Source organism: Mytilus californianus, unplaced genomic scaffold (genome assembly GCF_021869535.1).
Source record: "Mytilus californianus isolate M0D057914Y unplaced genomic scaffold, xbMytCali1.0.p SCAF_3, whole genome shotgun sequence".
NCBI classification, from domain to species: domain Eukaryota; kingdom Metazoa; phylum Mollusca; class Bivalvia; order Mytilida; family Mytilidae; genus Mytilus; species Mytilus californianus.
The window spans coordinates 49,545,845-49,617,933 of NW_026262679.1; the positions used below are offsets into that span (position 1 = coordinate 49,545,845).

Sequence of the window (72,089 nt, forward strand, 5' to 3'; positions counted from 1 at the left end):
TGAGTTTATCAGCATCTGTCTATAAATAATTTTGTTTTTGTTTCAGTTCTATGAAGAAGATGTTTACAGCAAAGACCCCAAAAATGGAGCCATTGACGAGGATCAGGACAAGAAAATTAAAGGAAAGTATATTTAATTTTAGTCTAATTATAATTTTAGTTCTATTACAGTAGCAGGCCTTACCAAGTTCCAGTCAGTCACAGAACATGAAGATTGTTTCATTGGAGATTGGAAATGAGTAGCATGTAAGTATTTGGTTATACAATTGTACTTAAAACTATGTTCATATTTGTTAGGTCATTAAAATCAGTTTTTCCCTGGAAATTTACATATTCATCTGCATTTTTCTATAAATAATTGGGAAAATATGACCTGATTTAGATTGTTTGAAATTCAGTTAAATTTTAATCATTTCTGTTCAAGTGTCTACATCAGATTGTTTTGAATAGCCACCAATTTGTGATAATTTGACGCACACATTAATTTCGAAAATAATGATTATATCATTAAACCGTCTTCATTACTGATTTAAATAAAGATTTAAAATGAAAATAGTTAATGATATATAGTCAAAAAGAGCAATTGACCAATGATGTTGGCTGCCATTAATGCCAGTTTTTTCTTTCTAAATATTTTGAAACAAGTTTTATTTTTTAAATAAGCAAACTTTATTAAAAGTTTTATATTTGGTTTGATATTTTTGAACTGTCTTTTTTTTTTTGCTCACTGTTGAATATATGTAAATTTTATTTGAGTTTATCAGCATCTGTCTATAAATAATTTTGTTTTTGTTTCAGTTCTATGAAGAAGATGTTTACAGCAAAGACCCCGAAAATGGAGCCATTGACGAGGATCAGGACAAGAAAATTAAAGGAAAGTATATTTAATTTTAGTCTAATTATAATTTTAGTTCTATTACAGTAGCAGGCCTTACCAAGTTCCAGTCAGTCACAGAACATGAAGATTGTTTCATTGGAGATTGGAAATGAGTAGCATGTAAGTATTTGGTTATACAATTGTACTTAAAACTATGTTCATATTTGTTAGGTCATTAAAATCAGTTTTTCCCTGGAAATTTACATATTCATCTGCATTTTTCTATAAATAATTGGGAAAATATGACCTGATTTAGATTGTTTGAAATTCAGTTAAATTTTAATCATTTCTGTTCAAGTGTCTACATCAGATTGTTTTGAATAGCCACCAATTTGTGATAATTTGACGCACACATTAATTTCGAAAATAATGATTATATCATTAAACCGTCTTCATTACTGATTTAAATAAAGATTTAAAATGAAAATAGTTAATGATATATAGTCAAAAAGAGCAATTGACCAATGATGTTGGCTGCCATTAATGCCAGTTTTTTCTTTCTAAATATTTTGAAACAAGTTTTATTTTTTAAATAAGCAAACTTTATTAAAAGTTTTATATTTGGTTTGATATTTTTGAACTGTCTTTTTTTTTTTTGCTCACTGTTGAATATATATGTAAATTTTATTTGAGTTTATCAGCATCTGTCTATAAATAATTTTGTTTTTGTTTCAGTTCTATGAAGAAGATGTTTACAGCAAAGACCCCGAAAATGGAGCCATTGACGAGGATCAGGACAAGAAAATTAAAGGAAAGTATATTTAATTTTAGTCTAATTATAATTTTAGTTCTATTACAGTAGCAGGCCTTACCAAGTTCCAGTCAGTCACAGAACATGAAGATTGTTTCATTGGAGATTGGAAATGAGTAGCATGTAAGTATTTGGTTATACAATTGTACTTAAAACTATGTTCATATTTGTTAGGTCATTAAAATCAGTTTTTCCCTGGAAATTTACATATTCATCTGCATTTTTCTATAAATAATTGGGAAAATATGACCTGATTTAGATTGTTTGAAATTCAGTTAAATTTTAATCATTTCTGTTCAAGTGTCTACATCAGATTGTTTTGAATAGCCACCAATTTGTGATAATTTGACGCACACATTAATTTCGAAAATAATGATTATATCATTAAACCGTCTTCATTACTGATTTAAATAAAGATTTAAAATGAAAATAGTTAATGATATATAGTCAAAAAGAGCAATTGACCAATGATGTTGGCTGCCATTAATGCCAGTTTTTTCTTTCTAAATATTTTGAAACAAGTTTTATTTTTTAAATAAGCAAACTTTATTAAAAGTTTTATATTTGGTTTGATATTTTTGAACTGTCTTTTTTTTTTTGCTCACTGTTGAATATATGTAAATTTTATTTGAGTTTATCAGCATCTGTCTATAAATAATTTTGTTTTTGTTTCAGTTCTATGAAGAAGATGTTTACCGCAAAGACCCCGAAAATGGAGCCATTGACGAGGATCAGGACAAGAAAATTAAAGGAAAGTATATTTAATTTTAGTCTAATTATAATTTTAGTTCTATTACAGTAGCAGGCCTTACCAAGTTCCAGTCAGTCACAGAACATGAAGATTGTTTCATTGGAGATTGGAAATGAGTAGCATGTAAGTATTTGGTTATACAATTGTACTTAAAACTATGTTCATATTTGTTAGGTCATTAAAATCAGTTTTTTCCTGGAAATTTACATATTCATCTGCATTTTTCTATAAATAATTGGGAAAATATGACATGATTTAGATTGTTTGAAATTCAGTTAAATTTTAATCATTTCTGTTCAAGTGTCTACATCAGATTGTTTTGAATAGCCACCAATTTGTGATAATTTGACGCACACATTAATTTCGAAAATAATGATTATATCATTAAACCGTCTTCATTACTGATTTAAATAAAGATTTAAAATGAAAATAGTTAATGATATATAGTCAAAAAGAGCAATTGACCAATGATGTTGGCTGCCATTAATGCCAGTTTTTTCTTTCTAAATATTTTGAAACAAGTTTTATTTTTTAAATAAGCAAACTTTATTAAAAGTTTTATATTTGGTTTGATATTTTTGAACTGTCTTTTTTTTTTTGCTCACTGTTGAATATATGTAAATTTTATTTGAGTTTATCAGCATCTGTCTATAAATAATTTTGTTTTTGTTTCAGTTCTATGAAGAAGATGTTTACAGCATAGACCCCGAAAATGGAGCCATTGACGAGGATCAGGACAAGAAAATTAAAGGAAAGTATATTTAATTTCAGTCTAATTATAATTTTAGTTCTATTACAGTAGCAGGCCTTACCAAGTTCCAGTCAGTCACAGAACATGAAGATTGTTTCATTGGAGATTGGAAATGAGTAGTATGTAAGTATTTGGTTATACAATTGTACTTAAAACTATGTTCATATTTGTTAGGTCATTAAAATCAGTTTTTCCCTGGAAATTTACATATTCATCTGCATTTTTCTATAAATAATTGGGAAAATATGACCTGATTTAGATTGTTTGAAATTCAGTTAAATTTTAATCATTTCTGTTCAAGTGTCTACATCAGATTGTTTTGAATAGCCACCAATTTGTGATAATTTGACGCACACATTAATTTCGAAAATAATGATTATATCATTAAACCGTCTTCATTACTGATTTAAATAAAGATTTAAAATGAAAATAGTTAATGATATATAGTCAAAAAGAGCAATTGACCAATGATGTTGGCTGCCATTAATGCCAGTTTTTTCTTTCTAAATATTTTGAAACAAGTTTTATTTTTTAAATAAGCAAACTTTATTAAAAGTTTTATATTTGGTTTGATATTTTTGAACTGTCTTTTTTTTTTTGCTCACTGTTGAATATATGTAAATTTTATTTGAGTTTATCAGCATCTGTCTATAAATAATTTTGTTTTTGTTTCAGTTCTATGAAGAAGATGTTTACAGCAAAGACCCCGAAAATGGAGCCATTGACGAGGTTCAGGACAAGAAAATTAAAGGAAAGTATATTTAATTTTAGTCTAATTATAATTTTAGTTCTATTACAGTAGCAGGCCTTACCAAGTTCCAGTCAGTCACAGAACATGAAGATTGTTTCATTGGAGATTGGAAATGAGTAGCATGTAAGTATTTGGTTATACAATTGTACTTAAAACTATGTTCATATTTGTTAGGTCATTAAAATCAGTTTTTCCCTGGAAATTTACATATTCATCTGCATTTTTCTATAAATAATTGGGAAAATATGACCTGATTTAGATTGTTTGAAATTCAGTTAAATTTTAATCATTTCTGTTCAAGTGTCTACATCAGATTGTTTTGAATAGCCACCAATTTGTGATAATTTGACGCACACATTAATTTCGAAAATAATGATTATATCATTAAACCGTCTTCATTACTGATTTAAATAAAGATTTAAAATGAAAATAGTTAATGATATATAGTCAAAAAGAGCAATTGACCAATGATGTTGGCTGCCATTAATGCCAGTTTTTTCTTTCTAAATATTTTGAAACAAGTTTTATTTTTTAAATAAGCAAACTTTATTAAAAGTTTTATATTTGGTTTGATATTTTTGAACTGTCTTTTTTTTTTTGCTCACTGTTGAATATATGTAAATTTTATTTGAGTTTATCAGCATCTGTCTATAAATAATTTTGTTTTTGTTTCAGTTCTATGAAGAAGATGTTTACAGCAAAGACCCCGAAAATGGAGCCATTGACGAGGATCAGGACAAGAAAATTAAAGGAAAGTATATTTAATTTTAGTCTAATTATAATCTTAGTTCTATTACAGTAGCAGGCCTTACCAAGTTCCAGTCAGTCACAGAACATGAAGATGGTTTCATTGGAGATTGGAAATGAGTAGCATGTAAGTATTTGGTTATACAATTGTACTTAAAACTATGTTCATATTTGTTAGGTCATTAAAATCAGTTTTTCCCTGGAAATTTACATATTCATCTGCATTTTTCTATAAATAATTGGGAAAATATGACCTGATTTAGATTGTTTGAAATTCAGTTAAATTTTAATCATTTCTGTTCAAGTGTCTACATCAGATTGTTTTGAATAGCCACCAATTTGTGATAATTTGACGCACACATTAATTTCGAAAATAATGATTATATCATTAAACCGTCTTCATTACTGATTTAAATAAAGATTTAAAATGAAAATAGTTAATGATATATAGTCAAAAAGAGCAATTGACCAATGATGTTGGCTGCCATTAATGCCAGTTTTTTCTTTCTAAATATTTTGAAACAAGTTTTATTTTTTAAATAAGCAAACTTTATTAAAAGTTTTATATTTGGTTTGATATTTTTGAACTGTCTTTTTTTTTTTGCTCACTGTTGAATATATGTAAATTTTATTTGAGTTTATCAGCATCTGTCTATAAATAATTTTGTTTTTGTTTCAGTTCTATGAAGAAGATGTTTACAGCAAAGACCCCGAAAATGGAGCCATTGACGAGGATCAGGACAAGAAAATTAAAGGAAAGTATATTTAATTTTAGTCTAATTATAATTTTAGTTCTATTACAGTAGCAGGCCTTACCAAGTTCCAGTCAGTCACAGAACATGAAGATTGTTTCATTGGAGATTGGAAATGAGTAGCATGTAAGTATTTGGTTATACAATTGTACTTAAAACTATGTTCATATTTGTTAGGTCATTAAAATCAGTTTTTCCCTGGAAATTTACATATTCATCTGCATTTTTCTATAAATAATTGGGAAAATATGACCTGATTTAGATTGTTTGAAATTCAGTTAAATTTTAATCATTTCTGTTCAAGTGTCTACATCAGATTGTTTTGAATAGCCACCAATTTGTGATAATTTGACGCACACATTAATTTCGAAAATAATGATTATATCATTAAACCGTCTTCATTACTGATTTAAATAAAGATTTAAAATGAAAATAGTTAATGATATATAGTCAAAAAGAGCAATTGACCAATGATGTTGGCTGCCATTAATGCCAGTTTTTTCTTTCTAAATATTTTGAAACAAGTTTTATTTTTTAAATAAGCAAACTTTATTAAAAGTTTTATATTTGGTTTGATATTTTTGAACTGTCTTTTTTTTTTGCTCACTGTTGAATATATGTAAATTTTATTTGAGTTTATCAGCATCTGTCTATAAATAATTTTGTTTTTGTTTCAGTTCTATGAAGAAGATGTTTACAGCAGAGACCCCGAAAATGGAGCCATTGACGAGGATCAGGACAAGAAAATTAAAGGAAAGTATATTTAATTTTAGTCTAATTATAATTTTAGTTCTATTACAGTAGCAGGCCTTACCAAGTTCCAGTCAGTCACAGAACATGAAGATTGTTTCATTGGAGATTGGAAATGAGTAGTATGTAAGTATTTGGTTATACAATTGTACTTAAAACTATGTTCATATTTGTTAGGTCATTAAAATCAGTTTTTCCCTGGAAATTTACATATTCATCTGCATTTTTCTATAAATAATTGGGAAAATATGACCTGATTTAGATTGTTTGAAATTCAGTTAAATTTTAATCATTTCTGTTCAAGTGTCTACATCAGATTGTTTTGAATAGCCACCAATTTGTGATAATTTGACGCACACATTAATTTCGAAAATAATGATTATATCATTAAACCGTCTTCATTACTGATTTAAATAAAGATTTAAAATGAAAATAGTTAATGATATATAGTCAAAAATAGCAATTGACCAATGATGTTGGCTGCCATTAATGCCAGTTTTTTCTTTCTAAATATTTTGAAACAAGTTTTATTTTTTAAATAAGCAAACTTTATTAAAAGTTTTATATTTGGTTTGATATTTTTGAACTGTCTTTTTTTTTTGGCTCACTGTTGAATATATGTAAATTTTATTTGAGTTTATCAGCATCTGTCTATAAATAATTTTGTTTTTGTTTCAGTTCTATGAAGAAGATGTTTACAGCAGAGACCCCGAAAATGGAGCCATTGACGAGGATCAGGACAAGAAAATTAAAGGAAAGTATATTTAATTTTAGTCTAATTATAATTTTAGTTCTATTACAGTAGCAGGCCTTACCAAGTTCCAGTCAGTCACAGAACATGAAGATTGTTTCATTGGAGATTGGAAATGAGTAGTATGTAAGTATTTGGTTATACAATTGTACTTAAAACTATGTTCATATTTGTTAGGTCATTAAAATCAGTTTTTCCCTGGAAATTTACATATTCATCTGCATTTTTCTATAAATAATTGGGAAAATATGACCTGATTTAGATTGTTTGAAATTCAGTTAAATTTTAATCATTTCTGTTCAAGTGTCTACATCAGATTGTTTTGAATAGCCACCAATTTGTGATAATTTGACGCACACATTAATTTCGAAAATAATGATTATATCATTAAACCGTCTTCATTACTGATTTAAATAAAGATTTAAAATGAAAATAGTTAATGATATATAGTCAAAAAGAGCAATTGACCAATGATGTTGGCTGCCATTAATGCCAGTTTTTTCTTTCTAAATATTTTGAAACAAGTTTTATTTTTTAAATAAGCAAACTTTATTAAAAGTTTTATATTTGGTTTGATATTTTTGAACTGTCTTTTTTTTTTTTGCTCACTGTTGAATATATGTAAATTTTATTTGAGTTTATCAGCATCTGTCTATAAATAATTTTGTTTTTGTTTCAGTTCTATGAAGAAGATGTTTACAGCAAAGACCCCGAAAATGGAGCCATTGACGAGGATCAGGACAAGAAAATTAAAGGAAAGTATATTTAATTTTAGTCTAATTATAATTTTAGTTCTATTACAGTAGCAGGCCTTACCAAGTTCCAGTCAGTCACAGAACATGAAGATGGTTTCATTGGAGATTGGAAATGAGTAGCATGTAAGTATTTGGTTATACAATTGTACTTAAAACTATGTTCATATTTGTTAGGTCATTAAAATCAGTTTTTCCCTGGAAATTTACATATTCATCTGCATTTTTCTATAAATAATTGGGAAAATATGACCTGATTTAGATTGTTTGAAATTCAGTTAAATTTTAATCATTTCTGTTCAAGTGTCTACATCAGATTGTTTTGAATAGCCACCAATTTGTGATAATTTGACGCACACATTAATTTCGAAAATAATGATTATATCATTAAACCGTCTTCATTACTGATTTAAATAAAGATTTAAAATGAAAATAGTTAATGATATATAGTCAAAAAGAGCAATTGACCAATGATGTTGGCTGCCATTAATGCCAGTTTTTTCTTTCTAAATATTTTGAAACAAGTTTTATTTTTTAAATAAGCAAACTTTATTAAAAGTTTTATATTTGGTTTGATATTTTTGAACTGTCTTTTTTTTTTTTGCTCACTGTTGAATATATGTAAATTTTATTTGAGTTTATCAGCATCTGTCTATAAATAATTTTGTTTTTGTTTCAGTTCTATGAAGAAGATGTTTACAGCAAAGACCCCGAAAATGGAGCCATTGACGAGGATCAGGACAAGAAAATTAAAGGAAAGTATATTTAATTTTAGTCTAATTATAATTTTAGTTCTATTACAGTAGCAGGCCTTACCAAGTTCCAGTCAGTCACAGAACATGAAGATTGTTTCATTGGAGATTGGAAATGAGTAGTATGTAAGTATTTGGTTATACAATTGTACTTAAAACTATGTTCATATTTGTTAGGTCATTAAAATCAGTTTTTCCCTGGAAATTTACATATTCATCTGCATTTTTCTATAAATAATTGGGAAAATATGACCTGATTTAGATTGTTTGAAATTCAGTTAAATTTTAATCATTTCTGTTCAAGTGTCTACATCAGATTGTTTTGAATAGCCACCAATTTGTGATAATTTGACGCACACATTAATTTCGAAAATAATGATTATATCATTAAACCGTCTTCATTACTGATTTAAATAAAGATTTAAAATGAAAATAGTTAATGATATATAGTCAAAAAGAGCAATTGACCAATGATGTTGGCTGCCATTAATGCCAGTTTTTTCTTTCTAAATATTTTGAAACAAGTTTTATTTTTTAAATAAGCAAACTTTATTAAAAGTTTTATATTTGGTTTGATATTTTTGAACTGTCTTTTTTTTTTTGCTCACTGTTGAATATATGTAAATTTTATTTGAGTTTATCAGCATCTGTCTATAAATAATTTTGTTTTTGTTTCAGTTCTATGAAGAAGATGTTTACAGCAAAGACCCCGAAAATGGAGCCATTGACGAGGATCAGGACAAGAAAATTAAAGGAAAGTATATTTAATTTTAGTCTAATTATAATTTTAGTTCTATTACAGTAGCAGGCCTTACCAAGTTCCAGTCAGTCACAGAACATGAAGATTGTTTCATTGGAGATTGGAAATGAGTAGCATGTAAGTATTTGGTTATACAATTGTACTTAAAACTATGTTCATATTTGTTAGGTCATTAAAATCAGTTTTTCCCTGGAAATTTACATATTCATCTGCATTTTTCTATAAATAATTGGGAAAATATGACCTGATTTAGATTGTTTGAAATTCAGTTAAATTTTAATCATTTCTGTTCAAGTGTCTACATCAGATTGTTTTGAATAGCCACCAATTTGTGATAATTTGACGCACACATTAATTTCGAAAATAATGATTATATCATTAAACCGTCTTCATTACTGATTTAAATAAAGATTTAAAATGAAAATAGTTAATGATATATAGTCAAAAAGAGCAATTGACCAATGATGTTGGCTGCCATTAATGCCAGTTTTTTCTTTCTAAATATTTTGAAACAAGTTTTATTTTTTAAATAAGCAAACTTTATTAAAAGTTTTATATTTGGTTTGATATTTTTGAACTGTCTTTTTTTTTTGCTCACTGTTGAATATATGTAAATTTTATTTGAGTTTATCAGCATCTGTCTATAAATAATTTTGTTTTTGTTTCAGTTCTATGAAGAAGATGTTTACAGCAAAGACCCCGAAAATGGAGCCATTGACGAGGATCAGGACAAGAAAATTAAAGGAAAGTATATTTAATTTCAGTCTAATTATAATTTTAGTTCTATTACAGTAGCAGGCCTTACCAAGTTCCAGTCAGTCACAGAACATGAAGATTGTTTCATTGGAGATTGGAAATGAGTAGCATGTAAGTATTTGGTTATACAATTGTACTTAAAACTATGTTCATATTTGTTAGGTCATTAAAATCAGTTTTTCCCTGGAAATTTACATATTCATCTGCATTTTTCTATAAATAATTGGGAAAATATGACCTGATTTAGATTGTTTGAAATTCAGTTAAATTTTAATCATTTCTGTTCAAGTGGCTACATCAGATTGTTTTGAATAGCCACCAATTTGTGATAATTTGACGCACACATTAATTTCGAAAATAATGATTATATCATTAAACCGTCTTCATTACTGATTTAAATAAAGATTTAAAATGAAAATAGTTAATGATATATAGTCAAAAAGAGCAATTGACCAATGATGTTGGCTGCCATTAATGCCAGTTTTTTCTTTCTAAATATTTTGAAACACGTTTTATTTTTTAAATAAGCAAACTTTATTAAAAGTTTTATATTTGGTTTGATATTTTTGAACTGTCTTTTTTTTTTTGCTCACTGTTGAATATATGTAAATTTTATTTGAGTTTATCAGCATCTGTCTATAAATAATTTTGTTTTTGTTTCAGTTCTATGAAGAAGATGTTTACAGCAAAGACCCCGAAAATGGAGCCATTGACGAGGATCAGGACAAGAAAATTAAAGGAAAATATATTTAATTTTAGTCTAATTATAATTTTAGTTCTATTACAGTAGCAGGCCTTACCAAGTTCCAGTCAGTCACAGAACATGAAGATTGTTTCATTGGAGATTGGAAATGAGTAGCATGTAAGTATTTGGTTATACAATTGTACATAAAACTATGTTCATATTTGTTAGGTCATTAAAATAAGTTTTTCCCTGGAAATTTACATATTCATCTGCATTTTTCTATAAATAATTGGGAAAATATGACCTGATTTAGATTGTTTGAAATTCAGTTAAATTTTAATCAATTCTGTTCAAGTGTCTACATCAGATTGTTTTGAATAGCCACCAATTTGTGATAATTTGACACACACATTAATTTCGAAAATAATGATTATATCATTAAACCGTCTTCATTACTGATTTAAATAAAGATTTAAAATGAAAATAGTTAATGATATATAGTCAAAAAGAGCAATTGACCAATGATGTTGGCTGCCATTAATGCCAGTTTTTTCTTTCTAAATATTTTGAAACAAGTTTTATTTTTTAAATAAGCAAACTTTATTAAAAGTTTTATATTTGGTTTGATATTTTTGAACTGTCTTTTTTTTTTTGCTCACTGTTGAATATATGTAAATTTTATTTGAGTTTATCAGCATCTGTCTATAAATAATTTTGTTTTTGTTTCAGTTCTATGAAGAAGATGTTTACAGCAAAGACCCCGAAAATGGAGCCATTGACGAGGATCAGGACAAGAAAATTAAAGGAAAGTATATTTAATTTTAGTCTAATTATAATTTTAGTTCTATTACAGTAGCAGGCCTTACCAAGTTCCAGTCAGTCACAGAACATGAAGATTGTTTCATTGGAGATTGGAAATGAGTAGTATGTAAGTATTTGGTTATACAATTGTACTTAAAACTATGTTCATATTTGTTAGGTCATTAAAATCAGTTTTTCCCTGGAAATTTACATATTCATCTGCATTTTTCTATAAATAATTGGGAAAATATGACCTGATTTAGATTGTTTGAAATTCAGTTAAATTTTAATCATTTCTGTTCAAGTGTCTACATCAGATTGTTTTGAATAGCCACCAATTTGTGATAATTTGACGCACACATGAATTTCGAAAATAATGATTATATCATTAAACCGTCTTCATTACTGATTTAAATAAAGATTTAAAATGAAAATAGTTAATGATATATAGTCAAAAAGAGCAATTGACCAATGATGTTGGCTGCCATTAATGCCAGTTTTTTCTTTCTAAATATTTTGAAACAAGTTTTATTTTTTAAATAAGCAAACTTTATTAAAAGTTTTATATTTGGTTTGATATTTTTGAACTGTCTTTTTTTTTTTTGCTCACTGTTGAATATATGTAAATTTTATTTGAGTTTATCAGCATCTGTCTATAAATAATTTTGTTTTTGTTTCAGTTCTATGAAGAAGATGTTTACAGCAAAGACCCCGAAAATGGAGCCATTGACGAGGATCAGGACAAGAAAATTAAAGGAAAGTATATTTAATTTTAGTCTAATTATAATTTTAGTTCTATTACAGTAGCAGGCCTTACCAAGTTCCAGTCAGTCACAGAACATGAAGATTGTTTCATTGGAGATTGGAAATGAGTAGTATGTAAGTATTTGGTTATACAATTGTACTTAAAACTATGTTCATATTTGTTAGGTCATTAAAATCAGTTTTTCCCTGGAAATTTACATATTCATCTGCATTTTTCTATAAATAATTGGGAAAATATGACCTGATTTAGATTGTTTGAAATTCAGTTAAATTTTAATCATTTCTGTTCAAGTGTCTACATCAGATTGTTTTGAATAGCCACCAATTTGTGATAATTTGACGCACACATTAATTTCGAAAATAATGATTATATCATTAAACCGTCTTCATTACTGATTTAAATAAAGATTTAAAATGAAAATAGTTAATGATATATAGTCAAAAAGAGCAATTGACCAATGATGTTGGCTGCCATTTATGCCAGTTTTTTCTTTCTAAATATTTTGAAACAAGTTTTATTTTTTAAATAAGCAAACTTTATTAAAAGTTTATATTTGGTTTGATATTTTTGAACTGTCTTTTTTTTTTTGCTCACTGTTGAATATATGTAAATTTTATTTGAGTTTATCAGCATCTGTCTATAAATAATTTTGTTTTTGTTTCAGTTCTATGAAGAAGATGTTTACAGCAAAGACCCCGAAAATGGAGCCATTGACGAGGATCAGGACAAGAAAATTAAAGGAAAGTATATTTAATTTTAGTCTCATTATAATTTTAGTTCTATTACAGTAGCAGGCCTTACCAAGTTCCAGTCAGTCACAGAACATGAAGATTGTTTCATTGGAGATTGGAAACGAGTAGCATGTAAGTATTTGGTTATACAATTGTACTTAAAACTATGTTCATATTTGTTAGGTCATTAAAATCAGTTTTTCCCTGGAAATTTACATATTCATCTGCATTTTTCTATAAATAATTGAGAAAATATGACCTGATTTAGATTGTTTGAAATTCAGTTAAATTTTAATCATTTCTGTTCAAGTGTCTACATCAGATTGTTTTGAATAGCCACCAATTTGTGATAATTTGACGCACACATTAATTTCGAAAATAATGATTATATCATTAAACCGTCTTCATTACTGATTTAAATAAAGATTTAAAATGAAAATAGTTAATGATATATAGTCAAAAAGAGCAATTGACCAATGATGTTGGCTGCCATTAATGCCAGTTTTTTCTTTCTAAATATTTTGAAACAAGTTTTATTTTTTAAATAAGCAAACTTTATTAAAAGTTTTATATTTGGTTTGATATTTTTGAACTGTCTTTTTTTTTTTGCTCACTGTTGAATATATGTAAATTTTATTTGAGTTTATCAGCATCTGTCTATAAATAATTTTGTTTTTGTTTCAGTTCTATGAAGAAGATGTTTACAGCAGAGACCCCGAAAATGGAGCCATTGACGAGGATCAGGACAAGAAAATTAAAGGAAAGTATATTTAATTTTAGTCTAATTATAATTTTAGTTCTATTACAGTAGCAGGCCTTACCAAGTTCCAGTCAGTCACAGAACATGAAGATTGTTTCATTGGAGATTGGAAATGAGTAGCATGTAAGTATTTGGTTATACAATTGTACTTAAAACTATGTTCATATTTGTTAGGTCATTAAAATCAGTTTTTCCCTGGAAATTTACATATTCATCTGCATTTTTCTATAAATAATTGGGAAAATATGACCTGATTTAGATTGTTTGAAATTCAGTTAAATTTTAATCATTTCTGTTCAAGTGTCTACATCAGATTGTTTTGAATAGCCACCAATTTGTGATAATTTGACGCACACATTAATTTCGAAAATAATGATTATATCATTAAACCGTCTTCATTACTGATTTAAATAAAGATTTAAAATGAAAATAGTTAATGATATATAGTCAAAAAGAGCAATTGACCAATGATGTTGGCTGCCATTAATGCCAGTTTTTTCTTTCTAAATATTTTGAAACAAGTTTTATTTTTTAAATAAGCAAACTTTATTAAAAGTTTTATATTTGGTTTGATATTTTTGAACTGTCTTTTTTTTTTTTGCTCACTGTTGAATATATGTAAATTTTATTTGAGTTTATCAGCATCTGTCTATAAATAATTTTGTTTTTGTTTCAGTTCTATGAAGAAGATGTTTACAGCAAAGACCCCGAAAATGGAGCCATTGACGAGGATCAGGACAAGAAAATTAAAGGAAAGTATATTTAATTTTAGTCTAATTATAATTTTAGTTCTATTACAGTAGCAGGCCTTACCAAGTTCCAGTCAGTCACAGAACATGAAGATTGTTTCATTGGAGATTGGAAATGAGTAGTATGTAAGTATTTGGTTATACAATTGTACTTAAAACTATGTTCATATTTGTTAGGTCATTAAAATCAGTTTTTCCCTGGAAATTTACATATTCATCTGCATTTTTCTATAAATAATTGGGAAAATATGACCTGATTTAGATTGTTTGAAATTCAGTTAAATTTTAATCATTTCTGTTCAAGTGTCTACATCAGATTGTTTTGAATAGCCACCAATTTGTGATAATTTGACGCACACATTAATTTCGAAAATAATGATTATATCATTAAACCGTCTTCATTACTGATTTAAATAAAGATTTAAAATGAAAATAGTTAATGATATATAGTCAAAAAGAGCAATTGACCAATGATGTTGGCTGCCATTTATGCCAGTTTTTTCTTTCTAAATATTTTGAAACAAGTTTTATTTTTTAAATAAGCAAACTTTATTAAAAGTTTATATTTGGTTTGATATTTTTGAACTGTCTTTTTTTTTTTGCTCACTGTTGAATATATGTAAATTTTATTTGAGTTTATCAGCATCTGTCTATAAATAATTTTGTTTTTGTTTCAGTTCTATGAAGAAGATGTTTACAGCAAAGACCCCGAAAATGGAGCCATTGACGAGGATCAGGACAAGAAAATTAAAGGAAAGTATATTTAATTTTAGTCTAATTATAATTTTAGTTCTATTACAGTAGCAGGCCTTACCAAGTTCCAGTCAGTCACAGAACATGAAGATTGTTTCATTGGAGATTGGAAACGAGTAGCATGTAAGTATTTGGTTATACAATTGTACTTAAAACTATGTTCATATTTGTTAGGTCATTAAAATCAGTTTTTCCCTGGAAATTTACATATTCATCTGCATTTTTCTATAAATAATTGAGAAAATATGACCTGATTTAGATTGTTTGAAATTCAGTTAAATTTTAATCATTTCTGTTCAAGTGTCTACATCAGATTGTTTTGAATAGCCACCAATTTGTGATAATTTGACGCACACATTAATTTCGAAAATAATGATTATATCATTAAACCGTCTTCATTACTGATTTAAATAAAGATTTAAAATGAAAATAGTTAATGATATATAGTCAAAAAGAGCAATTGACCAATGATGTTGGCTGCCATTAATGCCAGTTTTTTCTTTCTAAATATTTTGAAACAAGTTTTATTTTTTAAATAAGCAAACTTTATTAAAAGTTTTATATTTGGTTTGATATTTTTGAACTGTCTTTTTTTTTTTGCTCACTGTTGAATATATGTAAATTTTATTTGAGTTTATCAGCATCTGTCTATAAATAATTTTGTTTTTGTTTCAGTTCTATGAAGAAGATGTTTACAGCAGAGACCCCGAAAATGGAGCCATTGACGAGGATCAGGACAAGAAAATTAAAGGAAAGTATATTTAATTTTAGTCTAATTATAATTTTAGTTCTATTACAGTAGCAGGCCTTACCAAGTTCCAGTCAGTCACAGAACATGAAGATTGTTTCATTGGAGATTGGAAATGAGTAGCATGTAAGTATTTGGTTATACAATTGTACTTAAAACTATGTTCATATTTGTTAGGTCATTAAAATCAGTTTTTCCCTGGAAATTTACATATTCATCTGCATTTTTCTATAAATAATTGGGAAAATATGACCTGATTTAGATTGTTTGAAATTCAGTTAAATTTTAATCATTTCTGTTCAAGTGTCTACATCAGATTGTTTTGAATAGCCACCAATTTGTGATAATTTGACGCACACATTAATTTCGAAAATAATGATTATATCATTAAACCGTCTTCATTACTGATTTAAATAAAGATTTAAAATGAAAATAGTTAATGATATATAGTCAAAAAGAGCAATTGACCAATGATGTTGGCTGCCATTAATGCCAGTTTTTTCTTTCTAAATATTTTGAAACAAGTTTTATTTTTTAAATAAGCAAACTTTATTAAAAGTTTTATATTTGGTTTGATATTTTTGAACTGTCTTTTTTTTTTTGCTCACTGTTGAATATATGTAAATTTTATTTGAGTTTATCAGCATCTGTCTATAAATAATTTTGTTTTTGTTTCAGTTCTATGAAGAAGATGTTTACAGCAAAGACCCCAAAATGGAGCCATTGACGAGGATCAGGACAAGAAAATTAAAGGAAAGTATATTTAATTTTAGTCTAATTATAATTTTAGTTCTATTACAGTAGCAGGCCTTACCAAGTTCCAGTCAGTCACAGAACATGAAGATTGTTTCATTGGAGATTGGAAACGAGTAGCATGTAAGTATTTGGTTATACAATTGTACTTAAAACTATGTTCATATTTGTTAGGTCATTAAAATCAGTTTTTCCCTGGAAATTTACATATTCATCTGCATTTTTCTATAAATAATTGAGAAAATATGACCTGATTTAGATTGTTTGAAATTCAGTTAAATTTTAATCATTTCTGTTCAAGTGTCTACATCAGATTGTTTTGAATAGCCACCAATTTGTGATAATTTGACGCACACATTAATTTCGAAAATAATGATTATATCATTAAACCGTCTTCATTACTGATTTAAATAAAGATTTAAAATGAAAATAGTTAATGATATATAGTCAAAAAGAGCAATTGACCAATGATGTTGGCTGCCATTAATGCCAGTTTTTTCTTTCTAAATATTTTGAAACAAGTTTTATTTTTTAAATAAGCAAACTTTATTAAAAGTTTTATATTTGGTTTGATATTTTTGAACTGTCTTTTTTTTTTTGCTCACTGTTGAATATATGTAAATTTTATTTGAGTTTATCAGCATCTGTCTATAAATAATTTTGTTTTTGTTTCAGTTCTATGAAGAAGATGTTTACAGCAGAGACCCCGAAAATGGAGCCATTGACGAGGATCAGGACAAGAAAATTAAAGGAAAGTATATTTAATTTTAGTCTAATTATAATTTTAGTTCTATTACAGTAGCAGGCCTTACCAAGTTCCAGTCAGTCACAGAACATGAAGATTGTTTCATTGGAGATTGGAAATGAGTAGCATGTAAGTATTTGGTTATACAATTGTACTTAAAACTATGTTCATATTTGTTAGGTCATTAAAATCAGTTTTTCCCTGGAAATTTACATATTCATCTGCATTTTTCTATAAATAATTGGGAAAATATGACCTGATTTAGATTGTTTGAAATTCAGTTAAATTTTAATCATTTCTGTTCAAGTGTCTACATCAGATTGTTTTGAATAGCCACCAATTTGTGATAATTTGACGCACACATTAATTTCGAAAATAATGATTATATCATTAAACCGTCTTCATTACTGATTTAAATAAAGATTTAAAATGAAAATAGTTAATGATATATAGTCAAAAAGAGCAATTGACCAATGATGTTGGCTGCCATTAATGCCAGTTTTTTCTTTCTAAATATTTTGAAACAAGTTTTATTTTTTAAATAAGCAAACTTTATTAAAAGTTTTATATTTGGTTTGATATTTTTGAACTGTCTTTTTTTTTTTGCTCACTGTTGAATATTATATGTAAATTTTATTTGAGTTTATCAGCATCTGTCTATAAATAATTTTGTCTTTGTTTCAGATACTATGAAGAAGATGTTTACAGCAAAGACCCCGAAAATGGAGCCATTGACGAAGACCAGGACAAGAAAATTAAAGGAAAGTATATTTAATTTTAGTCTAATTATAATTTTAGTTCTATTACAGTAGCAGGCCTTACCAAGTTCCAGTCAGTCACAGAACATGAAGATTGTTTCATTGGAGATTGGAAACGAGTAGTATGTAAGTATTTGGTTATACAATTGTACTTAAAACTATGTTCATATTTGTTAGGTCATTAAAATCAGTTTTTCCCTGGAAATTTACATATTCATCTGCATTTTTCTATAAATAATTGGGAAAATATGACCTGATTTAGATTGTTTGAAATTCAGTTAAATTTTAATCATTTCTGTTCAAGTGTCTACATCAGATTGTTTTGAATAGCCACCAATTTGTGATAATTTGACGCACACATTAATTTCGAAAATAATGATTATATCATTAAACCGTCTTCATTACTGATTTAAATAAAGATTTAAAATGAAAATAGTTAATGATATATAGTCAAAAAGAGCAATTGACCAATGATGTTGGCTGCCATTAATGCCAGTTTTTTCTTTCTAAATATTTTGAAACAAGTTTTATTTTTTAAATAAGCAAACTTTATTAAAAGTTTTATATTTGGTTTGATATTTTTGAACTGTCTTTTTTTTTTTGCTCACTGTTGAATATATGTAAATTTTATTTGAGTTTATCAGCATCTGTCTATAAATAATTTTGTTTTTGTTTCAGTTCTATGAAGAAGATGTTTACAGCAAAGACTCCGAAAATGGAGCCATTGACGAGGATCAGGACAAGAAAATTAAAGGAAAGTATATTTAATTTCAGTCTAATTATAATTTTAGTTCTATTACAGTAGCAGGCCTTACCAAGTTCCAGTCAGTCACAGAACATGAAGATTGTTTCATTGGAGATTGGAAATGAGTAGCATGTAAGTATTTGGTTATACAATTGTACTTAAAACTATGTTCATATTTGTTAGGTCATTAAAATCAGTTTTTCCCTGGAAATTTACATATTCATCTGCATTTTTCTATAAATAATTGGGAAAATATGACCTGATTTAGATTGTTTGAAATTCAGTTAAATTTTAATCATTTCTGTTCAAGTGTCTACATCAGATTGTTTTGAATAGCCACCAATTTGTGATAATTTGACGCACACATTAATTTCGAAAATAATGATTATATCATTAAACCGTCTTCATTACTGATTTAAATAAAGATTTAAAATGAAAATAGTTAATGATATATAGTCAAAAAGAGCAATTGACCAATGATGTTGGCTGCCATTAATGCCAGTTTTTTCTTTCTAAATATTTTGAAACAAGTTTTATTTTTTAAATAAGCAAACTTTATTAAAAGTTTTATATTTGGTTTGATATTTTTGAACTGTCTTTTTTTTTTTGCTCACTGTTGAATATATGTAAATTTTATTTGAGTTTATCAGCATCTGTCTATAAATAATTTTGTTTTTGTTTCAGTTCTATGAAGAAGATGTTTACAGCAGAGACCCCGAAAATGGAGCCATTGACGAGGATCAGGACAAGAAAATTAAAGGAAAGTATATTTAATTTTAGTCTAATTATAATTTTAGTTCTATTACAGTAGCAGGCCTTACCAAGTTCCAGTCAGTCACAGAACATGAAGATTGTTTCATTGGAGATTGGAAACGAGTAGTATGTAAGTATTTGGTTATACAATTGTACTTAAAACTATGTTCATATTTGTTAGGTCATTAAAATCAGTTTTTCCCTGGAAATTTACATATTCATCTGCATTTTTCTATAAATAATTGGGAAAATATGACCTGATTTAGATTGTTTGAAATTCAGTTAAATTTTAATCATTTCTGTTCAAGTGTCTACATCAGATTGTTTTGAATAGCCACCAATTTGTGATAATTTGACGCACACATTAATTTCGAAAATAATGATTATATCATTAAACCGTCTTCATTACTGATTTAAATAAAGATTTAAAATGAAAATAGTTAATGATATATAGTCAAAAAGAGCAATTGACCAATGATGTTGGCTGCCATTAATGCCAGTTTTTTCTTTCTAAATATTTTGAAACAAGTTTTATTTTTTAAATAAGCAAACTTTATTAAAAGTTTTATATTTGGTTTGATATTTTTGAACTGTCTTTTTTTTTTTGCTCACTGTTGAATATATGTAAATTTTATTTGAGTTTATCAGCATCTGTCTATAAATAATTTTGTTTTTGTTTCAGTTCTATGAAGAAGATGTTTACAGCAAAGACTCCGAAAATGGAGCCATTGACGAGGATCAGGACAAGAAAATTAAAGGAAAGTATATTTAATTTCAGTCTAATTATAATTTTAGTTCTATTACAGTAGCAGGCCTTACCAAGTTCCAGTCAGTCACAGAACATGAAGATTGTTTCATTGGAGATTGGAAATGAGTAGCATGTAAGTATTTGGTTATACAATTGTACTTAAAACTATGTTCATATTTGTTAGGTCATTAAAATCAGTTTTTCCCTGGAAATTTACATATTCATCTGCATTTTTCTATAAATAATTGGGAAAATATGACCTGATTTAGATTGTTTGAAATTCAGTTAAATTTTAATCATTTCTGTTCAAGTGTCTACATCAGATTGTTTTGAATAGCCACCAATTTGTGATAATTTGACGCACACATTAATTTCGAAAATAATGATTATATCATTAAACCGTCTTCATTACTGATTTAAATAAAGATTTAAAATGAAAATAGTTAATGATATATAGTCAAAAAGAGCAATTGACCAATGATGTTGGCTGCCATTAATGCCAGTTTTTTCTTTCTAAATATTTTGAAACAAGTTTTATTTTTTAAATAAGCAAACTTTATTAAAAGTTTTATATTTGGTTTGATATTTTTGAACTGTCTTTTTTTTTTTGCTCACTGTTGAATATTATATGTAAATTTTATTTGAGTTTATCAGCATCTGTCTATAAATAATTTTGTCTTTGTTTCAGATACTATGAAGAAGATGTTTACAGCAAAGACCCCGAAAATGGAGCCATTGACGAAGACCAGGACAAGAAAATTAAAGGAAAGTATATTTAATTTTAGTCTAATTATAATTTTAGTTCTATTACAGTAGCAGGCCTTACCAAGTTCCAGTCAGTCACAGAACATGAAGATTGTTTCATTGAAGATTGGAAATGAGTAGTATGTAAGTATTTGGTTATACAATTGTACTTAAGACTATGTTCATATTTGTTAGGTCATTAAAATCAGTTTTTTCCTGGAAATTTACATATTTATCTGCATTTTTTTACAAGTAATTGGGAAAATATGACCTGATTTATATTGTTTGAAATTCAGTTGAATTTTAATCATTTCTGTTCAAGTGTATACATCAGATTGTTTTGAATAGCCACCAACTTGTGATCATTTGACGCACACATTAATTTCGAAAAATAATGATTATATCATTAAACCGTTTTATTACTGATTAAAATAAAGATTTAAAATGAAAATAGTTAATGATATAAAGTCAAAAAGAGCAATTGACCAATGATGATGGCTGCCATTAATGCCAGTTTTTTCTTTCTAAATATTTTGAAAAAAGTTAAATTTTTTAAATAAGCAAACTTTATTAAAAGTTTTATATTTGGTTTGATAATTTTGAACTGTCTTTTTTTTTTTGCTCACTGTTGAATATATGTAAATTTTATTTGAGTTTATCAGCATCTGTCTATAAATAATTTTGTCTTTGTTTCAGATACTATGAAGAAGATGTTTACAGCAAAGACCCCGAAAATGGAGCCATTGGCGAAGACCAGGACAAGATGCTTAAAGTAGCAGGCCTTACCAAGTTTCAGTCGCAGAAGATGAAGATTATTTCATTGAAAATTGGAGATAAATAACATGTAAGTATTTGGTTATTACAATTGTACTTTAAACTATGATAATATTTGTTAGGTATTTAAAATCAGTTTTCTCCTGGAAAAACTGCTTGAAATTTCATAACAAAATGGTCCAAAATTTCTTTGCCAAATTTATACTCTTATGAAATATATTTTAATAAGAATGTATTATAATATTAAATATACTTATACCCCAATTTAGGATTTGACATAAAACATGCATCACATTAATTTCTGAAATAATTATTACAACAAATAGTTGCTTAACATTGACAATTTGGATATATACATATTTATCTGCATTTTTTTTTTTAAGTAAAAAATGTAATTGGGAAAATATGGCTTGATTTAGATTGTTTTCTGTTCAAAATGTACACATCAGATTGTTTTGGTTAACTTAGCCACCATTTTCTGATAATTCGAAGCACACATTTATTTTGGAAATAATTATTATATCATTTAACTGTCTTCATTACTATTTAAAATGAAAATAATGAATGATATATAGTCTAAAAGGGCAATTGACCAATGATGTTCGCTGCCATTAATGCCAGTTTTTTCTTTCTATATTGAAGCTCCAAGGAAGATTAATTATTACATTAATCTTCACCCAAGTCTGAGGCCATGACATGAAAGAAATAACGCAAGTATATTTAAGCCAACCAATTTCTGTACATTATCTAGAAAAATGTGATAAAGTACATAAGGCAACACACATTTTTCTTATTTTGCACATTTACAACACAGAAATAGATAATTTATCAGGTTAACAAATGTTTTCCAGGTACACAAATAAAATTTTATAACGTGAAAAGTAAATCCTGAGATAGAATTTTATCCTTCAAGGGGAGACTAGTACAATAAAAAGCAAGAATGTTTCTTTCAGTGGGAGATAACTCACTATTATGCAATTAGAATACAGAATTTAAAAAAAAATTTAGGTTGGCAATTTAACAGATTTGTAAAATATATAATTTGTGTCAATTCTAATTCCTTTTTAGGTTATATTAGTGCCAATGTTTTCATGAATGGGGAGTAAGACTTGGTGGTATAATATTTCTAATATACAAGTAGGTATATAATTCCTCTATTTAAACAAAGGAGAAGGTCTGGTAAGGGTTCGTTTTGGCCTAATAATGAAGTACATCTAATGAAAGATTTTTGACATTTTTTAAACACGCAAGTGTCTACTTCAGTCGATTCAATTAGTGTATGTAAAAGATTTGGACTGATTTGGTCATAAAAGACGCTCAAATAGAGGCTTAAATACGAAAAATCTATCAAATAATCCATAAAATGTCACTTTTCAGATGGTTTTTGTCTAAAATGAAAGTGGCCGCATTCGTGTTCAGTCTCAACCTTTATATATGTAATGTATTATCATCAAATACAACATATATTTAAATATTAAGACAGAACACAAATGCGGCCACTTCAATTTTAGACAAAACCACCGTAAAATTAGCACAAATGCTAAAATTGTGAAGATTTCAGTAATATTGCATGAATTTCTGATGTTATTACTTCATGCATGTGCATTGTATTGTCAAAATCAGCCCATATTAATGGAACAGAAGTATTCTTCTTTGCAATAAATAGCTAAAAGTTTACATTTAAACAAATTTGTAAAAATGCTATATTTTGGGGCCAAAAAGGGGTCTTACCAGGCCTACTCCTTTTATTTTTATAAAATAAGTTTAAAGGAAATAAAATGTGCTCAAGGCTTAAAGTTGTAAGAGGTAAATATGTTGTTTTTTTTCTTGACTAAATGTTCTAAAGATTTGAATTGGTTACATGGATGTCATTGTAAAGTCTTAATTTTTGTATGCAGACTTTGGCAAAACCATGAAATGAAGTACCCACAAAAATACAATTGTTCCTTAATATAAAATAAATTGGTGCCCAAGAAAATAAAGAAATCCACAATAATATGCAAGCAATATAATTGTACTTAAAACTATGTTCATATTTGTGAGGTCATTAAAATCCGTTTTTCCCTGGAAATTTACATATTCATCTGCATTTTTCTATAAGTAATTGGGGAAAATATGACCTGATTTAGATTGTTTGAAATTCAGTTGAATTTTAATCATTTCTGTTCAAAATGTATACATCAGATTGTTTTGGTTAGCCACCAACTTCTGATAATTTGACACACACATTAATTTCGGAAATAATGATTATATCATTAAACCGTCTTCATTACTGATTGAAATATAGATTTAAAATGAAAATAAGTTAATGATATATAGTAAAAAAGAGCAATTGAGCAATGATGATGGCTGCCATTAATGCCAGTTTTTCTTTATAGATATTTTGAAAGAAAAGAAAAATTAAAGTAGCAAATTTTTTAAGTTTTATATTTGGTTCAATATTTTTGAACTTATTTTGTTTTTGTTTCAGATACCAGCCCCAGGATATTTACGTCAGGACAGGTAACATATGGTCCGAGTACACAGTTATCGTCCTTTGATTTTCGTTGTCCACGAATATAGTCCCTAGTGTGGACAGTGTGTTACTTGCCAATTTTTTTTATACCCCTTCCAAATTTATTTCTTCATGTTTTATGCCTCAAATAGCAAGTAGGGGGATAAAATTACACTGTAAAAAAATTCGATTCATGAATTTTAAAATAAAGTAGTGATTTGGTCCAGCTGGAAAAGGTTAAAAATTAGCATTTCGGAAGCTGTCAAAAGATTTCAAGACCCCCTTAACATAAAATTATCCATATTTTGAGTTAGAGCTGATGAAGTTTTCTATAATTTTGATATAATTTGTCCCAAAAGTAGTACAACACACTGTAAAAATATTATTGAGAAAGCGCAGGTGGGATTTTTTTTATTTCCATTTATTGTCTAAAAGAAATGCACTACGAAATAACTGTGTACTCGGACCTAAGAGGTGAAATCAGTAAATATAGAATTTGTACTTTGGCAACTTCCCTGAATGATTTAATGGTGTCAATTTGTCAAATAGCATGAAACTAAAGGATTTAAACTTTTATTTGATAGAAATTCTGCAAAAATGACCAATTTTGGCATTATATGGTCAAAATAAGCATTTCATAGCTTTTTCAATTTTGATGCTAAAGTGGCATTCTGACTTTCTGTCTGACAGGTTTTCATTTGTCAATATTTGTGTTGCTATGCTTTAATCCAGTTGTTTTACTCATTTGTGGACTCTGAATCTACAGAAAAGAAGATTATCTCAGACAATATGTGCAAAATGTGTTGTATAAATGACCCTCGTCTAACGCCCTGTTTGGATCAAGTTAAATGTGAGGAGCTTGGTACATAAAAGTTGAAGTCCATAATAAAGACCTCACTAAATTTGTATAAAAAACACTTTACAATGTCTTTTGTACCTGTTTCATTTCACATAATATCTTTCTTTTCTTCTGTAGGATAGAAAGTGATTCAAATATAAGCCTGTTGAGACTAAAATTGCATGCAAGTTTTTCACTAAAAAGTGAAAAATCTTTGTATCAGACCATACTGTCTGCAAAAAAAGTTGAATGCAAGAGTCTTTTTGTGCTCAGAATTATTGTATCATGTCACCTGAGTATAGAAATGATGAAAAAGACACAAATGTTTATTTTCTATAGCTTCAGTATGCATTTTTTAATGTAAACATGTACTACGGCCTAAATTGACCCTTAATTATTTTCAGTGTTACTTGGCCTAAGACCCTTTTAAACTAATATGATAAGCTATTTGTAATTTTTCTTTCCATTTAAAGTACATTAAATACATACATAAGGATTCTTTATAACCAAAAAACTTCACAAATTTAAAATTGCTGGAAAATATTACATCTTCATGTAAGCACCCCCTTCATTGGAAAACCTCCATTTTTAGGCACAGGCTCATATAAATTTGACTTTGGAATAATTATGCTAAGTTTGATAAATCAAATGAGTTTTTTATTGCTTTCAATACATGATATATTATATATAAAGGCATTTAAAAAGTATTTTTTTGCAATATTTTGATTTTTAAAGCCCCAAATGTTGATAGTTGAAATTTTTCAATTTTAATGTCAAATTTTAACAAGCAATGTTGAATATAGAATTTATCATACTGTCTATAATATGAATCCTATTGCCATGAAACTTTGTAAGCAGTCTCATAATTTATTAAGCATAGGTCATACCAAGTTTTATTAAGATTGGTCAATTTTTTCTATCCTATTAGGTCCGAGTACACAGTTATCGTTCTTTGATTTTCGTTGTCCACGAATATAGTCCCTAGTCTGGACAGTGTGTTACTTGCCAATTTTTTTTTATACCCCTTCCAAATTTATTTCTTCATGTTTTATGCCTCAAATAGCAAGTAGGGGGATAAAATTACACTGTAAAAAAATTCGATTCATGAATTTTAAAATAAAGTAGTGATTTGGTCCAGCTGGAAAAGGTTAAAAATTAGCATTTCGGAAGCTGTCAAAAGATTTCAAGACCCCCTTAACATAAAATTATCCATATTTTGAGTTGGAGCTGATGAAGTTTTCTATAATTTTGATATGATTTGTCCCAAAAGTAGTACAACACACTGTAAAAATATTATTGAGAAAGCGCAGGTGGGATTTTTTTTATTTCCATTTATTGTCTAAAAGAAATGCACTACGAAATAACTGTGTACTCGGACCATATGCATCGGAAAGTTAAAGTATTTTTTTTTTTTATTTATTAATAGTTGTCTGATAGATATTAAAATAATTTGAATATGTATAACAGATAGACAGGAGCCCAGAGAGAAATATAAAACATCACATTAATTTCTGAATTAATTATAACAGCAAATAGTCTCTTAACATTTGGAAATAATGATTATATAAAAAAAACGTCTTCATTACTGATTGAAATACAGGAATAAAATGAAAATAAGTTAATGATATATAGTCAAAAAGAGCAATTGACCAATGATGATGGCTACCAGAGTATAGAACTTTTTGATAGGTTACCTACTCTGTGGTAGGACATTCTAGTACTCTGTGATGAAAGAAAAACTGAAAGAAGTAAAATTATGTAAGCTTACAATCGGTGCAATTTGTAGATTAATTGTTTTATTGGTTTTTTTTGAGAGTCATCTCATCTGTTTAAAATTTACCTGTTTGTTGCCTAAAAAGTTTATTAGCTATTCATGAGAAGCAAACTTCAAAGGCAGTGACACACCTGTCAATTCAAAGGAACACAGCATGACTCCCTATAACTTCAGATAGGGCAGCATGGCAGCAAAACAAGTTGGAACTGACAGTAGTGACCAGGCAACATAATACTTGGGGGAATAAAAATAATTTAATTTATAAATCCAGACAATAAAATTTCAAGATTAAATCTTTAGTCGACCTGTTCATGGAGTTATTGATGTTTAAAGATGATTTTTACCATGTTTTTTTAGTTTTTGCCTATTATCTAGAAAAAATTACCACCAGGACAAGATCTAAAATATGTCAACGTGACTGAATGTGTCAAGTAACACTTTATAGAGTTATTGCCCTTTCGTGATGATTTTAATCAAGAAGTGGTTATTGTTGAAGATGATGTTGAGCAACACAGGCTCTAAAGAGCCTCTGTTTGAACTATTTTGATTGACCTAAGCATTTTACTTTCAGGTTAGCATTAATTACTGCTTGTCATTATGGATTGAAGTTTAGAATGATCATTGAATCCGACTTTTAAGGTAAGAACCATTGCATAGATTTATAAACTTGTTGATTAAAGATTATGTAAACGCCTTTGAATTTTGTTATTTTACATGTGACATTTTGTTGCAGAAGCCAGGCATAGCAGTTCACATTACTTTGCTATAGGCTTCAAAATTTAGGGTTCAGTATTATCAGGTTAAAAAGTTTTCAAACATCAATAACTTTGTCAAACTTTGAAGTAATTGTACATACGAAGAATCAACAGCAAAATTTTGAAATTCAAATATAAAAAAAAATATTCATCAATTGAAGGAACAATACACTAATTCACAAATGTATGTAGGTATGAGTAAATTATTATTGTTGTTTGGTCATAAGTTGAATATTTTTCTATATTTTAATTCTTTGATTAGTTTTGTTATCTTTTGACAACACTCATTGTTGCATATAAAATCAGAGAAGTGAAATTTTCATCAATTTTTATTTAACTTGGAAATCACAGTACTTCATTGCAACAGATGTAATAAATAAACTTTTTTTCACAGTTTTCACTAAGATAATTTTAAGGTTAAAGTTTTACAGATCAAACATTTATTTTTTATTTTCCACATTCAAACTACCAAGAAAGAGTTATTTCATTAGTTTGATACATGTATATGGTTTCTAGTAACATGAATAAAATGTTATAACATTTGAAAAGTAAATTCTGAGATAGATTTCATCTTCAGGGGGGAGACTAGTACAACAAACAGCAAGAATGTGTCATTCAATGGGAGATAACTCATAGATTATTGAAAAAAAAAAATGTTGAAACAAAATCAAAACATGTTTTGTATTTCCGGCTTTAATAGATATTAAACTGGTTTTAATGCTATGCTTAATCTTAAGTTGGAAAACTAATTTTTTGGCTAACAATTTAACACTTTTGTAAAATATATAATTTGTTAATTTTAATTCCTTTTTTAGGTTATTGCAGTGACTGTTTTCAAGGATGGAGAGTAAAACTTGGTGGTCTGATACGGCTATATATTAGTAAGTATATAATTCCTCTCTTAAAAACAAATTTATTTTCATCTTAAAATAAAAATTGATAGGAATGTAATGTGCATAAGGCTTGAAAGTTTTAAAGAGTTTAGTCAGAAGTTCTTTTTGTCTACCGTGCACCACAGGGGATATATGGTTATGGTCTTTGTCCAAGTGTCGTAAACACATCAATAAAGTATGTTCGCTCTTTTTTTTTTTTTTTTTTAACTTTTTGTCAGATAATCGGAATCCTCTCGTTTTATCCATGAAGTGCCGTTACAATTTTGCCTGCTTTCACCCCTACTTATCTTTTCATAATTTTATTACATATTGTTTGAAAATCTTAAAATCCTTGTTATTTTTTCATAGTTCTAATTTGCAATAAAATAAATAAATGGAGAAGATGATGCCCCTGGTTGCATAAAACATTATAAAGGGACAAACAGTAAAAGTGATGTCACCCAAATTAGAAATTGATCTGAGTTTTGCGGTAATAAGCATTGGGATAAGTCTACTAACATTTGGTTGAGGCACACTTAAGTTCAAAGACAGAAATGAAAAATTCAGCAATTTTTCCATTTGTAAAGGGGCATAACTTTTGAACAGTAAAAGTGATGCCACTTAAATTCAAAGCTGATCAGAGTTTTGTGGTAATTGTGTATAAGTTTCAAAACAGTTGGTTGAGGCAAACTAAAGTTAAGAACGATACCCACTTTTGGGACGTACATACAGACGTACAAGGGTAACACTTAATGCCCCCTCCACTTTGGTGCTGGCATAAAAATTAAACTATATGTTAACAACAAACAGAAACAAAAATTCTTTTTAAATCACATACTATTGCCTTCATTTTGATACTAATTTTCAAAACCTACCTGAATTAAGATATGATCAATTGCCATGATTGCCGTTAGAATTAAGGCAAAATAAAAATATATATGTGGTTCTGGTTACCAGACCGACCCTAGTACTTTTTTTTTTAATTCTGTTAAATAAATTTTGAACGATCCCATTTTATGGAATGTGAATTTCTAAAATTAAATTCACAGACTTCTGTCATATGAATTTCCAATAAAAGTATCCACTACGGCTAAAAATGCAACAATTTCTTAACAGAATGCAACAAAATTGTAACATGTCTTTTTATTTTACAACCAAACACATCGAAAATGGCAAACTTCCAGGAGGGGCGTGTACATTACCAGAATCAGACTCAGTGAACACAAGATTTTTTGCCAGATTTTGACATTCAAAAAAAAAAAAAAACAAAGTTGACCTACAGACCCAATTTTTTTGGAGGATGTAACTGGAACTATGAATATATTTTTATTAGGCCTAAGTTTTTTTTTTTATTATGTAGATGAAAATTTGGATCCTTTTGGCTGGAAAGATTGTCAGGAACCTGAAGAAACTGAATCCACATTAAACATATGTACAAAAACAGGTAAATATATATCTGTACATAGTAGGGATGTCATCGAGTATTCAAGTATCGCTCTGTAGTACCCAGTATTAAATACCAAAACATTACTCGACTTATTGGTTTCCTGTTTGAATATTGCTGTCTTCTTGTTTTTTTAGTATTTTGACGCTATCTGATCAATCAAATAATTTTTTTCAAAATTTAACACGTTAAGGTATGGGGGAAATTTGGATTCAGAATATTTTTTTTTGTCATCTGCTTGACCACAATATTTTTTTTCATCAAATTGAGGATCAGAATATGTTTTTAGGCAAAAACCATAACCCCCCCTTTGAAGTTAAATGGTTTTTCCCTTAATGTATTTTAAGGAAAGATGGGGATACTTTTAACCACAACAAAAGTACCCCCAATTTTTACTAATTCTAAATGTTTATGTATTTTTGTCTCGCCTTGACGGAGTAAAAAAGCGAAACATAGGTATGCTGTTTCCGGCGTCGGCGGTGGCTGTGGCGTCAACAATGTATTAGTTTGTGATAAGGTCTAGTTCATGGTGAACCACTAGTGGTAGGTCAATGATATTTGGTATGCAGTTGTATTAGCATTGGCACATCTCATTACCATGGAGATTATTTGGCCTCGCCCCCTCAGTCAAGGTCTAATGACTTTGAAACTTTTCATAGTTTACATGTATTAGTTTGTGATTAGGTGATTAGGTCAATTTATGGGGAACCACTAGTGGTAGGTCAATGATATTTGGTATGCAGTTGTATAAGCATTGGCATATCTCATTTCCATGGAGATTATTTGGCTCCGCCCCCTTTGTCATGGTCTATAGACTTTGAAAATTTTGCTAAGTTAACATGTATTAGTTTGTGATTAGGTTAGTTCAAGGGGAACCATTAGTGGTAGGCCAATGTTAGTTGGTGTTCAGTTGTATAAGCATTAGCACATCTCATTTCCATGGAGAATATTTGGCACCGCCCCCTCAGTCATGGTCTATTTACTTTGAAACTTTTGCTTAGTTTACATGTATTAGTTTGTGATTAGATCAGTTTAAGATGAACTGCTAATGTTAAGTCAATGATATTTGGTATGCAAATTTATTGGCATTTGCAAGTATCGTTTCCATGGAGATTATATAGCCCCACCCCTGATCATGGTTCATTGACTTTGAAACTTTTACATAGTTTACAAGTTAATGTTTGTTTAGGTTTGTTTAAAGGGAACGACTTATAATAAGTCAATGGTATTTGGTATGCAGTTGTATTACTATTAGCATTGGCACATCTCATTTCCATGGAGATTTTTTAGCCATGTACCTTCAGTCATGGTTTAATGACTTTGAATATTTGCACAACTTACATGTTAAAGTATTGCTATTTTAATTTCAACATTTGCATTATCAAAATTACAAAAAGGCGAGACATATCTCTGTGATAACAGTTTATTCAAGAGATTGCAAGAAAATACCTGCATGCCCCATTACATCCTAGTTGAGTGCCCATGTGTGCTCTTATATAAAAGTACATGTACACAAAAGCACAGCTGCATGTGAATTGGGTTTGGAATGAAGTATTGCTCCAAAACATTTTTTTTGTTAAATTGGTCTGGTCAGTTTCCAGGCTACTATCTGAGAATGCACTGGCTAAACTAGCCTTTTGGTCGTAATATCCCAATATAAATGATTCCATATGCAGATGATCAACATTGAACAATACAATATATAAAATAAAAGCTTATGTTTGATATACAAATCATTAGTCTTCTTTATTGTTATAAATCAATAAATCATTTTTTCCAGAAAAATAACAACACTGGTTGATACAATTCTAGGAACCGGAAGAAGTTAAAAGTTTGACTTGCAACGGAAAATCCGGGAAACATGTCTTTTACTGAACAGTATGAGAGAGCAATGATGATTATTGGATTTAAACTGCTTGGAAAATATAACCAAATGAAGACGAAAAATGCACTGCATCAACAAACAAAACAACTACTGAAAGATTGGGATTCTAAAAACAATTGTTCAAAATCTTCTACAAGTTTAAGAAGACTGTACATACATGTATATATATATATATATTTATATAAGAAAGAAAAAAGTTTCAAGCACATGCATTATTTTGTGTACATAAATGTAATGAATAGAAAAAAGGAAAGAACAAAAAAAGGAAAACAAAATGAAAAGAAAAAAAAAAAAGAAAAAAAAAAAGAAAGAAAATTAAAAAAAAAGAAAAGAAGAGAGAAAGAAAATTAAAGAAAAGAAAAGAGAGAAAAAAGAAAAGAAAATTAAAAAAAAAATGAAAGAAAAAGAAAAGAAAAAAAATTGAGGAGGGAGGTGGGTAATGCAGCCAAGTAATACTGTATTCACCAATTTTCATGCACCATAACACCCACAATCATGATAGAACTCTTAGATTTGCCTACAAATTTTGTGATTAAATAATATAACCTCATTATGCAGCAAATCTATTTTAAAAATAATCTTTACAATCATCTAGAGCAGACCAATATTTACGTCTTTTATCATTTTCATTGATATAAGATACCCCATTTTTAATTTCTAAATAAAACCAAGGTGCTTATTATTATGAATACAGTACAACTTGCCAGTCACAAGCCTGGAATAAAGAGCCACATTAAAATATCAAGAATTAAGTTAGTTTAAACAGGACTGTTTACAACTTTTTTGCCATATTTTTTCCTTTTCTTTCAATAGGTCAATATAGAAAACGTGTGCTTATGGTTTTTCTATAGCATGTTTAGTTACATGTACCTACCCTTTTTCAAAGTCTCATTATACAAATCATTAATTAATTGCCTTCACATCATTTTCCCATATACATATGTACTCCAGGTAAACAAAAAATTCTGAAACAAATTGTACATTCTAGTTGTACATATGTGTCATACCAGTAAAATAAGGGGGATACAAATTTTAAACTTTTAACATATATTTAAACCATGGATTTATTGTGGCTTTTAATGCAGAGTGAACCACCATATAGTTTTAATTTTAGATTTATTGTGGCTTTTGAATGCCAAGTGAACCATCAGATAGTTTTAATGATATTATAGAACCAACTTTTAAAATTCAGTGTTACAATGGTAAAACATACTTAAAATTATGTATTGTACTAGGGATACAATACTAAGTTGGTTCTACACAGCGATATCCATGAAAGAATGTACTTCCAGTTTGATGTTGTTGATGAACGATGGGGATATATTATATATTATTATTAATTCGTATATTTTAACTAATTTGATTCGTTTAGGGATAGTCACATGTTAAACTATATTTTCGAAGGTAGATAGAAAACGGCGGATAGCAAAAAGCATATTGCACAGCAAAAAGCATATTGCACGGTTATTTTTAAAAAATCTAAAAATAGAAATCTAAAAATCAATATACTTAATGACGCATTCTCAACAACCAATCAAATGCTTTTCTGCATTACTTCCGGTACAATCACAACAAGCAGACGTTAGCTAAATGGCCACAAAACGAAGATTTGCATCCCTCGAGGACGAAGATAGGGAAAATCTATTAGAAAATGTGGATGCAAAAAATACTAAGAGGCAAACCAACACAGCTCTTAATAGTTTTCGTGAATATTTTACGGAGAAGAGCCTACCACTCGACTTTGAATCTTATGAAGATGAACAATTGGACGACGTTTTGGCTAAATTTTATATGGAAATGCGCAACAAAAATGGTGATATGTACAAAAAGTCAACCATGCAGTCGTACCGTCAAGGTTTGCAACGTCACTTGTCCAAAACAAGGGATATTGACATACTCAAAGGTGACAATTTCAAGAAGTCAAAAAAAGCATATCAATGTACCGGTATGACAAAGGAGCTAAAAAGACTTGGTCTGGCAGCTGTGGAGCACTATCCAGCAATTGCTGATGTTGATATGGAAAAGATGTACATGTTTTTCTGTACAGATTTGGAAAGTCCAAAAATGCTCCAGTACAAGGTATATATAACAAAAAATGAAATGAAGATATCTTACATTTTCATTCAAAATTTGTAAAATATGTGCTAGAAAAGTATGAACAGGTGAATTTTATTAAACTTAAAATTAATCAAATGGACCGGTTAAACTTAAAATTGATCAAATGGACCAGTAACCAGTAATTTTCTTGCGACATGTTTTATATAACAATTTGAAAATTACAATTTAATATTATATCACATGTATTTTATTGATATTGATATACATACAATATCCTTTAATTTCAGGTATTTGTGGACATAATGATTCATTTCGGTCGTAGAGGCAGGGAGAACCTGGCTACCTTGACAAGACAGGACTTTGCAGTTCAACCAGATCCAGAGGGTACACTTTATGTTTATAAAACCCATGATGAACTAACAAAAAATCATCAGACAGATAGTGAAAAGTCTTCTGATGGTAGGATGTATGAAATCAAAGGTAATTAAATTTTTATGTCTAAATTAATATGAGGCAGGCATTACCTGATGAGCTCCAAAAGTTTTTTAAGATTTGTATATCAGGAAATTATTCAAGATAAAGGCTGTCAATGGATCCAGGGGGAAAACAATATCTTCGGGCGAACTTACCTACCTTCTTGTCTTAGCGCAAGGTGGGAAGCTTGGTTTCTACTTCCAATTGAATAAAAAAAAATATTGCAAGTGCAGGTACACAACTCGCCATTTCTCCAATATTTATAAAATTATGAAGAAACTATATTAAAATACCTAAAAAAAGACATTTATAATGATATTGCAAACGAGAAGCTGAAGATACCAAAGGCACATTCAATCTCGTTATTCGACGAAAACTAAAAACAGCCAAAATAAAAGATAAAAAAAAAACCAATAGCAACTTATGATAAAAAAAAACCATGTCTTTACTCTCAAATCCTATATCATTTTTTACTTAGTTTTCTGTTTCATTGGTATATCAATATCAATATATTATTTGCATATCTCATTTTTGTTTCTCAATATAGACAATATTTTTTTATTTTAATTTATTTGTCTTTTCAGGTACCGGTAGTGACCGATGTCCAGTACGGTCGTTTGTAAAATATATCCGCCGTCTCAATCCAAAGTGTAATAAACTTTTTCAGCAGCCAAAATCAGCAGCTAAAGAGGGGATATATTATGACAACATTCCCCTCGGACATAACAAGCTCGGCAACTACATGAATGAGATAAGCAAGGCAGCTAATCTTTCAAGAGAGTATACCAACCATTCTTGTAGGGCTACAACTGTCCACATTTTGGATGAAGCACAAATTCCCAGTAGACACATTATGAGTGTCACTGGTCATAAATCAGAGGCATCCTTAAAGACATATAGCGGTAAAACGTGTGAAAAAACAAAAAAAGTGATGTCAGAGACATTAAGTGAAAAAACACTATGCAAAACATCTAAAGTTACAAAACCGGCCACTTTGTCGTCAAATATTGATTATTTGTGTCTTTCACAAACAAGTGTGACCGTTGAAACTGAAGCAATATCAACTGCCTCATTTGGCTCTTTCAATTTACAGCCATTGTCCGACTCCCAAACTCAAAACCTCATTAATGATATCATTCCTGAATTGGCAGCTGATCATCATGATGATGGTATGGATGATTTATTGAAATCCCTTGAAGTTCCAAGATGTATACCAAAACAGTCAAACTCAGTTGATACTGCTAGTATTAACCAGAAAGCTATGCCAGTTCCAGTATTCAATAACTGTTCAAATATTACTGTCAATTACAACTTTTTTCAGAAGAATTAATGAAAAACAAAGTGTTTTAGAAATTTATTCAATGTTTAATTGTTAAATTGTTTAGTCTACCAAAAACATTAGTTAAATGTTTCAATTGTTTTTGAATTGTTGGCATATTATTCATGAAATACCTTTTAAATTTCATGATATTGTTAATGTTGGAATAAATAATCATCATATATTTCGTTCAACATGGCCAAATCAATTATTACATCTTATAAGAATCTTTAAATATTTAGAAAAGAACAGATTTGGTGAACAAGTCAAAGAAACAATTAATATACTACCGTCAAGATAAAATCATAAAAAATACAGATTCTTATGCACTGACAATATTTGTGAATTAATAATATAACAATTGTAGCCTTTGTATGAGGTCGATACAGGATATATCGACCTAAAGAAGTATATCGACTTCGGACTTCGTCCTCTGTCGATATACTTCTTTCAGGTCGATATATCCTTGCATCGACCTCATACAAAGGCTATAATTGTATATTATATATATATATTATGGGGATAACATGCTGCAAGTGGGAAAATTGTCCATTCCTTCGGCGGAAAAGCTGACCCACCAAATGAAACCAATTTGGTTCTGCATAACTCATAATTTATATTTAGTTTTTATTCTAGTCAAGACCATGCTCATTACAATAAAAATTGTTTACAAATATCTTTAGTTCAGAGATAGTTTCTTTTCAGAGTCACAGTGTCCAATATTTTTTGTTCAACATACATGATCACATACAAAGGTCATCGGAATAACGTTAGAAATCTAAGAAATGTTTGAATAAATCAATGTTGCCTGCATGAAAATATAAATATCAACATATTACGTTTGGTTTTCATTATAGAGTCCTTGATGAAAATTTGCTGATCCTCACTATATATTACATGTACATGTATGTTCTATTGCAAAACAATAAAATAGAGTCAGTCCTTTGAATATGGTGGTGGGTAAAACCTTCGGACCATCAGTTTTCGAGAACTCTGCAGGACTACATTTCCGTCATACGCCTGTATATAATAAACTAGAGGGGTGCATTGAAAAAATGTCACGCATTTTATAAAAGAAAAAAGGTGCTAATGCTAAGAGCTAGTCTGCCAGAAAACCATGCAAAATCCAAAATTTTGTCCAAATGGCATGTTGGAACTTATATATCTAAGACTTTGTTCCATCATTTCTATTCTTAGAAACAGATTCATTTGCATAAATGCCTGAAAATCACTAAAATGCTAGTGAAAAAATTTGTAAGTTGCAACTCCAAAAATTCCAATTTTTAACATTTTTACTGGCAATTTAAACATATATTTGCTAAAAATAACCTAGATTGACCTTTATAGCTGACTGTGCGGTATGTGCTTTGCTCATTGTTGAAGGCCGTACGGTGACCTATAGTTGTTAAACTCTGTGTCATTTATCTGTTGTGGAGAGTTGTCTCATTGGCAATCATACCACATCTTCTTTTTTATAGATAGACAAAAATAAACCATGCCAGGAATGATTTGATTTTTGATTTTTGATTTTTGGTGTTTTAACGCCACTTTTAAGCACCGCTTTTGGGCTATTTCGTGGCGGCCAGTTTTTATTGGTGGAGGAAGCAGGAGTGCCCGGAGAAAACCATCGACCTTCGATAGGAAAACTGACAATCCTAGTCAATTAAGATTGGAGTCGAGTGCACCCGCACGAGCGGGGATCGAACTCACAACCTCAGTGTTGACTGGCTAGTGATTACAGTAGTAACTACTTAGACCACTCGGCCACCGAGGCCCCCGGAATGATTTGTCCCAAATGATTACCGGGTATTCATTGGGGGTATTAAAGAAGGCTGTGTTTGCCACATTGAAATTTGAAAGAAGTTTGAGCCCATCAATCTCCTAAAGTGGCACTTATTTTTTCATGAAATAAGCATCAATGAATAGACCAATGGATATTGTCAAAAATATCAAAAATCCAATTTTGGCAAATAATTGCAAGATATTGAATTTTACATCTCACTTTGCTAGATTTTGATAAATTTCTGAAATATTCTAATTCTAATTAAAACCTGTTAACCCTAAAAAATTACTTAACTCAATACCTGAATCACATAAAATTTTGATATGATACATTTTATACATATTTTGTCATTTATTTTATGTCTAATTGTCAAAAACTTCCTTAAATAGGTAAAAAAAAACCCAGTCCAAGGAGATCTATGAGTTAAATCCCCTTATTTACACTCTCCTCATTGAAAACAGAAAGTTATCAGAAGTTGTCTGTAATGGAGAATGAGACTGTGAAATGCGACTTCTAACATTTAACTGATATTTCTTGTGGGAAATCTGCAAATTATGACGATTGCACAATCATAAAACCTATTTCAAATTTTAATAAGAACACGCATTTGCATTTAAGTGGACTACAGTGTCTGGCGAAAAGCCAAAGTGAACCAAACATCTCCCAGGCCAAAGGTCTTGATTTAACAATTTTTCAAAAAGTTTTACTAATACAATAATTATTATATCACAAATTGCATTGCTCATGTGTGTCACGTTTTTACTAATATAATCCATATATATATATGTAATACCGGTACTTCTTATATACCTTTTTAATTTTTTTTGTCAATTTTTTAATTTATAATTTTTTTCCTCCCCTCATTGTTACTTTTTGAAGTTTTATACCACATAAATCATGTGTATGAAGTATTCAGGACCAGCCTCTCATCACACATTTAAAAAAAAGGGTTTGCCACTGGTACAGTGTATTTTTTGTATGATATTTTAAGTATCTGTTATCAAGAGGAATAATGATTTTGATTCCATTTCTAACAGAAAATGAGCTTAAGAATTTTTCCAACCCATTTCTCCTACTTTGTGCCATATTTAGAAACATCAACTGACCAACGGAAAAAAAATGATATTATCTGCATACATAGAAGTACACTGTCAGTAAAAATACACTTTGTTTTGGTGGATCAAATTCTTGAAAGTTTTTATTTTTGGTTATTTTCATGATGGGTCAGTACCATGGTAAATAAGATTCACAACAGCCACACATTCATGAATATCATATGAGTTATCAAATATTGGTACATATTTTTATGAATAATCACATAAGATTGTAACAAATGGACATTGCAGCATGGAAATTACCTTCTCAATAGCAGTTACATGTCAAACTTTATTTTCTTTTAAAACTTTGTCTGGTTTGATATTACAGACGGTCCAAGTTGACTTAATAGTTGGTCCAAGTTGACTTATTAGTTGGTCAGAGTTGTCTCTTAGCAGAGATGTCTCATATTCCCCCTCCCCTTCCTTTGGAATTATTGCAAGTTTTTCCAATACATTAAATGAATGAAGGCAATTTATAATACACTTTTTCAAAAGTAAACAAATGAAAAATCAGCATAGGGCATGTGCACACATTTATGACAGTGGTACAGAAAAGAGGGTTGTAATGGGGGTACCTTCATGACGAATAACGGTAAAAAATCTTGCCAAATGATGTTAACGGTAATATTGGGTGCATGACGATAAAATGTGCACTTTCTTTATGACGATAAAATAATCGACTGATTTTGACGAATCATGTTAAATTCTTTCCAAAAATAACAGTAACGGTTAATTATTTGAAATGTCTGATGTATCATGATAATAGATATAAGAAGATGTGGTATGAGTGCCAATGAGACAACTCTCCATCCAAGTCAAAATTTATAAAAAGTAAACCATTATAGGTCAAAGTACGGTTTCAACACACAGCCTTGGCTCACACCGAACAGCAAGCTATAAAGGGCCCCAAAAATTACTAGTGTAAAACCATTCAAACTGGAAAACCAACGGTCAAATATATTTAAAAAAAAAAATGAGAAACGAGAAACACTTATGAACCACATCAATAAACGACAACTACTGAACATCAGATTCCCGACTTAGGACAGGTGCAACCAATTGCAGATAAAGATATTTTGACGAATCATGATAAAATTTTAACCAATTTGACTCTAACGGTAGCTGAAAATGACCGTTTGAAGCCTGACGGTAAAGGGCATTCCTACCCTCAGTAAGGCATCATTTCAAAAAAAGGTAACAAGTTACAAAAAAAAAAAATGTAATTGATATAAGAATAGAACTTTTTCTTTTATTTTAGTTTTATAAAGAGTATACATGATACATATATACATGATGCAAATAAAAAAATATATATATAAGTAATTGATTGAATAACAAGATTAAATATCACGCCCCTGTGTTGTATATATAGAATTATAAAAAATATACAAGCTTTATCATTTTCTTTCCTGCATAACTTCATAAATACAAGTATTATTTAGTAATACCCATATACGTGTGTATGACTATTTATACAAACTTTATTTTATAAAATGACATGTATATTTATTATTTTAGGAATATATATGCAAACAGTGTTCAACCAGGCACAGAGAGTATTTCATATCAAGCCCTCTTAAAGTTATTCCTGAAGCAGATATTGGTAAGAATTTTTTTATCATCTTTGTACTACTTTTGAAACTAATGCTACCTGCAGATGTGCTTTATGGGTCATGAACCAACAAGTAGGATTCAGGGGGGGGGGGGGACCAATGGGGTCAGCTGGCAGGTATGATTTACCATTATTTTTTTACAACCTTTGAGCCCTATATGCTAACATAAATAATTAGACCAGATAAATTTTAAGTCCATATCAGAAATATTGTAAAATTTAGAATCATCTGTTATTTATCTTTAATTTTTTGGTTTTGGATACAACTAATTACCAAAAGAATGCATCCTATTTTGTGTGGCCTACAATGTAAGTTCAGTCACCAACATCAATAATTGCATACATGTTAAAAAAAAAATTAGACTTTATATAATAACAAAGCTAACATCAATGAAACTAATTTTTCATCTGTATTCTGTAAATTCTTGCTTAACACAGCTTTAATCAAGAAATATATCATATGGTTTTTTTTTATGCCCCACCTACGATAGTTCAGGTTAAAGTTTTTGGTCAAGGTAGTTTTTGATGAAGTTGAAGTACAATCAACTTGAAACTTAGTACATATGTTCCCTATGATCATGATGATATGATCTTTCTAATTTTAATGCCAAATTAGAGTTTTGACCCCAATTTCACAGTCCACTGAACATAGAAAATGATAGTGCGAGTGGGGCATCTGTGTACTATGGACACATTCTTGTTTTCCAGAATTATTTGAAAGAATCCTTAACTTCAATATTACTGATGAACATATTAGCCTTATTGTAGAGGATAATCATATGGGTAAATATCAATATTCAATATTACACATTATTGCCATAGTATATAAATTTTTACGTATTTTTATACCTTTTGCATACATTGTTTACAGAGGTATATAGGAATAGTCATGTCCATATGTTTGTCCCCTGTTTTGTTTCCTGTCTATACTTTGTAATGCCTGTCTAGATCCAAGTCATATTTCATATTAAAGTTGCATGTGGCTTTTAAAAGGCTTATCAAGATCAGAGTAAATATTTTTTATTCAACCACAAAAATTTTACTTGCATGTGTATAAGTGTATGGATCTCTATGAAATTGTAACAAGATTCCATACCTCTAAAGAAAGGTTGGGATTGATTTTTGGGGTTATTGCCCAAACCATTCAGGAATTAAGGGTTAGGCTATAGAAATAGGATTTTCTGGTTTCCCAACGATAACTTGAGTATAAGTCTATGGATATCTATGAAATTGTACCACAAGTTTTCATATCAAAAAAGGAAGGTTGGGATTGATTTTTCGAGTTATGGCCCTAACCGTTTATGGAAAAGGGTCCAAAAACCATACTTTTCTAATACTTTATATAAATTGCTCATTTCTTGACCAATTTCAATGGGGTTAAATTCAAAGTCTTTAATTATTGGGGTTCATTATAATAATCTGAATCTAACCGTGTATTCAGATTTTGGATTTTAGGCCCAATTTCTAAATTTGTCCACATTGAGGTCCAAAGGGTCCAAAATTTTACTTTGTTTGATTTCATCCAAAATTTAATTATGGGTTCTTTGATATGCCGAATCTATCTGTGTAATTATATTTTTAAGTTTGGACCTGTTGTCAAATTGGTCCACATTAAGGTCCAATTCATGGGGTTCTTTGACTTGCTGAATCAAAACATGTTTTCAGATTTTGGATTTTTGGCCCAGTTTAAAAGTTGGTTCAAATCGGGGTCCAAATTTAAACTTTGTTTGATTTCAACAAAAATTGAATATATATGGGGTTCTTTGATGTGCTGAATCTAACTGTGTTTTGGGATTTTTGGACCTGTTATCAAATTGGTCCACATTGAGGTCCAAATGGTCCAAAATAAACTTTGTTTGATTTCATCAAAAATTGAATTCTTGTGGTTTTTTTTTTATATGCTGAATCTAACCATGTATTTAGATTTTGGATATTTTGGACAAGAATAGGAAAATGACCAATTTCAAATTTTTAAGTTCTTAGACCACATTCATTCTTTGTCAGAAACCTATGCTATGTCAAATATTTAATCACAATCCAAATTGAGAGAAGTATTGCACAATTAATAGAAATTGTAAGTAGATTCATAGTCACAAGTATTACTTTACCAATCCTTATAAAGGGGTTGGTTCACTAACTCATTGTTTTGGCCATAGTAATAATTAATTTTACTACAATATAAAAATAAGATGATGTGCATGATTGACAAGGAGACAACTCTCCACCAGAGACCAAATGATGTAGAAGTTTACAGATATAGTAGGTCATTGTATGGCCTTCAACAATGAGCAAAACCCAAACTTCATGGTGAGCTATAAAAGGTCCCAAAATGACAAATGTAAAACAATTAAAACTGGAAAAGTAATAGCTTGATTTATATATAAAACAATAAATGAAAAAAATGTTTGTTGGTGACAACAGTCTTCATCTGATTGAGAAAAAGAAAATGAAACTGATAAAGATATGTTTAATTGTGCAATGATGATCCTAGGGAAAGGGAAATTTGAAAACCTACTCAAATGTCAGCTGACTTTACAATGGACAGATACATCTAAAAGTACCAAGTCTTTGTACCTAAAAGTTGCCTCAGAAGCTGTAAGTTTGGTTCTAAGTCATATTGTTCCAGGACAGGTTAATACTGTTTTCTCTGAAATTGGGAAAAAACTTGATTCCTGTGAAATCCTACATTAGACAAGCATGACATCTTATTACAAGAGCACTAGTGAAGGCTTACTTAGATCAGGACAATAGACTAACCCAAACACAAATACTATCACTATTTGCACATAAATTCTCCAGAGAAAATCCTATAAAACTAATACTAGGAGTAACAATATCCAAAATTGATGCAGCACAGAGTCATGCTTCTTATGAATCACCAGGGCAAATGATTTGTAATAAAACAATATCTAGAACACGTCTCAGTAGGCTGAAAGTTCTGCATTATCACCAAGCTGTAGGTTATGGCTCAAAGGAAATTTCCCTATCTATAGGTGTGGAAATAGTGATTCCAAAGGTGGTCAGAAATATAATTTCTGCCAGATTAATCAATACATATGATATCTTGCATATTGTGAGGATCAACACTTTGAGACATTCAGCAGATCAACTTTGTTCAACATTTTGAATGTTTGTATTTCCTCACAAAAGAAAAATTTACAGTCTGGATAACATTACTGCAGATGGCTTTAAAGCAGTGGGTGTTTTAACAGGTATTATTTCAAAGCTACAGATGTTTGGATTATCTGGGGAAAATGTAGATCAGTTAAACAATCTAATGGCATCCTTAAATCAACACTTAAAGTTTGAAATTAAAGGACACTTAAAAATGAAATCACCATGCATAGATCATTGCACAGTAAACAGTTTGAGTGACCCTAAATATGATGTCTTCCAAAAGAAATGTGAGCATAGTACAGGTTGTGAAGAATGTGAAGTAGTGGAAAAAGCACTTAATGTAGTGAGTGAATCCTATGAGAACTTGCAATCATTTGCCACTATTCCACAGGATGTATCTGAAGAAGTTCTACATGAAATTGATAGATCAAGGATCAGTATTCTTGCATGGAAGGCCCATTGCGTAAGAACTTTACACCAGGATCAAGCCAATCATGATACTCTTGATCAACTGAAGCCATTTCAAGCATTAGTCGTCATGGGCTGGGCCATGAAATTTATACCTTTGAAATATCATGAAGTTCAAAGTGATTTCTTTGGGAAAAAAGGAATCAGTTGGCATGTATCAACTGTCATCACTTCAGTAAGATATATACTGAAAATATTGAGAACAAATATGACACAAATAAATATATTCACATCATGGAACATGGTACACAGGGATGGTTTTCAGGTGCCCATATTATTACAGATTTATTAAAACAATTGTCTAGTATTGATGTTGGTCTCAGCAAGGTTTTCATGAAAAGTGATAATGCTGGGGCTACCACTTTAAATGCCTTATTGCATATTTTAGCCATTTGAACACCTTGTCACCAATTAAAGTCACGGAGTACAAATTCAGTGAACCTCAGGCTGGGAAGGATATTTGTGATGCCAAAACAGCTCACTGCAAGATGCACATACTAATTAAGGTGCAATACATTATGAGCAAATTTAGAATCTAAAGACAAATCAGGGTTCTGAATACACATGAAATTTTGCTAATTCTGATTTTTCTTTGAGTTTTTTAAGTACCCCTTTAAACAGAACATAAAAATAAGGAAATGTGGTATGACTGACAACTATCCGCCCAAGTTCAAATGAAGTAGATGTAAGCTAGCTATTTTTAGCAACCGTACGGTACAGACTTCAACAATGAGAAAAACCCATACTGTCAGCTATAAAAGGCCCCGCCATGAAAAATATGAAACAATTCAATTGAGAAAACAAACTGCCTAATTTATAACAAAACAATTTATGATAAAACAAGTAAGCAAGACATGAATCAACGACAACCACTGAACTACGGGCCAGAAACATATTTTCTGTTTGTTCGTTTGTCCATTCATCAGTTATTCATTTGGTTGCCAAAATGCTATTAAACTTGTAATCAAATCATAAATGAAATGTTAACAAATTCTATTGTCCATAAAATTAAGAATGATTTTTGCAGTGTCAACATTTATTTACTGAATTTTAAACAGCAGAAAATTCACAAAAATACAATCTGATGGACAGCAACTTTGCTGATTAATCAAAAGTTGCTGACTATGAACTAGGGGCAGGGCTTCACAATAGTTGTCAAACTGATATACACTAATAGTAATGCAACTTTTTTTTAGAAAATATCATTGATCTATCACAAGCAGTTCCTATCAAACTGACTTGAGCAGAAAACTGAACATTGAAAATTGATAATTAATTCATTCACTGGACCATGACCTAGGGTCTAGGCCTAGAAATAGTCATCAAACTGATTTGTACTGATAGTAATGCAACTTTATAGAAAATATCATTGATTTATCAAAAGAAGTTCCTATCCAAATAACTTATGCAGAAAACTTAACAATTGTTGACACTGTTGCAGACAATGCCAGAAAAGCAATTCCGCAGACAAGACGAAAATGGAAAAACTATTTATGGAAAATTTGTCAATGTCTATTCACCTAAGGATAAAAAACAAGATGAAAAAAATTAACATCAATCTGTCAGGTAAATGGGTTATTGAACATGTTGAATATTCAAATAAAATCATATAAAACCTGGATAGTATAACATCTACATGTATAACTGTGCATTAAGGTTTATTTTTCCTTTTAATAATTGCTGAGCAGTTTTAACACTGAGAACTTATAGCAATACATAGTGGAAATGCTCACTTCTTTAGGACATTATGTTTTTATCTTGTAGGTTTTAATATGAAGGGCATAATGTTGTTATACCAGGTGATATGTTGACTGCCATTTATTCAAATGGAGGAATAAAAGGAGTAATAGCGTCAGTTGTTTCAGTGGGCATGAAGGAAGAGGTTAAGATGAAGACAAAAATTCCAAATGTTAGCCAAATGAACAACATAACCTTTGAACCAAATGGAGTCACCTTTAGAAAGGCTTATAAATGTTATTTAATGTCCAGTGACCAGTTTAAAGATCATGAATTATTGAAAGGATTTGAGGTATGCAATGTGTAGTTTCTGTAACTTTGACCTACATATTACTTTAAATTCAGAAATTATTGTGATGTTTTTATTATTGCAAAAAATGCAACTGGAACTGAATCGCATTATTAGTAATACAAACTTGTAGTTTAATTAATCCCATGCAACAGTTGCATGGTGTTTAATGTTTTTGACCCATCCATCTGTCCATCAGTCCTGTTCTTGTCATTGCAACTCCTCTGAAACCACATAACAGAATTTCATGAAACTTTGTAAGTAATAAGGACATACGATGAGTATGTTGATTTGCGTATCGACTGGAAATTATGATTCAAATATTTTTCTAGGAGTTATGCCCCTCTGAAATTAGAATTTTGGCCATAAAAGTTATTTAATTTTAACACTTATTTTCCTTTACAAGATTTTTTCACAATTGCGTTTAATAAATCTATCACATAATTGCATATCAACAAGAAATTATGATTCAAATTTTTTTCAAGGCGTTATGCCTTTTTGAAAATATAATTTTGGCCATGAACGTTCTTTAATTGTAATGCTTATTTTCCTTTACAAGATTTTTTGCAATTGCTTTTAATAAATCTAGAATTTTTTCTTATTGTACAAAGTTTTAAGGGATTTAAATGCACACATTATTTCTGAATTTACAGTATGCTAGAAAGTGTGTTGTAACGTTTAAAAAAAAAACAAGAAGATGTGGTATGATTGCCAGTGAGACAACTATCAACCAGAGACCAAATGACGTAGAAGGTAAGCAGCTACAGGTCACCCTGCTGCTTTCATACATTTAATTTTCATACAAAACTTACTAGTTATATCATGATATCAATGATATTTAAAAATGAATTTCCCGATATAGCTATGCATTATTCAGGTCTTTATGATGGGTTTTTAAAAGCTCATTCTTTAGTTTCTGAACAATCATTCTAAGAATTAACAAGAGTGCACACGCTGAAATGTCTCGCCTACTATATTGACCAGTGATTTTATGCTGATAATTTAAAGTTTTACTACAAGTATCACATTAACATTTATGATCCAAGAAAATGAGGTGAAGGTCAGATAAACCAAGCCGGAAATACATGTACACCTTTAATACAATCATTCCATACACAGAATATAGATGATCTATTGCTTATAGAATTAAAATAAAACACAACAAACCATGGAAATTCTATATTGACCAATGAACCATGAAAATGAAGTCAAGGTCATTTGAACCCTGCCAGACAGACATGTACACCTTAAAATCATTCCATGCATCAAATATAGTTGACCTATTTCTTATAATATCTAAGAAACAAAGTTAACCAGGAAAACTAAACATTAACCAATGAACCATGAAAATGAGGTGAAGGTCAGATGATACCTGCCAGACAGACATATACACCTTACAATCATTCCATACACCAAAGATAGTTAACCTATTGCTTATAGTTTAAGAAAAACAGACCAAAACACAAAAACTTAACATTGAGCAATGAACCGTGAAAATGAGATCAAGGTCAATTAAAACCTGTCAGACTGACATGTACATTGTAAAATATTTCCATACACCAAATATAGTTGACCTATTGCTTACAGTATTAGAAAAGCAGACCAAAACACAAAACTAAACTATTACCACTGAACCATGAAAATGAAGTCAAGGTCAGATGACACCTGCCAGTTGGACATGTACACCTTACAATTATTACATACACCAAATATAACAGGCCTTTTGCTTATAGTATCTGAGTTATGGACTTGACCATGAAAACTTAACCTTGTTCACTGATCCATGAAATGAGGTCAATGTCAAGTGAAAACTGTCTGACAGGCATGAGGACCTTGCAAGGTACACACATACCAAATATAGTTATCCTATTACTCATAATAAGAGAGAAATTAATATTACAAAAAATCTTAACTTTTTTTTTCAGGTAGTCACTGAACCATGAAAATGAGGTCAAGGACAATGGACATATGAGAGACGGAAACTTCATATCATAAGGCATCTATATATATATACAAAGTATGAAGCATCCAAACAAGGAATTATTTGAATCTGGAATAATTTTTAATTCTGGAAAATTGATGAGAAATTCATGATGAAAACCAACCCAACTAAATAGGGTTAGCCATGCGCGCATGGCTAAGGGGGGTTAGTTAGTTCATACTGAAATGATAGTGAAAGTAAAATTAACCTTAGCCATGCATGCATGGCTAACCCTATTTAGTTGGGTTAGTTTTCATCATACATTTCTAATCAATTTTCCAGAATTCAAAATTATTCCAGATTCAAATAATTCCTTGTTTGACCAGGTCTTCTACCTTCTGAAATATTAAGCTTTTAAGGAGTTAGTTAACGCCGCCGCCGCATCACTATCCTTAAGTCGAGCTTTCTGTGACAAAAGTCACAGGCTCGACAAAAACCAATTGTTCAAATAACAATTGAAGGTCTTTCCACATCAATTTTCTAAATAATTGATAAGAAGCTACTTCTGGTTCACTGAAAGTTTCTATTGACGTCCAATCATAGGTTTCTTCTTATTGATTTAATAAATATATGGTTTCTATATACTTTTGCCTGAAATAAGTGAGATAATTGCCAACTTGTCAAAATGTCACTTCTGGTCTCATACAATAGCTTTCTTTACACTGATTCCAAAATATATGGTTTATATATACTTTTGTCTTTAAAAAGGGAGATAATTGGCTACTTTTGATTAGAAAATGTTACTTCCGGTCTCATGATAGCTTTATTCACACTGATTCCAAAAATATATAGTTCGCATATACTTATGCCTGTAATTAGGGAGATAATATGCTACTTCTTGATAATAAAATGTCACTTCCCGTCTTAAATGATAGGTTAATGTAAGCCCATTCAAAAAATATATGGTTTCTAGGTACTTTTCCATGAAAAAAAGAGCAAAAATGACTACTTCTGGTTCATTCACTGTCACTCCAGGTTGACATTTTTCAAGGTCATATGTCGCCCAACATTTTGCAAAAGATCTTATGGCTTTATCATGTACCAATTTGAAGTAATTATAATCAATTTACCCTAAAATAAAACATTTCAGGGTCAATAACTCCTATAAGATGTCAATGGATTGTTTCAGACCTATTGTGTCATATCTTCATGTCAATAAAGCAAACATTTTGCACTAGTTTTTTCATATTTCACTATCATTCTAGCATACAAATTTTACTATATGAGTTATCTCCCCTTATATCACATGCATAAATTGAAAAATTGAATGGAACAAAAAATGTATTTAATATTTGTTAAGAATGTACACCTCTGAGGAACCAAAAATTTCTAGAATTAAACTTTTTTTCTTAACCTGATTTTTGGGTTTATATGACTGTAAAAAAATAATTGGTGAAGAAAAAAATTATATGGTGGTGCACCGTGCACTTCTTTTTTTGCTACAGAATAATTCAGTCCCTCAATGTGATCAACTCTCCCACTCGCGAGGGCCTGAATTCTTTATACAATAAAAACGCGTCACGAATCCAGGATTTTGATTGGTGCTCTCTGTGAAAGAGAGCCAATCAGCAAATAGCTCAATGTTATCGAGATAGGTAAATCCCGAGCTAATTCCGAATGATTATTTGACGATTTTTTATTGACCAGGCTTTCAGGCGTTAATGTAGCCATCGTAGAGCAGTGAAATATAACGACTGAATTATTCGGGTTACTACAGCCCTTTGAAAGTACCCAATTTTGATGATTTCCCCATTTTTCATCAATTTTTACCTATTTTTGGGCTATTATTGTGAAAAAAATCACAGTTCCACAATTAAACTTTTTTTCATACTTTCAATAAAGATGAAGTGGACCAATCTGAATAAATTTAACTTAAAATAAAATGCTCCGCCGGGCACAGCTTGATACGACCGCAGAGGTCAAACCCTGAACAGTTGGGGCAAGTATGGACACAACATTCAAGCTTGATACAGCACTGAATTTGGATTGTGATTAAATATTTGACACAGCATAGGTTTCTGACACAGAATGAATGTGGTCTAAGAACTTAAAAATTTTAATTTACCTATTCAAACCATATCATTATTATTTGCTTTTATATATAAATCAGAAATAACCAATTTAAAATGGAAAATTTTAAAGAAATAAAAAGGAAAAAAAAAAGCCTTCCCTTTGTGGTATGGTACCTTGCAGTACAATTTCAAAGAGATCTGTACACTTACACACAAGTTATTGTCCTGAAACTAGAAAAATGCTTGTTTTTTTGCCCCTTTTTGGCCCCTAATCCCTAAAATTTTGAGGCAATTACCCCCAAAATCAATCCAAGCCTTCCCTTTGTTTTATGGTACCTTGCAGTACAATTTCAGAGAAATCTGTACACTTGAGCACAAGTTATTGTCTGGAATCTAGAAAAATGCTTGTTTTTTGGCCCCTTTTTGGCCCCAAATTCCTAAACGTTTAGGGTAGTTACCCCAAACTCAAACCCAGCTTTCCCTTTGTGATATGGAACCTTGTAGTACAATTTCATATAGATCCATACACTTACACACAAGTTATTGTCCTGAAACTAGAAAAATGCTTGATTTTTTGCCCCTTTTTAGCCCCTTATTCCTAAAATTTTGAGGCAATTACCCCCAAAATCAATCCCAGTCTTCCCTTTGTGGTATGGTACCTTGCAGTACAATTTCAGAGAGATCCATACACTTGAACACAAGTTATTGTCTGGAAACTAGAAAAATGCTTATTTTTGGCCCCTTATTCCTCAACGTTTTGGGCAATTACCCCCAAACTCAATTCCAGCTTTCCCTTTGTGATATGGAACCTTGTAGTACAATTTCAGAAAGATCCATACACTTACACACAAGTTATTGTCATGAAACTAGAAAAATGCTTGTTTGTTGCCCCTTTTTTGTCCCCTAATTCCCAAAATTTGGAGGCAATTACCCCCAAAATCAATCCCAGCATTCCCTTTGTGATATGGAACCTTGTGGTACAATGTCAGAGAGATCCATACACTAACACACAAGTTATGTCTGGAAGTTACAAAAATGCTTATTTTTGGCCCCTTTTTGGCCCCTAATTCCTTAACTGTTGGTACCATAACCCCCAAAATCAATCCCAACCTTCCTTTTGTGGTATTGAACCTTATGGTAAAATTTCATAGAGATCCATTCACTTAAACTAAAGTTAGAGTGCGAAAACCAATGTGTCTTTGGACGACGACGACACCGGACGACGACAACACCGGACGACGACGACGCCAACGTCATACCAATATACGACCACAAAATGTTTTTGCGGTCGTATAAAAAACTATAGGTAGGTGTTAATATAAGAAAGTTTTATCATATTTTGATGCTTTTTTGTGTCAAATTAACCATGTTGTCGTTTTTGTAAATTTGTGATTTTTCTCTGTTTTAAGAACAACTTCTTTGTTATAAATGATTGAAAAAATACATATCTAAGAAATTTGAAAAGAAAAAAGTGATATGAGATGTACATGTTTCTCGTAAAATCATTTCTTGTACCCCTCACCCATTTTCTCAAAATGTTGGCTAAAAAGACTGACCTGATTGGTAATAAAATTTGAAAAATTGATTACTCTAAACTACTCATTGTAAATACGCAATTTTTTCACACAGTTAAGTTTGATTATAACAATTTTTAAATTCATTGATATTTTCCACTTGTATCACGTTTTGGAAATAATTCCAGAACGTGATTTCAGCGAGACTGTAACGTCAGAAGAATACATCCTTAAAACAGTCTATAATGCAATTAATCATAAACAAAAAATCTTAGCCTTTAATTGCCATTCTGTCTAAATATTTGCAGATTTAAGCAAAGAACTAGACTGATTGTGTACTGCTATCTTGCAATACAAAATGGCGGTATACAGTTAATCTACTGTAAAAAAAAAGGTTGATAACTTAAAATCAATTCAAAAATTAAATACTTCAGTCTGATTCTAGAACAAGATTAAATGATGTTTTTTAGCTTTATAGTAAAATAAAATTGCAGACCTACCAACCCAACATGCCCAAGTAGTCAAAAGAAATGCAACAGTATTCTCCAAATTTATGTTGTCTACATCACTGTTTGCCATTAGATGTCACAGCATAAATTTTCATTTAAATATATTCAGCTCTCATCGTATGATTGCTTGAAAAAAGAGATCTGTATGTGCAAACATTGAATGTCAAAAGAAAAATATGCAACACTTAAAAAATGATACAAACTCCATAAAACAAACAAGCAAATTACAGGGGATACTCAAGAAGGGTAAGGTTGTTGCGCTTGAAGTGGACAATGTAAAAAAATCCTGTTAACCTGTATTCTTTACTGACATCATAAATAAAAACTCTACAAAATACAGTCTACATCATAAAAAAGTCAATATATGGTAAGTGACTGAATAAATCACTGTTGAATATATGGTAAATGAGATTTTAATCATTTATCTGTGCAGATTACATAGTTGCAGTGTAAATTATGATAATATGATTATGTTTTTTTGTAGGTACAAATACCATTTATGAGAAAGAAATCTTTCATACCAGGCTCGGTTCATAACAAATATAAAAAAGAAAACTCAGATGTAACAACAGAAACTGAAGATTTTCCGAGAACAACTGTTATAACAGAAACTGAAGATAATTCAGAGGATGAACCTTTATTTGCATTCCTGAGGAAAACTGTTTAAAGATTTACACAAAACCTCACTTTTTAGAACAACACATATGCATTGGCAGGCATGTGTATGTTAACAAAGAAAATAATTATGATAAAGTTAAGCTTCTTTGGGCCGAGACATGTGTAGCTGTTGATCATGAACATAAGGTTTTGCTACAATCGGTTTTAACAACAAATTTAAATATTGCAGAAGGCTGGGTTCTTAAAATTTCTAAGCCAGTGAAAAGCTTTAGCAGTCAGGTTAAGGAATTTTTACACAATATATATATATGGAATGCAGTGATTCAGGAAAAAGACCAAACTTTGAACAAATCTCTGGCAATTTAAAGCTACTAAATCATGATGATGGAACAAAGAAATCTAAAACTGACGAATGGTTATCCACATCTCAAGTGAGAAGTTTATTTGCAACTTTGTAAAACTTGAATCTAAAGAGCCTGGAAAGTCATGTTAGTAAAAATTGAAAATTTAAATGAACTTAATGATGAAGATTTGCAAAACACCTTGGCAGATATAGAAAGTGCTGATATTCATGATATTTCTGAATACTTGGCAACAGATATTTTGATAGACATTTCAAATTGACATTCATTCTTATTGCAGAAACAGTACAGGGTAACTAGCAATTGTAAGGGCCCTTTGCCACTGGGGTCCATTCCTATATGACTCTATTCACAAAAGGTTCCCTTTTTTTTTACATCACTTTGCGTCCATCATCCATTCAGCAATATGTCTGTCATTGTAAATTTATCTTTACCGGTAAACATCTTCTCTGAAACTCAATGGATTAAAACCAAAGTTTGTCTACATCTATTCTGTCTATAGGACGTCAACTATAAAGTTGGTGATTTTTGTCTAAGTTGATAATGATAAACCAACTAGTTTGAAAATAGAACATAGAGGTCAAACTACAGTTTTGGCTCATATTTCAAAAACTATATAGCAATTAGATAGAAATTGACAGGGTTGAAACAGTTAGCCCTACAATCTCTATCCTGAAAATTTTGGAAAAAATTGTCCACCTGCTTTGGAGTTATTGCACCTGAAATGTTGATGTAATCATGTTTAACTTTTTTAGCATTTCCTTGCAATTGTTACGAAAACTATACATGCATTAGGAGCAAGGGTATAAGTGTAATTTGAAAAAAATGATTAGTACAGAAAGATGTATATATCCAACAAGTAAATTTTAGAAAAATATGACTACTTTTGGGGAGTTATTGCCCCTGTAATATTGATTTTTTTTTTCTTCAAAATTTTAGCAGTTGTTGGCTGTTTATATTGTAAAATTGTAGGTGGTAGGCTAAATTTTTAATTGCAAGAAGGATCAGCATGGCAAGATGTATCTACCCTGAAAATGCAAGAAACTAATCCAACCTGTTATTTTGAAAACTATAGGAGGTAGGCTTAAAGTGTTTGATATAAAAAAAAAAAAAAGATCAGCATGACAAGATCAATCTACTCTGAAAACTCAACAATCCATTTCAAAGTCATATTGCTCCTGAAATGATGTTTACTGTTTTATTTAGTTTTGGTTGACATTATCTAAAAACAAAAATTAGGGTAAACATGTAAATTACAAAAACTATTTGCAACACAAAGAGTAACTATAGTAAATGCATATGAAAAACAGCAAACTGGCAAATTTTTAACTCAATGAGCAATACAGACACAGGTGTGCCTTATGTTTGATTAGTCAAATATATCAATGGGTTGCATTTTTACCCAGGTATTAGATTGTCAATGGGTCAGTAAATTTCATCTATTGATTAGATAGCTGTATATATGCTGTTTTACCCTTTTAAATCAACTTAACATGTCAAAATTGTAGATGTGCTAACTGAGAAACATTTGAATGGGTTATGATTTTGCCATGAAATATATTTATGGGTCCTGATTTTCACAAGACTCCAATATATAAATGGGGGTGTGATTTTGAAATCCTAGCTGCACGTCATAAATATATCCAAAATCCCATTTTGAGATCCCTGCCATATAAATCTGTGTGGAAACTTGTATCAAAAAATTAAACTATCATTGTATTAATGTTTTACTTTGCAGTATTATGATTTGACATTTTGAATTATTATAAATGAAATGTTAGTAATATATCTACAATTTACAACTCTTCTTTAAGTACTGAATGGATTAAAACAAAACTTATAATATGTCTTTTGAGGATAGCGAAGTTGGGCATCATTTTTATTTGTTTTATCCATTGAACGTAAATAGAGAAAAAGTCAGACCAAAAAAGGCATGGAGAGCCATTGGAACCAAATAACAGTAGTTTGGGTAAGCCCGTCATATGACGGTCACCGCATGGTAAGGGTTAATAAATTAATAAATGACACTAAATTTTCTTTGACATTTTAAGGACGTCCATTTCAAACAGGTTATTTTCGGGTTTTCAGTTTTCGATTTCAGTGTTTTTAATTTTGTTTTAAATAACAAGTACAAAAAGCAATATTCCAGCCATTTTTTAATATATAATATTCATGATGTACACCATCTGTTTGTTGGTAATATATCTACAATTTATAACTCTTCTTTATAGTACTGCAACCAGAGTTCATTTTTTTAAACTTTAATGTTCCGGAAGAACACTCACCTAAATTATATATTGATGGAAAGAAGAAAACGTGTACAATAAGAAAAGTGTGGTCGTAAAAATCCAGAGTGGTCACATTTTTGTAAAATTGAGGTCAAAGGTCAGACCTAAAAATATCAATATTTCAACTACAAGGACAAAAAGGAGAAATTTTCTGATATATAGTAAATGGAATGCTACAAAAACGGTTCAATCATAAGCATATACTATAGCTACAAACGATGATAAAACGACAAATTTGACTACTTATATGAAGAGCTAGCTGCCATTACAAAATGGCGTTGATTTGGAACCTTCTGATTTTTTGCCATTTATGACATAGCAAAAGAAGAGGTGGCCTTGACCTTTTCACATCCATAAACTTTCATATTGTTTATACTTTTTCACTTCAGTATATTACAACATTATTTTCTAAACTATAAAACACCAGTTTATCAAACTAATTCAATATTTTTTTCTATCTTTGAAAAAAACAAAATTCAAGCACTGAAACAATGTTTTTAATTTTGTATCTAAAAGGTTGTGTATTTTGTGAAAATTAGTATCTAGTTATAGATAAGTACATACTGTGTATTTGCAAAGCCTGGACAGATCAGTTATAACACAAAAAAATACCATAGTCAACCGAGGCGAATGCGAGGTTTAAAAAAAATCATATGTGTGACTTGCATTGAGTAAGCGTTTGTTTGAGTGTAAAACAAAGTCAGTTTGGTGCATGAATATTGTCTTAGTGGAATTATCTGTGCAAAAAAGTGTAGACTCATCAATTTTTTAGAGAAGTGATGGAAAATAATACAATGTAATGTCAATTTGCTAATGTTGTAATTTAAAATCAGTCATGACCCTTATATAACTTGTCTTCTAAAAGCGAAAACAATAGCCTTAGTTTCATTAAATACTATTTCGCTTTTCGGAGGGTCGACAGAGGGTGCAAAGATTTTATAATTTCTTTAGAAATATTATCTTATCAACTTTTTCTTGGACGAATCGTTTCTCAACTTTGTAACGTAACTAACAGTCCTGCTGAAAATATTTGAGGTAATGGAATAACTTCAACACGATTGGTCATCAGCGTAAGCCATGGCAATGTTCTCTTGTTTATAGCCTACCTTTCCCAGGAGGAACTCTAATTGACAATTAAGAACAAACATTTTAAACGTATTTTGATTTTAATTAATTTCTCTTAATAATTTTTTTTTTCATAATAGATGGCAATGTGCACCATTCTAACAAAAACCGATTAGTCGAGTATCATTTTGGTATTCGATACTCGGTACTACCAAGCGATACTCGAGTACTCGAGTACTCGTTGACGTCCCTATTAAATAGAGATGTGAATCAATCTCTTTGTCATCATATGCGGATTCAGCACGCGTATTATATTTACAACAGAGTTTGCTGAAAGCAAACACAGCTTTTGAGCACAAAGATTTGCCTTAGCAGGTACAAAGTTAATCCTGTAAGTAATCTGATGACATTTGTCACATGACAAATGATGGGGTTTATCCATTTTTGTCTTCCCGGTCGAATTTTTGAAAGAATTCGGAACACGAACAGGACCTCTATTACCTTTGGTATAATGAAACAGCCGCCAACGATGATGCACTGTCAGTCAATTGAAAAGTGTTATCTTGACCTCTCTTCACTTTCATCTGACGCATTCTGGAATTAATTGCGGATTGATAATAAAATTGAGAATGGAAATGGGGAATGTGTCCGAAAGAGACAACAACCCGACCATAGAGCAGACAACAGCCGAAGGCTACCAGTGAGTCCTCAATGCAGCGAGAAACCTGAAAGTCTGCTCGTGCCATGGAATGAAACGTTCCTTACTATCAATTGTCTCCGTGTTGGTGACTATATTGTCAGCACCTTTTTGTATCAAACATCCCCCTTGGTGTTTTGCAACAATGCTATCTGGAGCGAAAATACCGTCTTGATTCGGCCAAACTCGTGCATGGCAATGCTTGTCAGGTATAGTCTTACCTCTGCATAGGAAACACAAAATACATGTGAGTACAAAGTTTCTATCAATATTCGTGACCCATATTCCCATATTCATGATATAACTGCACGGCCAATCTCAAATGTAATGGGGCGAATGTTGATACAGAAACGATTTATTTTCTAATAGCCATACATTTACGAATTTTTGTTATCTTTAGGGACAATATACGGTTCAGAAGCACCTTTGTGTGATTTTTTATCAATTAACTAACAAATGAACTTCAAAAGCGATACAGGCATCTTTTCCATAGAAACATCCAACGAACTCACAAGAGCGCTGGCGGCACAGTGAAGTAATTGTTCTTCTTTTTATGTATCCTTGATATCTTCAGACAGACCTTGGTGTAATTCTGAAAGTCTTAACATAGACTTCAATTTTCCTGCAGCAGATATGGCATCCCCTACATTAAATTCAGAGCTAAACTCTATATTTGATATCCATTGGCCCTGCTGTGTCTGAATTGTAAGGTGTCATTATATCTAGTTAGTTAGTTCTGGAGTTTTGCAGTTTGGTAAGCATCAGAGACAATCTTGGGTGAAAGTGATTGGTATATGTCGAGGATGTGCTACATGAGAAAGGCCTTTTTATGAAAGAACAGACCATTATTTACAACCAATTTCAAATTCTAATGTTTAGTAACTGTTTTACCTGATTACACAGGTGTTGACTTCAATAAGTACTTGGTGATGCATGCTGAAAGGTAGACTGAATTTGAAAATAAATCTGTACTCGCGATTATCTTTACCATGCCATGCATGGATAAATGATTACTCACACAAGCACACCTCAAATGACCATCAACACGTTCAGACGACTCAGTTTTGTGTAGTTTTCTGTCATTTTTAAAGCCAAACTACAAGGAGGAAACTGAGCGCGAGATCGAATAAAAGTGTCAGGTTCAATGTGAGGATACATGTGCATCAGTTTTATCACATATATGGCTTTCTGTTGTTTCTAATTAAAAGAAGCAACAACTTTGCCTTCTGGTGTAAGTCTTATAACATCACTGATGATTCACAACTCTTTCGCCCAAGAAAAGCAGAATATCAAGAGAAGTTGGTTGTATCATTACCTTGTTACACACCAAATCTCTGCAAAACTTCAATAGTACTTTCCCCCGAACCGCTTGCATGCATATTAATTGCTTTGAGGTTGAACATTGACGTACAATATATTTTTCCCACACAATATCAACTAGTCATTATCCGGAAAAACAACTTATCCGAAGGATTTGGTTAACTTTTATAAAAAGTCAAAATTTTATTAAATTAACTAAAATATAACTTATTAACAGAAAATACACGAAAGAACTACTATATATATTCAAATCTCTCAAAAATAAATCAACTTATCCTAGAAAATGTACATAATTTCATCGAAACTATCAAATTCATTGTTAAGGAAAAAATAAATGGTGGAGCTGAATGACGGATAGGAAATTTCCGTAATTAAAAAAGGTACAAATGATGTTTTTATTTTTGAGTTTTTTACAAAATTGTTTGGAATTTGCCCAACAAAATTTGCATGCAGTATTGCAATAATACATTTTGTCCTCTCAAATGTCAAATACTGTTTTTGAATCATATGTTTTCTCGTTTTCAAAAAAAAACGCGTTAAATTTCCATCTGAAAAACAGTCAACTTTAAGTTTGAAAGTTTTACTCGGGGATGGTATTATATTTATGGCTTCATCATTCAAATGATCCTAGATGATATGTGCATCGAAAAATTTTACGAAAGTAGCGGGAAATTTAACAAAAACATTTAGTTTTGGGATTTTAAAGTGACTACCCAAAACCGTAAATTGAGGGGTACCCCCATTAAAGGGTTAAAATACAAAATATGTGACCATAGAAACTTTTTACGACCAGACGGAAAATAAAATATAGATATTATTCTATCATTCAAACAATTTGCGGCCGTGTGTTATTCCGGAACATTAAACTCGTTAACTAAGTGTCTTTTTCGAGGTCAGTTGCAGTACTATTAAGTACTGAATGGATTAAAACAAAACTTATATATATAATATTCATGATATATGCCATCCGTTTGTTAGTAATATATCTACAATTTACAACTCTTCTTTAAGTACTGAATGGATTAAAACAAAACTTATAATAGGTCTTGTGAGGATAGTGAAGTTGGGCACCATTTTTATTTGTTTTATCCGTTGAACGTAAATAGAAAATATTTCAGACCAGAACAGCATGGAGAGCCATTGGAGCCAAATAACAGTATTTTGGGTAAGCCCGTCATATGAAGGTCACCGCATGGTAAGGATTAATAAATGACCCTAAATTTTCTTTGACATTTTAAGGCCGTCCATTTCAAAAGGGTTAATTTCGGGTTTTCGGTTTTCGGTTTTAGTGTTTTTAATTTTGTTTTAAATAACATGTACAAAAAGCAATATTCCAGTCATTTTTTAATATATAATTTTCATGATGTATGCCATCTGTTTGTTAGTAATATATATACAATTTACAACTCTTCTTTAAGTACTGAATGGATTAAAACAAAACTTATAATATGTCTTGTGAGGAAAGCGAAGTTGGGCACCATTTTTATTTGTTTTATCCATTGAAAGTAAATAGAGAAAAAATCAGACCAAAAAAGCATGGAGAGCCATTGGAGCCAAATAACAGTAGTTTGGGTAAGCCCGTCATATGACAGTCACAGCATAGTAAGGGTTAATAAATGACACTAAATTTTCTTTGACATTTTAAGGCCGTCCATTTCAAACGGGTCATTTTCGGGTTTTCAGTTTTAGTGTTTTTAATTTTGTTTTAAATAACAAGTACAAAAAGCAATATTCCAGCCATTTTTTTTTTTTTTACGTCCTGCGAAGATAAAAAAAAAACAAGAGGCTCTCAAGAGCCTGAATCGCTCACCTGTAATTTTTTGCTTAAATCTTTCATCAATGATTCTTTTTGCTTTTCAATATATATTAATGAATGGCTTAAAACTTCCATTGAAATGTTCTTTGTATCTGTCATAATTTCTTCAAAATCAAAGAAATGTATTTTACCCCTATGTTTCATTTTAGCCATAGTGGCCATGGTGGCTATGTTTCTTGACGTACAAGAAAATAAAATACAATATTTATACTAGATACTCTGAATCTCATTCAGCCCAAGTTTGGCTGAACTTGATTCAGCAGTTTCAAAGGAGAAGATTTTTTAAAGTAAGCAAACTAAATGAACAAATTGTGTAAAATTGATTTTAAAGGGTAATAACTCCTTAAGGGGACAATTGACAATTTTGGTCATCGAACTTATTTATAGATCTTACTTTGCTGAACATTTTTGCTGTTTACACTTTATCTTTATCATTAATAATATTCAAGATAATAACCAAAATCTGCAAAATTTCCTTAAAATTACCAATTAAGTGGCAGCAATCCAACAATGGGTTGTTAAGATTCATCTGAAAATTTCAGGGCTGATAAAACTTCACCTAATGAACACTTTAACCCCATGTCAGATTAGCTCTAAATGCTTTGGTTTTTGAGATAAAAGCCAAAATTGCATTTAACCCATACGTTCTATTTTTAGCCATGGCGGCCATGTTTTTTTACGAAACAAGAAAATAAAACACAAACTTTATTCTAGATACCCTTAGAATCATTCAGCTTAAGTTTGGTTGGAATTGGTTCAGTAGTTTTAGAGAATAAGATTTTAAAATAGATCTAATACACAAAAAAATTGAACATTTACACACAGAAGATTTGTTGATTGATTTTTTGGTGTTTAATGCCACATTCAGTCCTATTGGCAATGTTATCACATTTTCCAAAGAGACACCAGTATTGAGCGCAACGTCTTTATGTTATGTCCAAAAATATTATCAAAATTAATAAAACTACCGTATAGTCACGGTCAGTGTATATTCAGAAGGCTTGCTTCCTGAATCAATCGGCGGTAACACTTGCTTTCCAATTCCGGAAACGAGTACTTTCCGATATTGCAAATGAAAATTACATAGAGGGTTGAAAGGTAGGTTGATACAATCTTAAAAACCTGATGAATTACCAATTTTCTTGAATAAAATTGAAGTTGACGGAACAAAACAAATAACCAGGTATGCAGTTTCATAATATATTGTTTCTTTGAATGATAATGAAAATTATTTCGTTTACACCAAAACTGTATTGTCTTGTAGAAAAAACTCTGCAGCCAAACATATCCAAATTGTACTAACATGAGCAACACAACGGGTGCCACATGTGGAGCAGGATCTGCTTACCCTTCTGAAGCACCTGAGATCACCCCCAGTTTTTGGTGGGGTTCGTGTTGCTCAGTCTTTAGTTTTTTATGTTGTGTTTTGTGTACTATTGTTTGTCTGTTTGTCTTTTTCTTTTTTAGCCATGGCGCTGTCAGTTTATTTTCGAATGTCCCTCTGGAATCTTTCGCCCCTCTTTAAGTCTTCTTTTACCCTCTTGCTGCCGGAGGGACACATATTCTTTCCCTCTAGATATGGTCATAATCTCAATTCAAATTTCCAATGGAGTTTGCAACCATAATTACCAATTTAAATACATCATAAAAGTCTTAAAATAGAACCCCCCCCCCCCCCCCAAATGTTTGAACCCCCTTATGATTCATCACCCCCAAACTCAATCCCAGCCTTCCCTTTGTGGTATGGTACCTTGCAGTACAATTTCAGAGAGATCCATACACTTGAACACAAGTTATTCTTGAACACAAGTTATTTTTTGAAAACAAGTTATTGTCTGGAAACTAGAAAAATGCTTGTTTTTTGGCACCTTTTTGGTCCCAAATTCCTAAACATTTAGGGCAATTGCCCCCAAACTCAAACCCAGCTTTCCCTTTGTGATATGGAACCTTGCAGTACAATTTCAGAAAGATCCATACACTTACACACAAGTTTAATATTGTCCTGAAACTAAAAAATGCTTGTTTTTTGGCCCCTAATTCCTAAAATTTTGATGCAATTACCCCCAAAATCCAACCCAGCCTTCCCTTTGTGGTATGGTACCTTGCAGTACAATTTCAGAGAGATCCATACACTTGAACACTTGGAAACTAGAAAAATGCTTATTTTTGGCCCCTTTTTGGCCTTTAATTCCTAAACGTTTTGGGCAATTACCCCCAAACTCAATTCCAGCTTTCTCTTTGTGATATGGAACATTGTAGTACAATTTTAGAAAGATCCATACACTTCCACACAAGTTATTGTCATGAAACTAGAAATATGCTTGTTTTTTGCCCCTTTTTTGGCCCCTAATTCCTAAAATTTTGAGGCAATTACCCCCAAAATCAATCCCAGCATTCCCTTTGTGATATGGAACCTTGTGGTACAATGTCAGAGAGATCCATGCACTAACATACAAGTTATTGTCTGGAAGTTACAAAAATGCTTATTTTTGGCCCCTTATTGGCCCCTGGGAACAGTATATCTATATATATGTTCCTGTTGGCCCCTAAGTCCTTAACTGTTGGTACCATAACCCCCAAAATCAATTCCAACCTTCCTTTTGTGGTATTGTGTATTGAACCTTATGGTAAAATTTCATAGAGATCCATTCACTAAAACAAAAGTTATTGTGCGAAAACCAATGTATCTTCGGATGACGACGACGACGAAGACGGACGACGACGGCGGACGACGACGATGACGACGCCAACGTCATACCAATATACGACCGCAAAACTACCGGCAGCAAGAGGGTAAACAATCTTATCCACAATTATCAACAAAAGTTTCCTTTTTATAAAAAATATAAAAACCACGAATATTGTATTAGATCTATTCACCTTTTTTTCTGAAAATCAACGTGTAACGCTTACTTTCAGATTCAGGAAACGCTTACTAGGGTTGACAATTTTTTATATTCACCGACTAATGTATCAAATTAAAACGTTCTCTATATACATACAATTAAAACTATGTAAATAGATGATGGCCCTGAAAAGGACCGTTAGAACCATATGGTTTCTCAAGCCTTGTTTAATCTCGTTTACCTTGTCACTTGATGTCCTTGATGGGCTTCTTACCTGCTGGCAGTTGCCATTTTGTTTACAGGCGTAAATGACGTCATTTTTTATGGGAGATAACTAGTGCAAAAACCAAGGGGCTGAAAAGGTTTTTTCACCGGGGAATAACTTAATAGGGTTGTTCATTGTGGGTCTCATTGGGGTATAAGCGTGACCCGGGATTGCCGATTTTTTGTAAGCGTGACACGTGAAAGTCAAATTATTGTGCCGTGAAAACGGGAAATGAAGTCTAGCGGGACACGGGAAATTACAAAAAAATGAGAACTGCTTACGTACATAGTGTAATTATGTAATTGAGGATATGAAAAATTAGACATATTGGAAACGGTGCACTTGCAATTTTTAAAGAAGGTGCTCTTTGTCCGAAGATCAACGCCAAACTTCATGGTGTACGGCGAAACAGGTAGATATCCACTAGACATACACTGCATGTAAAACTACGTATACTTAATGTTTGTATAAAATTACTTTCGAATGATTCTAAACTGTCTAGTATTATGTATAAGTTACTGTATGAAATGAATTGTTCAGGAAATATGCAATCAAAATGGTTATTACATGTGAAATCTATACTGAATGATGTTGGCTTATCGTTTGTATGGGATAGCCAAGAAATTGTTAGTAAAAATAATATAAAATATTATGATGTTAAACAAATCTTACAAGACCAATTTGTACAAAAAAGCCGCACAGTATGGCTGAAAGTGCCCCGAGAGGGGAACTTTATTTATCATTTAAAAGGGATTTCTGTCTTGAAGGCTACTTGACGAAACTAAATAAACAACGCAGAGTACACTTGAGTAAACTGCGATGTTCATATTTGAAATTCTCTATAGAAGCCGGTAGATGGTTAAATATTCCTCGTGAGGACAGACTATGCACATTATGTGACATGGGGGTGATTGGAAATGAATTTCATTATCTGCTAGTATGTTGTAACCCTAATATTGAAAGAATTAGAAAAATACATATACCACGATATTATTTTTTGAACCCAACAGAGGACAAGCTATTTGGTTTGCTATACTATTGTAATATAAAAGTGCTCAATAATGTCGCATTGTTTTTGCAAAAAATCATGAAGTATTTTTGATAAAAGAAACTGTTTAGTACTTACCTAATTTAAGTTGTGTGTTATAATCCAATTAATCATATGATATATATATATATATATGTCACGATATGTGTATTTGTTTGGATCGTTTAAACCACGTGTCAAACAACCGTATGTGACGGTGTGTTTGATGGCTTATATTAAATTGACCTGTATATATGTTTATTTCAATTTTGTTCTGTTATTATACCACTTCTGTCAAGCTGTATATTATGTATATCTGCCTCTTGTAACAGTGTAAACTGTCAGAGTGTACAATAAAATCTTGAAATCTTGAATCTAATATATTCTGTAGTCATTTCCGCATCTCCTAAAATCGCCTTCAGTCATATACATGTATATAGAGTCATTTAGCGGCAATAGCTAAAACGTCTATAACCAGACACCTTTCCATTTAGTAACATTGGCATATCTTGAATTTACATTTGAAATAACTGTATCAGGTTTTTTTTTTATGATTGATTGATTTCGATGAGCTGGATCACCAGTCTAGAATCGTGTTTCTTAAAAACAAAAGTTTTTTAAGCATGCAAAAATCTCTTTTCATAAATTAACCAAATAATTAAAAATAAAGACACGAAAAATACATTCTTATCGACGAATTAAAGAACAATTTGACCAGTTGCCGAAAAAAATTAAGGTGCGACTTGTTACCTCCGCTGTGTCGTAGGAGAGTCAGGATGGGGGTCCTTTATTTCTGTATTATTAAATTTTATACCACTTTTCTCAATTCTTTATTTATTTTGCTCACTATTGTCTATTCTTTACATTTAGAACCCTTTTTTGTCTATACTAGTCTTTATTTTTACCATTTATTCTCTATTTTGTAAGCCGCACCATCCAGACCCTCTAGTAGGTTGTTACTTCATATATACATAAAAGAAAACAAAACAAAAAGACATTTTACAATCTGCATGTGATTCGATGTTCGGCAAATCGTTCTATCTGAAAGAAAGAAGTCGTTTCCTGAAAATCGCAAAGCAATCGTTTCCCAGAACGACGCTAGAAATAAATAATCTGAAAGGCATCGTTTCCTGTGAATTTTTTTCAACAGGTATGTATGACTAGATTAAATGAATTTTAAGATATGGAAACAGTAATAATGAAAGGAAGGCATATAAAAGTTTGGAAACTGGCTTAATTTAAATGTTTTAAACAGCTACATACAAAAGAAATGCAATCTTGTGTTCAATCGTGTACAGGGTTGCGTTTGTGGTACCTTTTACGACCTGATTAAACACTTTCATAATGACATGCATAACATTTTTATCAACTAAAATAGCTGTAGTGTTCAATTTCTAACCTGGGACAGTGGTGTGACAGTACAACATAAGAACAAACTATAAAAATCAGTTGAAAAAGGATTAACACATCAGATGGATACACATAGAAATACATCTAACAAAAACACAGAGTGGGCGTGGACGGTACTTATACATCCCCACAACGAAAAGACACGAAGTACAGATCTAAGAGTACCCGCAGTTACTGACAGCTCGTTCGTGTATGTTAATCTTTTGTGTTAGGTTGCTGACTAGCTCCTTATTCATATCTTAAAAATTAGTATACTAAAAGATTTGGCTCTTTCCTCCTCACTTTATTTACATGTAACCACTCCCCCTTTTTAATAGTTCCTGGATCCACTTCAAACACACCAAAATAAGCTTCTGTTATTTACTTCTTCAGTTTGAACAATTCATTCAACAATTAAAACAATTGCTATCATAAACATTCTATAAAATACAATAATTTATTAGGTTATGCATTGATGGGATCATGGCATATGGGCATGATTATGAAACTAAGTTGCTTTCTTTAAAAAAAAGAAAAGCAACACGTGAACCCGAGACCGCTGATTGGTCACCAAAATTATTGCTGATTTTTTTTTAACTTTTAATTTTAAATAATTTTCTATAATAAGGTAATGATGATGTTAAAACACCTTTATTGAAAATATGTAATTGTGCGTAGATTCTTGCTAAAGTCAATTAAATGAACTGCTGGACTTTAGTTGTAAATAGAAAAGTATATACAGCTAACATTTGAATTTATCTTTAAAGGCTTGACTATTTTGTTCTTTACTTGGGAGATTACATCATATTTTCTTTGTGTTTAGTATAGGAAGTCCTAATCCTATTGCAAGTCCCAGTTTCTGGCAATCGGATGTCTTACGCAAATTGCACAGAACAATCGCAATATAAATTTCAGCACTCAGTTTGCTTTATAATCTGAATGCATTTGTTTTATCTTTCATATTTTACTCTGTACTCATGTTAAAAAGAGATGATTTCAGCTTCCCAATTGTGAACTTTCCATTTTTATGTAGCAACATTCCAGCAGCGCCTGCATACGGAGTATATATCTCCCAGTTAATACGATACTCCAGGGCTTTTATTTCCTATCATGATTTCCTTGATAGAGGGTTGTTGCTCACAAGGAAGCTGTTAAACCAAAAGTTCCAAGTGGTAAAGTTGAAATCATCCCTTCGTAAATTTTACGGACGCCATCACGAGTTGGTTGACCGTTACGGAATATCCGTTTCACAGATGAAAGTGGATATGTTCCTAATGTCGTAACTACAATTCCGTCCCCTTTTTCTGAATGTGACCTACCGAATTAGACTTATTACCGGGTTTGTACTAACATAAGCAACACGACGGGTGCCACATGTGGAGCAGGATCTGCTTACCATTTCGGAGCACCTGAGATCACCCCCAGTTTTTAGTGGGGTTCGTGTTGCTCAGTCTTTAGTTTTCTATGTTGTGTTTTGTGTACTATTGTTTGTCAGTTTGTCTGTTTGTCTTTTTCTTTTTTAGCCATGGCGTTTTCAGTTTATGTTTGAATGTCTCTTTGATATCTTTCGCCCCTCTTTTAAAGGTGGTATAGAGGAATTGAAAGTCCAATTTCAATTTGAAGTGTAAGGTTTCCTTTTTTTTTTTCTTGAGAGTAACACACCAGCTTAGGACCTCTTATATACTGACAATTATTTTGGTCACAGTAAACATCTAAAATTTTAAGGATTTTCTGAAGTTACTTAAATCAATCCAAATATTCTAAAGGAAAAACTTAGTTTTGAAAAATATCTTGTTTTCAGAAGGGTTTTTGATTAACGTGCAGTGACAAATATTTCATGCATGTTTAGGACGAGAAGAAATTAACAATAAATACAACAGGTAGGTCCTGTAATAAGAGGCCGTCCGGGATGGAGGTCGGGGAAATTCGAACTACCACAGAAAAAATGAAGGCATATTGGATAGGGAAAGAAAAAAGTAAAATAACAATAGTAACAAACTCCAAGGGAAATTCAAAACAGAACGTCCTTTTTAAAATGGCAATATCAACAGTCCACATTCGGACCCTCCAAAGAGTTGTTGCAATGGTTTTTAATGTGCAAAGAGCGTGGCAATCTCTTTACACTAGGCATCGGATTTAACGTCCCCATTCTAACCTGACGGCTACGTACTTGTACATTTCGCACATAAGGTTGAAATGTTAAAAAACAAAACAAAACCCCCCAAAAAATGAAATTTAATTAACATACATTCTGTAAATGAATCTTTCCCGAAAATTTTAAATATACTATCAATAAACATTTCACAGTTTTAATGAATATTCCCTTGGTCTGTTATTACCTAGTAATGAAATAAAATATTTTTGACAGATATCGTTTTACTTAATTATCTTTCTGCTTTCTGACCACTGTGTTTCCGACCTTAGATAAATATTTTTAACAGTAACACCGTTTCTTCTTGCTTTCCGATATTTGCTGAGGCTATGATTGAAATACAAAATATCACGTGATTAACGTTTAGAAATAATCATTAATTCTTGGACATAACATATTGTCAGTATATTATTCCCAGATTTATTGTCCCAATGCACAATAGCACGCTTTAACCATATAGGTATTATTTCAGTACGTTTTCTCTTTATGAATTGGATTTTGAATAAAAAAGCATATTCACCTGGAGAAAAGTGATATTCACCGCGCTGAACGTCACGCGCTTATGGTAAAATGTTTGATATACAATTGGTTTTAGTAAATAATTAACATCAAAAGCATTGTTTTCTCTCGGAAAATGGAACAAACCAATAACTGTCTTTGTTTCGGTAAATATGCGGTTTAATTTACTTTTGAAAAACTGATATTTACTTCGGCCGTCGGCCTCAATGAATATCAGTTTTTTTCAAAAGTCAATAAAACCGCATATTTACCTCATAAAAAGACAGTAATTGTATAGTATTAAATGCTTCACACAAAGTAATACTTGATGTTAAATAAACGTTCACATAAAAACAAATATGTATTGTCAAAAGGCAAATAGGTTGGAATATATAAGTAATGTTTTTACTGCAGTCTAGTCTTTACTTTTTAAATTTCCGATTTACAAATGAACTTTGATTGTTGAAGTATAAAATTCCATGTGGTAGCCTTTCCATAGAGGGACCGTATCAAAGACACAGATAACTGCATGTGTAAATGGTTGAAAATTATCGAGACTTTCCGAGAATCTTGTTTCCGAGGGTATCTGAATGGCTCATAGAAGCTTCCAAAAGTCACCATAAAAAAGACGAGGTCTTGCTTTAAAAATAAGAACTATTCATAACTTATCAAAGAACAAAAAAGACAATGATGAAAATAAGAAAGGTCTATGCTGTGAATTTTTCAGGAAAGGGATAACCTACACATATCTGACATACTGTTGACACAAGAAAGGGTCACATGAGTATATTATTTAAACTTCTCCAGTCTCTGTATGATTTGTTCGCTAGCCATCAGATCTAGCTTTCATCCGAGTGAACAGTACATCATTACTCTGATTAAAGAATTAAAAAATTGTTTGTACCAAGAAAAAAAAAACATGCCCCCAATAAAAGATGAAGGCTGCTTGCCTTAAGAAAGAAATAGGCTTAATGTAGAACTATGAAATGGAGAATGGAAATGGGGAATGTGTCAAAGAAACAACAACCCGACCAAAGAGCAGAAAACGGCCCAAGGCCAACAATGGGTCTTCAACACAACGAGAAAATCCCGCACCCGGAGGCGGGCTTCAGCTGGCCTAAACACTAAACTCCAATGTATTTATCATTTATTTTATGTTTAGGTTGCCAGCCAGATGAAAAGAACAATGTAGCATTTGAAGTATATATTATAAAGGACAGTGAAAGAAAAGAAGCACATCAATTTTCCAGCGTCAAACTCATCTTGTGTGGTGATTTTCTTGTCCTGTTACATTAGTTTGTGTGTATCAATCTGGACATCCTGTCCTTAGCCTGAATTGCATCATGTTAATGTTTATGATTACAGATTAGTAGATTACCATTAACTTGTGGTTTTTATAAAACTGAAAAGTATATATTTCATTTGATGTGTTTTTATACATTATTTACCACTGTAATGTTTTGAACCTGTAAAACCCTTGCCAGAGTGGGGTGTCCCTTTGGCTGTGCTTGATGTACAAGTCAGAATGGGGAACGTTAAATCCATGAAGAGAGAATGCCACGCTCTCTGCATGACAAAAACAACTCTTTGAAGGGTCTGTAGCTGACCTATTGCAAGGCAAAATTTCTGTCCCTATTTAATTCACCTTCATTTTCCAGGTGCAGTCTAAATTTCCCCGACCTTCATCCCGGATGGTCTCTATTTCAGGACCTTCCTATTGTATCTATTGTTTATTTGCACCCCCAGTTTTTGGTTGGGTTCGTGTTGCTCAGTCTTTGATTTTCTATGTTGTGTTTTGTGTACTGTTGTTTGTCTGTTTGTCTTTTTCGACCATGGCGTTGTCCGTTTATTTTCTACTTATGAGTTTGAATGTCACTTTGGTATCCTTCACCTCTCTTTTGTTCTCGTCCTGAACATGCATGAAATATGTGCCACTAGACGTTAAGCAACCAACAATCAATCAATCATTGTGTGAAATTATAGTACATTCTCTGGTTTAAGTTTTTGGTTAAGGTACATAGTTTACCATGAAGATGAACTAAGAACATATGTTCATTATGTGGCGAACTTTAAGATTTAATGTCAAACTAAGATCTTGACCCTGATTTCATGATTCACTGAACATCGACCATGCTAGTGCGAGCCAGCATAGTGTCCTGTACTTGAAAATTTAATAATACCCGCTGAGAACAGAATTTGTTGTCAATGTTTAATAATAGATGTATATTCTTTGCATGACATCCTAGTAACTGATTGTTAAGACATGTATTATAATTTATGTCTGACATATATGTGTCTTGTGAACTCTGAATTTAAGTAAGTTGTTTTATAGAGTAATCATGTTTTGAGATTTTCTAAATCAATCAAACAAAGATTTCGGGTACATGTATATACATGCACAAACGAGACATCAACCAAACAACACAAAAAAAAAGAAACATTTTTAAATGTTAACGTTCTCATTGAAGTAAAAAAAAAACTTTCACAGAAGCTTGAAGTTTTGCCACTTCTGTTGTTTGCATTTTGCATATATTTTTGTGACAAATGAAATGTGATGTATGCGTTTAACTGGGAAAAATGTCCAATGTTATGAAGAAGAATGCGTAAATTGATTGTTATATAATATAGAAATAAGAAGATGTGGTATGATTATTGCCAGTGAGACAACTCCCCACCATAGACCAAATGACATAGAAGGTTAGCAATTATAGGTCATCGTACGCCCTTGAACAATGAGCAAAACTCAAACAGTGAAACTGCACAGTAAGCTATAAAAGGTTCAGAAATGACAATTGTAAAACAATTCAAACAAGAGTAATGGCCCGATTTATGTAAAAACAATAATAGGGGGGGGGGGGGGGGGGAACATGATGAACAGCAACAAAAGACAACCATTGAATTACAGGCTCCGTGAATGGTTTCTATAAAGTGATAAAAATGTGTCAAGTTTTCACCCGCTAATATAGTTGTGAGAATAATGTAAGGATCTTTCTTATCCATTATACCATCAAAACAAATTCTCGTTTTCAAGTGAAAAAATCATTATGTTGAATGTGTTGCTTCCATTTGGAATAAAAAGTACAAGCATTGATATATTATAACTAGTAGGTTAGCATGGTATCTTACTGAAAATGATATGTCGTTGCAACCTACAAAATTGTTTTTATTATCCAAAATTAAAAATTTTTTGGTTCTTTTTCAGCAAGTTTGAAATGAATCACTTAGAAGAAAGCAAGAAAACACAGAAACAAGACATGAATGAATTCAAAGACAAAAGTCAGATCAGTTCTTGTTTTGAATTGACGTTGTAAATACCAAAAAGACACGAAAAATAATGAAAACGACAATATGATAATGTTCTTTGCTGAATAGCCCAAAGAGAAGAATAAAAAAAAAGGACTACATATTACCAACAAACAATGCTGCATCACAGAAAAGACAACATATTACCAACAAACAATGCTGCATCACAGAAAAGACAACATATTACCAACAAACAATGCTGCATCACAGAAAAGACAACATATTACCAACAAACAATGCTGCATCACAGGAAAGACAACATATTACCAACAAACAATGCTGCATCACGGAAAAGACAACATATTACCAACAAACAATGCTGCATCACAGGGAAGACAACATATTACCAACAAACAATGCTGCATCACATGAAAGACAACATATTACCAACAAACAATGCTGCATCACAGAAAAGACAACATATTACCAACAAACAATGCTGCATCACAGAAAAGACAACATATTACCAACAAACAATGCTGCATCACAGGAAAGACAA

General features: G+C 30.8%; 1 protein-coding gene and 2 long non-coding RNA genes across 15 annotated transcripts; all 3 read left to right on the forward strand.

Moving 5' to 3' along the window:
* The first annotated feature begins 3,709 nt into the window (after window positions 1-3,709).
* LOC127734798 (uncharacterized) lies at window positions 3,710-22,622 on the forward strand. 13 transcript variants are annotated; one of them, XR_007997767.1, is made up of 6 exons: window positions 4,677-4,754; window positions 7,560-7,758; window positions 9,063-9,261; window positions 21,084-21,283; window positions 21,836-21,983; window positions 22,556-22,622. It is a non-coding gene; the product is annotated as an uncharacterized LOC127734798 (long non-coding RNA). The 13 variants fall into 13 exon arrangements; XR_007997765.1 differs by lacking the exons at window positions 4,677-4,754; window positions 7,560-7,758; window positions 9,063-9,261 and adding exons at window positions 3,710-3,858; window positions 13,622-13,766; XR_007997766.1 differs by lacking the exons at window positions 4,677-4,754; window positions 7,560-7,758; window positions 9,063-9,261 and adding exons at window positions 3,710-3,858; window positions 15,875-16,019.
* Window positions 22,623-22,984: 362 nt separating this feature from the next.
* On the forward strand, window positions 22,985-30,084 carry LOC127734796 (uncharacterized). The gene is made up of 5 exons (XR_007997762.1): window positions 22,985-23,050; window positions 24,384-24,415; window positions 27,591-27,658; window positions 28,590-28,655; window positions 30,007-30,084. It is a non-coding gene; the product is annotated as an uncharacterized LOC127734796 (long non-coding RNA).
* A 3,454-nt stretch (window positions 30,085-33,538) lies between these two features.
* On the forward strand, window positions 33,539-52,611 carry LOC127733511 (uncharacterized). Its single transcript, XM_052242865.1, has 4 exons — window positions 33,539-34,054; window positions 34,321-34,513; window positions 43,500-43,777; window positions 52,429-52,611. The coding sequence occupies exons 1-4, from the start codon at window positions 33,566-33,568 to the stop codon at window positions 52,609-52,611; spliced, it is 1,143 nt and encodes a 380-aa protein (XP_052098825.1). The 5' UTR covers window positions 33,539-33,565.
* The last annotated feature ends 19,478 nt before the right edge of the window (window positions 52,612-72,089 follow it).

What these genes read in the sequence shown, in the direction of transcription:
- LOC127733511 (XM_052242865.1), top strand. Translation starts at nt 33,566, where the DNA reads ATGGCCACAAAACGAAGATTTGCATCCCTCGAGGACGAAGATAGGGAA. An exon ending in TAGGATGTATGAAATCAAAG is followed by an intron (nt 34,514 to 43,499) that starts GTAATTAAATTT and finishes ACATTACTGCAG; the next exon opens with ATGGCTTTAAAGCAGTGGGT. An exon ending in TGGAAAAAGCACTTAATGTA is followed by an intron (nt 43,778 to 52,428) that starts GTGAGTGAATCC and finishes GTTTTTTTGTAG; the next exon opens with GTACAAATACCATTTATGAG.